The 63,075-nt window shown below is 34.4% G+C and overlaps 7 protein-coding genes, 1 long non-coding RNA gene and 1 other non-coding gene across 9 annotated transcripts; 6 read left to right on the top strand and 3 right to left on the bottom strand.

Annotated features, from left to right (window-relative positions):
• The first annotated feature begins 13,097 nt into the window (after window positions 1-13,097).
• LOC112755244 (probable inactive receptor kinase At2g26730) lies at window positions 13,098-15,890 on the top strand. Its single transcript, XM_025803208.3, has 2 exons — window positions 13,098-14,227; window positions 15,216-15,890. The coding sequence occupies exons 1-2, from the start codon at window positions 13,111-13,113 to the stop codon at window positions 15,785-15,787; spliced, it is 1,689 nt and encodes a 562-aa protein (XP_025658993.3). The 5' UTR covers window positions 13,098-13,110; the 3' UTR covers window positions 15,788-15,890.
• A 331-nt stretch (window positions 15,891-16,221) lies between these two features.
• On the top strand, window positions 16,222-18,327 carry LOC112755243 (RING-H2 finger protein ATL46). The gene has a single exon (XM_025803207.3). The coding sequence runs from the start codon at window positions 16,948-16,950 to the stop codon at window positions 18,106-18,108; it is 1,161 nt and encodes a 386-aa protein (XP_025658992.1). The 5' UTR covers window positions 16,222-16,947; the 3' UTR covers window positions 18,109-18,327.
• Window positions 18,328-26,558: 8,231 nt separating this feature from the next.
• Window positions 26,559-26,660, top strand: LOC112759851 (U6 spliceosomal RNA). The gene has a single exon (XR_003180317.1). It is a non-coding gene; the product is annotated as a U6 spliceosomal RNA (small nuclear RNA).
• LOC114925440 (uncharacterized) lies at window positions 26,563-28,688 on the top strand. The gene is made up of 4 exons (XR_003814599.2): window positions 26,563-26,722; window positions 26,838-26,891; window positions 27,049-27,105; window positions 27,434-28,688. It is a non-coding gene; the product is annotated as an uncharacterized lncRNA (long non-coding RNA).
• Window positions 28,689-29,167: 479 nt separating this feature from the next.
• Window positions 29,168-29,641, bottom strand: LOC112757676 (uncharacterized). Its single transcript, XM_029293892.1, has one exon. The coding sequence runs from the start codon at window positions 29,639-29,641 to the stop codon at window positions 29,168-29,170; it is 474 nt and encodes a 157-aa protein (XP_029149725.1).
• Window positions 29,642-37,847: 8,206 nt separating this feature from the next.
• Window positions 37,848-40,490, top strand: LOC112755241 (uncharacterized). Its single transcript, XM_025803205.3, has one exon. It carries the CDS (start codon window positions 39,247-39,249, stop codon window positions 40,240-40,242), a length of 996 nt encoding a protein of 331 aa, XP_025658990.1. The 5' UTR covers window positions 37,848-39,246; the 3' UTR covers window positions 40,243-40,490.
• Window positions 40,491-42,638: 2,148 nt separating this feature from the next.
• Window positions 42,639-46,051, top strand: LOC112755240 (cyclic nucleotide-gated ion channel 18-like). The gene is made up of 6 exons (XM_025803204.3): window positions 42,639-43,378; window positions 43,468-43,680; window positions 43,771-44,084; window positions 44,327-44,438; window positions 44,540-44,776; window positions 44,886-46,051. Exons 1-6 carry the CDS (start codon window positions 42,908-42,910, stop codon window positions 45,609-45,611), a joined length of 2,073 nt encoding a protein of 690 aa, XP_025658989.2. The 5' UTR covers window positions 42,639-42,907; the 3' UTR covers window positions 45,612-46,051.
• Window positions 46,052-47,431: 1,380 nt separating this feature from the next.
• LOC112755239 (UDP-glycosyltransferase 90A1) lies at window positions 47,432-49,259 on the bottom strand. The gene has a single exon (XM_025803203.3). It carries the CDS (start codon window positions 49,008-49,010, stop codon window positions 47,604-47,606), a length of 1,407 nt encoding a protein of 468 aa, XP_025658988.1. The 5' UTR covers window positions 49,011-49,259; the 3' UTR covers window positions 47,432-47,603.
• A 6,238-nt stretch (window positions 49,260-55,497) lies between these two features.
• Window positions 55,498-56,581, bottom strand: LOC112754073 (uncharacterized). Its single transcript, XM_025801668.3, has 3 exons — window positions 56,282-56,581; window positions 55,967-56,192; window positions 55,498-55,874 (listed from the first exon to the last, which is right to left on the bottom strand). The coding sequence occupies exons 1-3, from the start codon at window positions 56,579-56,581 to the stop codon at window positions 55,498-55,500; spliced, it is 903 nt and encodes a 300-aa protein (XP_025657453.3).
• Between the last annotated feature and the right edge of the window lie 6,494 nt (window positions 56,582-63,075).

Here is a 63,075-nt window from a genome sequence, read left to right as displayed (position 1 = left end):
ATTATTAAAAACAAATAAATCTTATATATCATAATGTAGAACGTGGATAGTTGTGCAAGAAAAAAGCTAATATTTTGATTACAGAAGGAAATACTATGTAGAGACTTTACCACTAATGGTTTTAAGAGGGATGCATATATAGAAATATAATAAGTCTGATACAACTCTAATGAAATTGACATGTAAGATAGAAATGCTAATGAGAAATATTGGTGTTCTGAAACTATTGTTTCAACAAGTTTTGTGTCATGTCAGGAAAAGTAGCAATATCTCACTAATATAAGAGCATACAGTTAACATAAAATGGGGGAGTATTACCAATATCATACTACAATTTTAAAAATCTACACGACGATCAAGATAGGAACAACCAAAATAAACATGCATGGTAACCAATGGCAAAATAGGCCTTTAACTTACAGCTAATTCAATAGTTAATTATGATAGACCATACAAATATTTTAAGTTATTCAATAGTCAAATACACATCATAGTTCTTTTATTGTATAGTAAATAAACAATTATATTATTTGGTAATGTGCAAGTTATCAACAAACTAATTCTATAAAGGTAGAGAACATTGTCAAAACATGTAAAGAAATTTATAAAAACATATTATGCAAGCATTAGACCCAAAACATAAACCTTCATTTCTCAAACACTTAAGGAAAGTTGTTGCGTGTTGCATTCAAAAATGAGTGACATATCTCTCAAAAGAATTCCTCTCCCACACCTCAATGATGACATTGTCTGAAAATTTTTTGTCAAGACAGACCCTAAAACAGTTGGCAAGTGCAGAACTTTGAGCAAGATATGGTGCCACCGACTCTCAACGCCATTGTTTATCAAGCAGAATTTTCAAGTGAATAAGAATAAGCACAAGGGTATCATTGTTGGAACTGGGTATCCCCCAAATGACGAGAGATGTCATTGGTTTCTAATGACCAATTTAGATGATGGTGGGCAGTCTCAACTCAATATACCCATTAATATCAACCATTTCGGATTCTATACACTGATAGGTTCTGAAAATGGCTTAGTTTGTTTAAGGTTCTCTAAATGGGGTCTTAACTCTATACTTCTCATATGAAACACACTCACCAAGAAGATGAATTTTGTCTCCGATGAGGCTAGAAAACATTGTTGTCATGTTGGGTCTCTCTATGCATTTGGATATGTGTAAGATACTATGGAGTATCAAATACATGTCTACAAGAAGCATTACGCCAATAGGTCCATGTTGTGGAGTCTCTACACTTCATAGGATAAGGATTAGAGTGACTCTGAAATGTTTGGAAGCACTGTTCAAAAGTTAGGACCCAAATCCATGGTTCACAATAGGGTTGTGTATTGGGTTGGCTGGGGAGGAGACAATTATCAGAATTTAACATCAATTGTTGCATTCAATATGTGGGAGAAGTTGTTTTATGTGGGAAAAATTCCAACGAAAGTTGAATCAACGTACCACTCACTAACACATTATCAGGATGGTGTTGGATTCATATTCTATTAGGACTTTGGATTAACACGTGAGGTTGTCGTTTGGGAGTTTAGCCGCGACGGATTTAACAAGGGACAAAATGATTAAACTATCGGGTCTCGGGATCCCGTACAACCTACAATGTTAGTTGGAAGGGATATCATTTCTGTCATAGAATCTAGGAGTAGTTGCAGGGATGCAAATGAACCTGATCAAATAGATGTCTTGGTCTCAAGGCTGAAATACAAGGTAATTAGGAGGAAAAACCTGTTGCACCATGCCTGGGATGACAATGTCTATGTCAAAATAGTAACTTTGCATTCTGAAGGGCTCTATATGGTGTGAAGATTTGAAGCATTCAGTGGGAGTTTAGGATTCTTTTGTTTTGCTAAGAAATTAGCTTCTAATGATTGTTGGTCTGTTTTCAGGATAATTGTTGTTTTTTAGTATGTTTGTTTTGCATTATTATAATGTTTAGGGCCAAGTTGTTTATACTAGCATGTATCAGTTTATGTTGAGTACTGATTAGTGTGGTGTCTAATGTTCAATGTAGGAAATGTCATAGTAGGATAGTATCTACTATCAACTAAATATTTTTTGAAAGTCTATGTAGGGAACTAAAGTCCAAGTTTAGTTGTATGTTATGGTTTGTTTATGGAATATATGTGAGTATGTTTGTTGTGATAGAAGTTATTCAAGGATAACAATTATAGCCAAACATATGAACTATAGAACGAAATGAACAAATATATTTAGGTAAAACATGAGATGTATAGATTTTATATAAAAAGCAGAAGATAGAATGAATATTTATACCAATAAGCGATAAAAAAGAATCAGAATTTCTAGATAGAACATCTTATGTTAATATGTGAATAAGCTCAGAAAAATGAATATTTATGCTTTTAGAATGTAGTTATTTCTGATATAAGATACAAATTCAAAACCATGGATTAGATAACAAATTATAAATAATGGGTGGGAAGCCAATATTCATAATAGACCGACTGATATCTTTAAAGTAATATTTAGTGTGATTATCCAATTATTAACAAGAGTTACAATATCATGAGTGAAGGAAATTTAAATGGCTAAACATGGAGAGCAAATCTGAAATGATAAGAGGGAGAGTACATGAGTCATTGTGCAATGTACACATAGATAGTTTTGTTGCATAATTAAATAAAAAACCACAATAAAAGCTATTAAGATAAGTAATATTAATGGTGATGTAAATTAAAACAAGGTTATATATGGCAGTAGGTCTTAATAAAAGAAGTAATCCATAAAAAAAGAGTTGATAATGATGCCTTTTACAAGTAAATTATTTGTAAGAAAAATAATCTATGAGATTAAAGTAATAAAAATATATATTACTTAAAACTAAGGAGCTTATATGACGTGGAAAGTAATACAATGATTAAAATATATTCATCTTCTAAAAGTAGAGTTAATGAAAGAATAATGTGTTGGTATGAAATATAAAAATAATAAGTTCTCTTATAAAAAAAAATACACAAATTGCTACAAGTTTTTTGCCAATGAAAAAAAGTTTATGAAAGATGTTTATATTGATCTACTGCCTTAGTCAAGCCAACATTACCAAAACTCTTCAAGAAATGGACCAAGATAGAGCATTTTTTGCAAGAAGTCAAAGAAAACTCATTTTAGACCAAAAGAGGAAAAAGGTTACAAACTCAAATGATGAAATGAGTAGTTCCGCGTCTGAACGAGCATCGCTGATTCAGATTGACCCCAACTCATACTCTATAACTACAGGTAAGTGTTTGACAACAAGCTATATATTCATTGAAAGAATTAGCATTAGAAGAAACATTGGTCTAAGTCAATGTTTAAAGCATAAAAGAACGCATTACACTAAAAAAAAGTCTATAAAATCGATGCTTCTTTCTTTGGTCACCACGGATGGAAATGTGCTAAAAATAAAAGGGATGTTGAGGATTATTGTTACAATGAAGAGCAAGGTCGTCCACCAAATCTATTTCAGAGAAATATGCAAAGCAGAGCAACTGATGACTAGCCTAACCAGGATAGTCAATATTCAGGTGAGTCTACATGTTTATGGATTATTATTTTACCACTGAGTATACATAAAGTCTCGATTAATACAAACTCTGGTGTAGGCATGAGTATAGGACATAACTAGACACCAAGATGTAGTACACAAGAGAATAAGGAAAATAACAATCCACCAATGAAGCTGACTTACACCAAAGACACACTTAGCAATGCATGCAGTACCCAAATAATATGTGGACTTTCTATTGAAATGGCATCAAATTCATTGCAACACACATCATAAACAACATGTAATGCTATACAAATTGCCTAATAAATAGTGTTCAACAATATCTCTCCAAAATTTTCTTGTGAAATTGTCATATAGATAAATAACGAGAGTGAAAATGAAGTATATAAGAATGCATTAGCAATGGAAGTCAGATTTTGTTTACTTTTCGTGATTCCTATTCATAGATCAAGAGAATAATATTCACAAAGGAATATATTTCACTAAGAAAATCATAAAGACACAATTTATATGCTTCATTTTACACAAAAGAATAGTGGAGTCTTGAGTGAGATTATGACAAATTAAATGAAAAAGACACCAATTTGGGCAAGTAATACTTGTTGATCTGTGTTATATTGAGTGAAAAATTTACATGGTTAGGGTGTTTTTTGTGTGAGTGATGAGTGTGATTAATGATTATATGGGATATTGCTTTGCTATTATTCATATTTGATCGAAAGATACAATTATTAATAAATTGCAGAAGCTACAAGAAAGGCTAGAAAGGAAAAGATGGCAAGGCTAAAGGCAAGAAGAGATGCTAATTCTGAACATTCTAGGAGAAGTAATGTTTAATTTTGTTTCTTGGTTTTACATTGGAACAAATCGGCTAAAGCATTATATACATAACATATAAATATAATATGATTAAATTCCATTTATGCAGGTTCTGGTTCAACATTGACAAATGTTAGAAAACTGAGTCAAACTCATATTGGTATATATCTAATACCTTACAAGGTTGAAAGGTTGGTCCAGATTTGCACACGACCGATGCCACATTTTTAATGCTAACATTGTCAATCCTATGAAAATATTTCAGGTGTACAAACATCAAACAAAGAAGTTTCACACCAGGACTCTATGCTAACCACACGGTATATGAGTAATTCACATATCACAATAGCAACTTCAAAAGATGTAGATCAGTTAGAAGTGAATTCAATAACCTGCATTCTTCATGCTAGAGGTATCGCAATTTGTTCCTTATTTTTTTATAAGAGTAGTGTATGAGTTAGTCATTTATAAGATGCAGTGCAACAACAGTTTAAAAAGGTACTTTGACCTATACTTAGTAACCATAACAGATCAAACCAAGAGGGTCAAGACTATAAAAAATGCAAGACCACATATGGGGAGACAATCAAATGGTAATAGTTTTGACATATCATCAATTAGTTATATATTAATATAAAGAGAAAAGGACAAATATGTCCCTGACCTTTTGTCCCGCGGATATTTTCGTCCCTGACCATTGAAAAATACTTTTAAGTCCCTGACCTTCACAAAACTCAGACGGATCAGCCCCTCGGTCAACGGAAACGCTTGTCACGCGTACACGTCGCCTGGAAAACTTCCCTCTCACGTGTACGCGTGTGTCACGCGTACGTGTCGCCTGGAAAACTTCCCTCTCACGTGTACGCGTGTGTCACGCGTACGTGTCGTGTGGAAAACTTCCCTCTCACGCGTACGCGTCGCCATGAATTTAACAATACCTCATTTCTTCATGAATTCTCCACTTTGTATGTTTTTTTTCCATTTCTTTCAAGCCATTCTTGCCTTCAAAACTTTAAATCACTCAAACAAACATATCAAGGCATCGAATGATAGAAAAGTAAATTAAATTTAGCAATTTAGGGTGTGTTTAGCTTAGCGTTTGAAGCATCAAACGTAGGTTTAGTTTTTTTTGTTTATATACATTTTTTACCTATTATTTTTTGTATAGAATAATAATAGTAAAATTATAGCGTACTAAAAAAGAATATTAAGAGTATTAAAAATATCTATATAAAAATATCATAAAAAACTTTTGGATTTATTTTCATCATTGTCAAGATAAATATTTTTAGTACTCTCTTTTATAATTGTAATTCTCGTGTACTATATTTTAGTGTAATTTTTTTATAATATAAATTATGATCACATTAAAAAAGACAAATTAAATAAAAATTTTATCATAGGTAATAACATAATCATAAACGTTGAATTCCAAAATAATATTAAGAATAAAATTATTGAGAGTACTGGAATAAGAGTACAATGTAAAAGAATACTAAATTAACATTTTGATGTATAATGCAAGGCTATGATGATGCAAAAAATAAAAAAAAATCGACGAAAAATGTTACTAACAGTTTCATCATTGTAACTTTCTTTAATCATGTAGAGGCTGTATCATTCTTACTTTTCTTCTATTCGATGTCTTGATATGTTTGTTTGAGTGATTTAAAGTTTTGAATGCAAGAATGGCTTGAAAGAAATGAAAAAAAAAACATGCAAAGTGGATAAATCATGAAAAAATGAGGTATTGTTAAATTCATGGCGACGCGTACGCGTAACACACGCGTACGCGTGAGAGGGAAGTTTTCCAGGTGACGCGTACGCGTGACAAGCATTTTCCGTTGACCAAGGGACTGATCCGTCCGAGTTTTGTGAAGGTCAGGGACTTAAAAGTATTTTTCAATGGTCAGGGACGAAAATGTCCGCGGGACAAAAGGTCAATGACCTATTTATCCTTTTCTCTAATATAAAACATAAAGTTCTGATTCATGAACTAATGATTGGCGTTAACCATTGAATGTTTACAAGGTAATTAATACATGAAAGGATTCTATTTTCAGAATACTACAGTATTGGTGATGCAGTGCATGAATGTTAGTTTTGTTATGCTCTTTTTTGGTATGATGAGAGAACAAAAAAACATTTCAACACCGATATTATTTTTATACATATTCTGAGCATATATATAATTGGTTAAATTTGTAGGGGGATAAGAACAATGCCATACATGAAGATATTGTTATTGACTTAAAGAACATGCTTGACGAGCACAATATATTGGTCAAATCATTTCGTATGGTTAGGGAGTCGATCGAGTCTGAATCTATACGTGATGTTAAGTTAAGACTCTTAGGAAAGAGGGGAAAGGATGGTAGAAGGTATAATTTACCTTCTGCCAATGAGGTTGCAACATTAATTATGAGTGACTTTGATATAGACAAGACCGATAAAGATATTATGGTTGAGACTCAAAGTGGAAGATTACAACGCATTAATTAGCTTAATCCATCCTATTTGGGTTTACAATACCCTTTATTCTTTCCATATGGAGATGATGGTTATAGAGAAGGTATACCTCTCAATAGAAAAAATGACAACGATGGAAAGGGAAGGGAAAAAGTCTCGCTGAAAGAATATGTGAGCCTTTCCATTCAAGAGTAATGAATTATAATGGGTACTTAATTTTTGTTGAGTTCCTAGACGTCATATGCTCCATATGTCACAGGTAGGATCTAATCGTATTGATCCATTTTATGTTTTTGTTAAAATAATATATAATTATTCATTCTAGTACTTGTAAAGTTATTAAAAATATTTACAACTCTCTTATTTAGCTTATATTCGAATTGGTTAGGCTTGCCTAGGGAATAATTTTCCTGGACACTAGTCATGACTCATTTTGAGCCATGACACATCTAATGAATTAACATTTTGTAAATAAAAATTAGAAACTATAAACTCAATGATTTTATTTTATGCATGGCCTAAACGTGTATGCCAATTGCCAAAGTTGAGAATTACACAAATTGATATAGTGAGACTTTATTGGTAGAGGATTGGGGGAGTTGCTGCCTTGAGGATGTAAAGTCCTTCATGTAGCTCACCCTTCTCAATCATCTTCGATGTCTTGATGTCTTGATGTCTTGAATTGTAAAATCAAGTGAGCTAAGAGTGACGTACAATGAGGTGTTTGATAGAAAGGAAGAGACTAATAAAAGGTTGACATTGAACTCGGGCACATAAAGATCATTATTATGCAAGGTGATATTTGCATGGAGAAGTATTGAACCTATGAAATTTGCTTTAAATTTCGAATTATTTGGGAGAGAAACAGAGTAATGTTGTAAAGAATGAATTGAATGAAATAGAAGTCACATGCAATATGGATTATGGCACCACTATCCAAAACCCAATCGTGTTTAGATAACTTTGACCTTGTGAGTGAAGTGTTTAGGATTATATCTGCTAGTGTGCTGACTTGTGTTGCTGCATTTGAGGGAATTTTCTGAATATTCCGATTATTGAGTAAGTGCATGAGCTTCTGGATCTGAGTTGCACTCAGTGTAAAAGCTGAATTTGAAGGTTGCTATTGATTTGTTGCTTCAACCGACACTCCAGCAATTGCATTGTGTGCTGATTGCTTTGCGTCGTAGCTTTGTGATCCTCTTCCTCTACCGTAGCTTGGCGGAAATCCATGAATCTTGAAGCATTTATCCACTGTGTGTCCAAGAATGCCACAATGACAACAAAGTGGGCAATCTTTCTTGGAAAAACCTCTACCTCTGCCATGTGGTAAAGGAGTGTTAGAATTTCTTGCCAAGAAAGCCATCTGAGATGAGGAAGGAGGAGCTCCAATTGCACGATGCTTCTCTTCTTGCACAACTAGGGACAAGACTTTGTTAATGGCCAGAAGAGGTTCCATTAACAAGATTTGACCACAGACTTAAGCGTACGAATCGTCTAATCCCATTAGAAAACAATGAACATATTCAGTTTGGTAGAATTCATGTAAAGGCCTCGCATCACCACAATTGCATTGAATTGGACGGTAAGAGTTCAATTCTTCTCAAAGGATCTTAATTTTTGTGAAATACTATGAAACTGACATAGTTCCTTGACGTAAATTCACCCATTCACGTTTAATCTCAAAAATTTTTGGACCATTACCATGTTGGAATCATTCTTTAAGGTCATTTCATAACTCCAAAGCAGAATCGGTGACCTAGTTTTTTTATAACAAGATATATTATATGTTTGTAATTGATTAATTTCTCTTAATTTTGTTGCAAGGTTGAATAATTTTATAAAATGTTTGAATAAAATGTTTAAATATTATGTAGCTATAAATGTTTTAAATGTAATATTTTTTTTGTAGTAAACTCATTGTATTGCTAGTATAAAGAGGTAGCAAAAGATGCCTTTACTTGATCACATCTCTTATCTTCGGACACAAGAATATAGGAGTGGCAACAGTGCATATCGACTTGTTTAACTCTCCAAAAAAGACGAGTAGTCAAATTAAAAAATTGAAAAGTTCGCATGCTTCACTTAACTCGGGAGCATTAGTTCATATAATGTCATTCACTTACAAAATGATGAAAATGATAATTGAATCTTATCTAGAATATTTATAAATTTTGATTTACTAGACTTTTTATAAATGATACTTTTGTTATTGTATCTAGAATATTTTTCCATTTTACTTGTAAGTTGTAATTTGATTTTTGCATGTAATGTTTGTTTGATTAGAGACTTAGATAATATTTGTGTTCCTGTCTAGTAATCTGAGCCGAGGTATAACTCCTTCTAGTACCGAGGTATAATTCCTTCTTCCGTGTGTATGGAGTTTTCTGCCCTAAGAGCACAGACACCGAGCTATACTTTAGCCGTCGAGGAACACCAGAGGAGGTTGGGACCTGCAAAGAGACTCCAACGCTCAAGTAAGAAAGAGTGTTTTAGCTTTCTTTGAAAGAGAAAATAAAAGGGCGAGTTCTCTGTGTACTTATCCTGCTATGTTTATTTGGTTCTGTTTATATAAGATTTGTATATGACTTGATTGTGGTATGTTCTCCTCATTCCAAGATATGAGGCATGGATACGGTCCGAGAATCTCGCAGAGAATCGTTTGGTGGCTACTTTGAAAAGGTCTTTTTAGGGTTATCAGCAGGTAACCGTTCTCTTTTTTGAATTTGCTGTACGTGGCCAAGTTATAGCACACGCGGCCAACTTATACAGATGGATCACGAACTGCTCTGTTTTGAATTTGCAAGTGGCCAAGCTATAGCTTATGTGGCCGACTTATACAGATGGATCAGACCTAATCTCCAAATTATAACTTGTATCCGCCGAGTTATAATGACCAGATCACAGCCCCAAGCTTGACCTGTTTATTTTTAAGAGAAGTAGGTTGAGCTTTTATGTCAATGAGTTATAACTCGGCAGGATATAGAAGAGACGCGGTTGTGTTATAATTCGGAGATATGATTATTAGCCCCCAAGATCAACCTGATAATCTTGAAAATAAAATTGGACAAGCTTGTCATTGGAAAATGGGTTACTTATTTCAATATATTTTTGAACGAGCTTATAGGTGATTGTTTGTTGGACTGATGCCGACTTCTAGGTGATTGTTTGTTGGACTGACGCTGACTTATAGGTGTCGGTTTGCTTTGATTGATTCAAACTTATAATTATCAGTTTGTTTGAAGTGATTCCAACTTATAGGTGTCGATTTGTTTGGATTGATTCCAACTTATAGGTGTTAGTTTGTTGCATTGATTCCGACTTATGGTTGTCGGTTTGTTAGATTGGTTCTGACTTATAACTGTCGGTTTGTTTTTGTATGCCGACTTTAATATTAGTTTGCTATAATATGTGTAGAGCATAAACAGTAGCCGAACTAAAGGCATGAATAAAAATAAAGAATGATGAAGTTAAAAATAATATACTCTTTATTGAGGATTACCCTTTTAATATAGAAGGTATAGGATGAAAGTGCCTTAAAAACTCCTCCAAGCAAAACCTGGTGTAGAAAAAATCTTGTGAGTGGAAGAAGGAGAACATCTTCGAGTCATAATTCTTTGCCTAGTAGTGCTTTAAGGGTATAAGTTCCTTGTCGATCATTTTGTTGATTAAAAAATGTCCTCCTGGTCGTCTTCTTTTGATTGAGTTGGTTTATTGATCCGCTGAACTTGTTTAAGTTCTTCTATTTCCATTTGTCCTAAGGCCTTTTCTCGAAATTTTGCCAATGTTTTCGGCTTTGCAACTGCTATTGCTTCCTGGAATTTCCCTGGTCGGAGGCCACTCTTTATCGCATGTAGTTGTACCTCTGGATTGAGGTCTGAGATTTCTATGGCCGTTGTTGTAAAGCGCGTCATGTAGTCCTTCAGACTCTCGTGCTGTCCTTGCTTGGTTGTATTGAGATCATCTGAATCTTGTACGTAGATTTTGGATGCAGTGAAATGGTTTATGAATAACTTGGCAAACTCGTCGAAGCTGGATATCGAACCTGTAGGTAAATTAGAAAATCATAATAAAGCAGCTCCATCTAAAAAAGTTGGGAAAGATCGGCACAATATGGGATCGGAGTCACTATTGAGAAACATCATAGATTCAAATTTTGTGACATGAACTTTAGGATCTCCGATCCCCTTGTACGGTGTCAAAGTCATTGGGAATGTAAAATTTTTAGGCATTTTGAATTTCATTATTTCTTCGAAAAAAGGACCAATCCATCATTTTTCTGTCTTGGGAGGTGCTTCTCTTGTCTTCACGTTCGACTCTAATTGTTGTTCCTCATGGAGGTTGTTATTGACCTTATTATCATTCTTTTCTTCGCCGTTGTTCTGCATTGCTGCTAACAATTCGGCCATTCGTTGGTTTTCCGCCTGTAGAGCAGCATTGGCAGCCAAGAGTTCTGCATTGGTTGGGTTGGCTTGAGGAGTTACTGAATGATCCATCATAGTTCGGCTTCTACAAAGAAAAGAAGATACAAGTCGAATCTAGTAGTGTTAGATCAAAACTAAAAAGTGAGGCAGGACTCACGGTGGGCGCCAAATGTTCCTGTCCAGTAATTTGAGCCGAAGTATAACGCCTTCTAGTGCCGAGGTATAACTCCTTCTTCCGTGTGTATGGAGTTTTCTATCCTAAGAGCACAGACGCCGAGCTATACTTCTAGTGTTTTAGCTTTTTTTGAAAGAGAAAATAAAAGGGAGAGTTCTCTGTATACTTATCCTTCTATGTTTATTTAGTTCTGTTTATATAAGATTTATATATGACTTGGTTGTGGTATGTTCTCCTTATTTCGAGATATAAGGCATGGATACTGTCCGAGAATCTCGCAGAAAAACGTTTGGTGGCTTCTTTGAAAAGGTCTTTTTAGGGTTATCAATAGGTAACCGTTCTCTTTTTTGAATTTGCTGCACGTGGCCGAGTTCTAACACACGTGGCCGACTTATATGGATGGATCATGAACTGCTCTGTTTTGAATTTGCAAGTGGTCGAGTTATAGCTTACGTGGCCGACTTATACGGATGGATCAGACCTAATCTCCGAATTATAACTTGTATCTGTCGAGTTATAATGACCAGGTCAATTTTTTAGATAAAAAATTAATTAATATTTATTTGATTAGTTTTTTAGATAATATTTATTTAATAGAAAATTTAGTTGATGATAATATTTATTAAAATTATAAAAAATTTACGTCAAGACATCTGAAATTATAATTTTTTAATATTTATTAAATTTAAAACTTATTTTTCTTTGAAAGAAAAAAAAAAAAGGAACACTATAATAGAACGAGCTGGTACCTTTACCATCCCTAGCTAGCTAGATATGAGTAGAGGAACGAGTAGAAGTTATGTAGAACGCTTCTCACTGAGATATAAGTTTGTTAATATATTATCTTATATATGATTAGCAATTTTAGCAATTAGCATAATAAACGTCAATATCGTTGTTAGTTGTTAGCATAAGCCATTGAGAAGGTGAAGACGTTGCTTCCAACTGTTTCAGTTGCCGGCCTCTATTTGTCCAATAGTTTCGCTGAGCATCATGCCATTAACAATTTTCTTCTTTTTCTTAAGAGGAGTGCTAGGGACCAGCAACTTTTATGTTTTGTAACCATCAATTAGCTATCAATAATATTTTTAATGGTATAAGATTACATCTAATGAGGAGAGATGACTCATTTTTCTTTTGATGGTTAAGTACTAACCACAAGATACAGAAGTTCCTGTACCCTAGACTTTTCCTTTTCTTAATATTATTATTTCACAATTATGAATACTAATCACCAACAAAGAAACAAATGCTCATCGTAGTCTCAGTCAAATTGGACCTGTTCTCCATTCCGGCAAAAATTCATCAACATAGTAACTCCTTTTGAGTTCAAAATCAATCTTTCACTTCAAACCCCATCTTATTCAACACTTAGCAAAAGAGCTTATTCAAAATCAAACTTCATATTTTTCTTTGCATCAAAATGGAGAGAAATTCTTTCTGGGTTGCCTTCATTGCATCCCTTTTCCTCCTAAGAATGGTTAATTGTGTTGATTATGAGGTCAAGAGCACAATGATACTCTTTCTTGCACAACTCTCTGGCAATGATAGTCATCAGAATTTCACTTTGAATTGGAAATTAGGCTCTGATCCCTGCATAGATCAATGGCAAGGTGTAGAGTGTGATACTAAAAACTCATCCATCAAGAATTTGCTTCTTGACAAGCTAAGCTTATCAGGAACTCTTGATGTTGCTATGCTTTGCAACTTGCATCCCCTGGCTGCATCTCTCATTTATCTTAGTCTCGACGGCAACGGCGTCCACGGAGGCATCCCGGAAGAGATTGGAAGCTGCAAACAACTCACTCAACTACACTTAAGCGGAAACCAACTTTCTGGAACCCTTCCTAGTTCACTTTCCAAGTTAAACAATTTAAAGAGTCTTGATATATCTAACAACAAATTTTCGGGACAGTTACATCCTGATTTGGCTAGAATCTCAACGCTGAATATGTTCCTAGCACAGAATAATCAGCTCAGTGGAGAAATTCCGCCGTTTAATTTCTCTAATTTCGACCGGCTCGATGTCTCCTTCAACAATTTCAGTGGAGTTATTCCAGATATACATGGACATTTCACCTCTGAAAGCTTCCTCGGTAACCCTCAACTCTGTGGTGATCCATTACCAAAGAGTTGCACCGGCTCGCCGGTGCCTGCTAGCAAAGATTCCAAAGAACGGAAGGAATCGCCGGTGCCTGCAGCCGCTGCCGGGGACAATTCTGATGAAGAACCAAAGAAATCATCAAAGGGCCCTTCAAAAGAGCAGATTCTTATGTATTCAGGCTATGCGGCGATCGGAGCTTTAGTGATCCTTTTAATTGTCTGGAAGCTGTGCAGAAGAAAAAAGAAAGAAAAGAGAATTGAAGCATTGAATGAGAAAGTTGTAACTCAAGGTAGTGCTCAAAAAGCTAGCCATGTTTCAAGTGAATACAGAGCAGGGGTAAGCCGATCAGACTTCTCATTAACTTCCGAGAGCGGCATGGTTTCGCAATCACTCGTGGTTCTTTCGAATTCGAGGAATACTATGCATGAATTGAAATTAGAGGACTTGCTCAAGGCTCCGGCTGAATTGATTGGAAGAGGAAAGAATGGTAGCCTTTATAAGGTGGTTTTTGAAAATGGGACAACGGTGGTTGTGAAAAGGATCATCGATAGGTCTGTTCCCGGCCGCGATTTCAAGCAAAGAATGCAGATTTTGAGTCAAGTGAAGCACCCTTATGTGCTCTCACCTCTTGCTTTCTATTGCTCCAAGCAAGAGAAGCTTTTGGTCTATGAATATCAGCAAAATGGAAGTTTATTTAAGCTTCTACACGGTAACACCATTTCCTCCTCTTTTTTCCGTTTACTTTTTTTTTCTTTTTTTGAAAAATTAACCAATTGTCTTTATGTAAAGTTATTAGTTGAAAATCATTACATAACAATTTAGTCAAACGTGTTAAATTATCTAATTATTTTCAACTATCAACTACACATAAATACAATAACTACATATGAGTTTACGCCTACTTTTTTTTTTATTGAACTAGAAACATCAAAATCTTTGTACATAATACATATTCATGAGATTCATTCTTTCATGGGCAAATTGATGAGGATTTTACGTGTATGATTTTTATAAGCTAAACTAGGTGATAATGTAATCATGTGAGTCGTCTATTTTCTCATCATTAATAACTGGTAGTTATATTAACATGTGATTTGTTAGCGTCTATAGACGTCTTACATAAGTGTGTACATATACTTTTTATGTTTATATTCTTGGTTTATTCTCTAATTTAGTTATTAAATGTGAGAAAAATTGATGACCTGTTAAAATTTTAAGCCATTGAAAATATCTAAATTTTGTTTTATTTAGTACTTAGTGTGATGTTTTTTTTTGTGACTACTTATTATTGTCATGTTTATAAATATGTTTAGAATAGAATATTAACTTGTACAATTAGAAAAATAATAAAAATCAATAAATAAAAAATTTGTACATTCAAAAATATGAATTAAGATATTTTAAAGTGAGAAAATTAATAAAATGGTAAAGTAAAAAATTAATCACTCTAAAATTAAAATAGTAAGACACATATTTTATAAAAATTACAAAATCAATGATGACTAACCTTTTATTTTATCAGTTTACTCACTTTAGAATATCAAAATTTTTAAAATATACTTCTAAAATTTAAAATCTACATATCCAATATTTAGGTATTTACTAGTTTTTATATATTATTGTGCTTGGATAGAGCAATCATAAGTTATTAGTACTACAAAAAATCATGTATTTAAAAGCAACAATTATGCATTCAGGTGCCCAAAAAGCCTTTGACTGGAGCAGCAGGCTTGGAGTTGCAGCTACGACCGCTGAGGCATTAGCTTTCATGCATCAAGAGCTTGGGCAACAAGGTATCTCACATGGCAACCTAAAATCATCCAACATTTTGCTAAACAAGAACATGGAGCCATGCATAAGTGAGTATGGTGTGATGGGTGGAGACGACGACCAACAACAACAACATAGTTCATCTTTTGTTAGTCCTTTCACTTCCATGTCATCATCGGATCACGCGGCCTTCAAGGCCGATGTCTATGGATTCGGCGTCATTCTGCTCGAACTACTCACCGGAAAGTTGGTAAAGAGCGAAGGGATGGAACTGACGGAGTGGGTTCAGTCTGTTGTGAGGGAAGAATGGACGGGTGAAGTGTTTGATAGGACTCTGATATCAGAGTATGCAAGTGAAGAAAGGATGGTGAATTTGCTTCAGGTGGCTATAAGGTGTGTTAATCGTTCCCCTGAGGCTAGGCCAAGTATCAACCAAGTCGCTCTAATCATTAACACTATAAAGGAGGAAGAAGAAAAGTCTTTGATTTATCAAGTGTGACCCTTGTCCCAGTTACAATTTTCTTGTATGTGGAATCTCTTTATCATCCAATTTCTGTACATGTGAACAGTGAGAATTACGAATTAATTGGCCTGTACTAAAATTATTGCTTCTATGTACTAACTACTATGTCAATTTCTATTGTCATCTATTGTCAATTTCAAAAAAAGTTGATGAAATAAAAAAGTAAAAATTTAATTATTATTGAATTTACAACTTCAATTATATTTAAATTTCATTATTTTAATTTCAAACTCCTATTTTCATTCTATGATTTTTTCACTTTAAAATAATTTCGTTTACCTTGAACTATTTAAAAAAAAAAAAGTATAAATAACCAACAATATTGGTGAACAATGTGAGTAATAAATATATCGAATGTTTATTTTACTAACAATGCGAATAAAATATTAAGATTTAAATAAATAATTTAAAAATATAATATATTTTTATTTTATTAATAATTATTCATATCGTTAAAAAAAGTTGGGATCGAAAGGATTAAATTCCTAAAACGATAACGGAAATGAAATTTGACATATCTCAACTCAACTGACAACTGGTGTAATGGTTTGACTTCTGAGTGCACATGATGAACTCTTCATTCAAAAATTCAGCAAAATTGTGCATTCACTCCCTCCACGCGCTGATGAGTCGAGTGGGTTGAAAACCCACGGTGTTTGTTTTGTCAGCCTTACCTCGCACTTTGGAAAATGTTACCACTTTCTCTATTTGGCGCTCTCTGCCTCTATCTACAAAACATGACAAAGACTGGAGAGAGAAATCTTTGGTGCAAGAGAGGGAATAAAAATAAAAACAAAAAAGTCGTTCACACTCCACTTTCCTCTCCTCTGATGAGTCTCGCCTCTATTTAAGGCTTAAGCTAAGTCATACTGCCTTCCCCTTAGGGTTTATTCTTGTACCTGAAATGAAAGGCCTCCACACAAACAAAAGATTGAATCCAGAAAACACCATGATCGGTGGTGTTCACATTTTATTGTGTTGAGTTCTTTTAAAAAAAAAAAAAGTCATGATGCTGATTTGGTTTTTCTCCTCTTACTGCTTGCTCCATTCATAGAGCGTCTATACTCTATATACTCATCTGGAATCTGAGTCAGCTAAGAGTGTTCAATTCTTTTGGGGCCAAATTAAATGTTGGGATGAGCGGGAGGATGAATAAGTGGTCCCATTTGAAGATGGCTTGGATTGAACACTCCCAGATCAACCGAAAAGACGGTTACATAACAAACCCACCTCCTCTTGTTTCAACATCCCCATATTCTGGAACTTTCCAGAAAGAACCTTCTGCTTCAACAACACCCTCACCTTCCACATCCGGTGCTAAATTCAGTCCTGCTGTGCTCTTCATCATAGTGATTCTAGCTGTTCTTTTCTTCATCTCCGGTCTCCTTCACCTTCTTGTTAGGTTTCTCGTTAAAAACCCTTCATCTTCCTCTGCATCTGCTCAACCTAATCGGCACCATGAAGGTTCTCTCTCTGACACTCTTCAGAGGCAGCTTCAGCAGCTTTTCCATCTCCATGACTCTGGTCTTGACCAGGCTTTCATCGATGCGCTTCCTGTTTTCCAGTACAAGGAGATCAAGGGGCCGAAGGAACCTTTCGACTGCGCCGTTTGCCTCTGCGAGTTCTCCGACAAGGATAAGCTCCGGTTGCTCCCTGTGTGCAGCCATGCCTTCCACATCAGCTGTATAGACACATGGCTTCTCTCGAATTCCACTTGCCCACTCTGTAGAGGAACACTCTTCGCGCCGGGGTTTTCCATGGAGAATCCGGTGTTTGATTTCAATGATTTGAGGGAAGATGAGGGCTGCCAGTTCCCCTGTAGTAACAATAACAATGGAGGGAAGATGGTTGCAGTTCAAGAGACTGAAGAAGCTGCGGACAAGGGGCTTGTCGCTGTGAGGCTTGGTAAATTTAGGAGGGTTGATTTGGAGGCGGCCGAGCCGGAAGGTGGAGAGGCTAGTAGTAGTAATTTGGATGCAAGAAGATGTTTCTCAATGGGGTCTTACCAGTATGTACTTGGAAAATCGGATCTCCGGATAACCTTGAATTGTGATCATCGCCGGCAGGGTCGCGGCGATGATAATTCCGAGGAGGGATCAGTTGAGGTTGAGAGGGAAGGAAAGAACATTACTAGTGTTAGCAGAGGAGAGAGCTATTCTGTTTCCAAAATATGGTTGTGGTCAAAGAAGGGAAAATTTTCAGTTTCTTCAGATGCACACAACATTGGATTACCATCTTCTCTTAATTCAGATTTGCCTTGGATGAGAGAAATGGAAGGTACATCAGAAAAGGTATAACATTATCTCCCCTTTCTTGCTAGAATTCATGTTAGTATCCATTGAATAATTTGTTCATTCAAAATTTTGGTATGATCTAGAGTCTTGAAATTGTGGTGATTGATTGCAGTATATTGTGATGTGGTTACATGTATATGTCAGGATTAAGGAAGATGTAACTTGTAAGATATACATTTCTTTATTTGCTTGGGTTTATTATGAAACTTGATGTGCTTAATCCATAGTTGTCTTAGAATTCAAATTCCTTTTTGACTTCTCCCATACCCAACAAATTTGTACAATTAAAGTTATTGAACATCATTACAGTTACTTAGTTAATTGAATTTGGTTGTGGAGCCTAGCCTGTTCCAATGCCGGCATTGTAATTATGGAGGTGGACCTTTTTATGATAATTGATAAGCATTTGTTAGTATTTACCATTGATTAAGAAGTGAAGCCAAACTAAAGGAATATGACCTATAAAATCATATAATTAACTGTGTGAATCAAAGCATGATAGAATTACCTATATGGCGGGAGTAAGACGCGTTTGCTTTATTGGCTTTTTTAAGGTGCTGAATTTTGTTCACTCTTTTTTTTTTTTTTTAAACATAGGAATAAACTCTCTTTCATAGAAAATTAGAAATAGTCAAAAATACTCAAATGACATTTATAAATAACAGAAAAAATATTAATTCTACAATTAAAAAAAAATAAATATTTTTTTATGTTAAACTATAAACTGGGAGAAGTCACAATTTGATTACAAAGAATTTTAAAGGATAGAAACAAATATAAACCTGAGTCTTTTTTTCTTTATCTACTTTGATGTTATTGGATGTTGTTAGCGAGAAAACAATAATGAGGGACTTTAGCAATAATTAAGGTTATTAACGTAATTTTTTTTGTTTAAAATGTTAAAAGTTTAAATTTTGAATGCATTCGTTATCTAAAAAAGTCAGAATTTTTTAATGTTTTTTTCTAACAAGTATCATTGTTAAGAATACAATAGTATTAAAAAAAGGACAAAAATAAGATTTTTGGTTTTTGAAAAATGAAATTTATACTTATTTTATGTATACACTAAAATTTAATCAACAATTCAGTTATCCAAAATGCACCTTGAGAGGAAAAAAAGTTGTTCAATGATAATCAACACGGACACTTCGCTGAGTTATCGTGTCCGCGTGTCAGACACATTTTGGACACGACATTCACCGACACTCGTTCGACACACGTGTCTTTTGTGTCCAACCGTGTCTTAATAAAAAATAAAAAATTCTTCTTTGGACACGCCTGGACACACCTAAATACCATCACGTGTCCCCGTGTCCAGTCTTATTCTTAACATATATTCTTAAAATAAATTTAGATATAGTATATATTATTATTTATTAAAACAAAAAATATTTTAAATACTTGATATAATTAAAATAAGATATTAAAAATAATTAAAAATTTTATTTTAAATTTTAATATCAATAAAATATCAAAATATCATTACAATTTATTTTAAAAATACTTTATATTTTACATATATGCGTGTCCCCGTGTCATGTAAGATTTTAAAATTCGTATGTCGGCGTGTCCCGTGTCGTGTCTCGTGTCAGTGTCCGTGCATCATTTGAAAATTGAAAGGGTAAAATTGAAAGTGAAAATTGGACAACAACAATTCTCTGTATTATGGTCTATAGATTTATACTTTTTTTTTGTTAATTATTTTAACAAGAAGTATAAATGTTTTTTGTTTGGTTGAATATAAATGGTTTTACAAATAGTTTTTTGCGTGGGTAGATATAGACGGCAGTTTCATACTTAAATCCATGAAAGCTGTGGGCCTATGTGGCAGTTGGATTTCAATTTCAATCCGTCTTGTGACTAGTTCTAATCCAAAATTTGGCTCTAGTTTTAGTGGTGTAGGGTCACTTTCATACAACTCCCATTTGGCCATTTTGAATTTAAGGATTGAGGTTTATTTTATCAAATGTCAATGATGGTTTTCAACTACCAGAATGCTAACAATAGGTAGTTCAAAGAAAAAAACAAAAGTATACAGGATTAGCACTTGTAAGATTGCTATTGTCGTTTTTTTCTTAATATGCATCTTTTATAACTAATTCAATTACAAACAAACGCAACATTGGGCTTGTCCTTGATTTGATAATCATTAATGCCAGGCAATGTTCAATGTTGTCAACCGTACATTTGATTGTTTGAAACAGCAAAATTATCATTAGTCTTTAGAAAACCCAAGTATCAGGTTGATTTTAATTTGCATTAAATTTTAATGTTGGTTCATGTTAAATTCTATTTATTAATACTAGAATAGTTAAATTTTCATAGGATTTGTTAAATGTAATAGTTTTGTATGTTTAAGTCCCACAAGATTTAATATTTATAAATTAGATTTTGTTTGTTCATTCTAAACATCAACTTTGTGATAATGCAACGGTTGTCTTGTGAGATAATTGTGAAACTAAAGATTAAATGGAACTTTTAAAGAAAAGTATCATAAAGTGAAAGGTATGATGGCGAAAAGGTAAGGGGCCAAAATGAAGAAAAAGCCTTTAAAAGGAGAAGGGAGAAATGTAAAGTAGGCTGATGTGGAGCAAAAGCATGCTAGATTGATAGATTATGGGATTATTGTTTTTTTTTATTGGTGAATATTTCTATACAGAAATTTGTTTGTACATCCTTAACAAAATTTGAATAATAATTTTCTTCAATTTTAACAAACTCATATAAGTGTTGTTGAACCGGAATTTCTTTTAAAATATTAAAGACACTTATTCAAATAAAGATGTCAAAAATATATTTTTATATAAAGATATTTTGTTTAAAAGTGTGATTTATTTATTTAATCATATTTTAAATAAAGACTATTTTTATAATATATTAAAATCTAATTCTACATCCATTATTTAAGGGTAAAAAAAATATTTTTATGTGAAGACAATTATAAAGTCATGTTAAAATATTCACCAATATTAAATCCTCTACTTTACATAAAATTGGGTCTAATATAACAAGCAGGAATAATAGAACGACTTTAAAAGTGGTTCACATAATTATATGGAAAGCGAATACATGCTACAACAATAACTAAAACCGTCAAAATATACTAAATTCATCAAGTCAGTCTATTTATCCGTTTAAATAGGTGAATTTTGTCTCTAAAATTAAATTCGTTTAAATTTTGAATTAAACAGGAGTTCGATTAACCTAAAAAAATGACGGGTTAAACAAACTAGACCAACGGACTAAACTGGACAACACGTTTAAATTTGTTTACATTAAAAAAATAGTACTTTTGACTAATATTTCTCCGGATTAGATCCGAAAATTCAACCCATCAACTAAAAAAATTATTATTTATTTAAGGTTTTTGACTTAAAAATGATATTTTTTGTCAAAATATTTTTCAAAAAATAAAATAGTAAACGAACCAATCTATTTAACCCAATATGCTGGCAATAAATGGTCCAGATTAGAAAATTATGACCCTTGAATAAAGCGAGTTTAAACGAATCAACCTGTTTAATCAACAAACTTAGGCGGGTTGACGATTTGACAGCCCTAATAATAATAAACTAAGATGTTAATTCCATGTTTATTTTCATGGGTGGACATGTAAAACTAGTTGTATTTGGATTTATATATGTTCGGCAACCAGTTTGCTGAATATTTTGTGGTATAGAAAGGGTTATTATTGAGCAAACCACCGCAAACCACTGGACCTTTTATTCCTGCAGCCTTATGAGGGGCGGCTACATACGTGGAGGTTACTCCAGATCCTATATGCCAGAAATACCTGTGAGAAAAAGACAGGATCAGTCACCAAAAAAAAAAGAAAAAAAAGTCAAAATTTTAGATATAAAGCAAGTCTTTTCTAGAAGCCAAGATCCATCCTTAATTCCAAGAGAAGAGGAATGGATGCAAGGAGAAGAGGAGGACTGGATGCAAGGAGCATAAGAGGAAAGAGGCAATACGAGCAAGGCTAAGGAGCAGAAGAGGACCTTTAGTGATATGGTCTGGAGAGGCAAAGCAACAGTAGAAGAAGAAAGAGGCGGGGGAAAGGAGACTGAACCAACAGAAAAAAGCCTCATGGAATAGGAAGATAATTAGGGTCAAGACATTATTGTGCAGAAGGTCGAAGATATCTACAACCTCACAATTAATGAGAAAGCCATTCAGGAATTAAGGAAACCTTGGTAGGATACCCTCATTATCGAATTACTAGGCAAAAAGATATCTTTGATGATGCTGACCAGAAGGCTTAAAGCTATGTGGGAAAAATGGAAAGTATTGATGTTATTGACATAGGTAATGAGTTCTTTATTGTGAAATTCTACTCACAAGAAGACTTGGACTTTGCTTTGACTGAAGGACCTTGGAAGATCTTAGATCACTACCTCTCTATACGTTTTTGGAAACTAAACTTCAACCCTATAGAGGCTTCCATTGATAAAATTACAGTTTGGGTGAAGTTGCCAAGACTGGCAATAGAATGCTATGATGAGAGAATCCTAAAGAAGATTGAGAATATTGTCTAGAACTTTGAAGGAGGACACTAACACAGCAGACAGAAGGAGAAAAAATTTGCCAGGCTTTGCGTTGAGATAGACCTCACAGAGCATCTAGTTACCCACTATGCAATCAACGAGGGAAGTATAGGGTGGAATATGAAGTATTACATAATATTTGCTTTGGTTGTGAGAAGGTTGGGCATGAAAAATCAAGTTGTCCATCTAATAACAAGGGAGCAAACGGAGGCGATACTGCCATGGAAACTGAAAAAGCTCAGGGAGAAGGAGAACCAAGTGAGCAGATACAAGAGGAAAGGAATTTTGTAGAGAAAAATGTTAGAATTTTTAAAAAAGATAAAGGTAAACAAGTCATGATAGAGAAAAATCAGACATATGGACCATGGATGGTGGTCCGAAGAGTAACAAGAAGCAAAAAAGGAGGAAAATGAGAGCATATTGGGAGTAGTGGGATTGATGGGAGCAAGAATGAAGAAGGTACTATCTCTAGTACAAGATATGTTGTACTATAAGGACACAATGATGAGATTGATAATGATGGGAATAACGGTTACCAGATTTGTCCTATTACCACGTCACCCAACCACGACACTGTAGCAAAAGCTGTGCATAACACCCCCAGACCCACGATTGACAACCATAAGATTAATGATGCGGGATTTTCAAATACCCACAAACTAACCGTCAAATATACCGGGTCGTATCAAGTAATAAATCAGATGAGTGAGTGTCGATCCCACGAGGATTGATAGACTGAGCAACAATGGTTGAATGACTCACTTAGTCAGGCAAGCAAAAATTGTGTTTTGAGAGTTGTAAAATGCATTAAAAAGTAAACTTAGAGAATTGGAAAGCAAACAAAAAAGTAGTATGAAATATATGAGAGAAAACAGTTAAGGTTTCAGAGTTGTTTATTCATCCGAATTAAATTTTCTTACTAACTATTTTAATCATGCAAGATTCGTTTCACAGCAAACTGTAATTGACTAAACCCTAATGTCTTAGTGATTTAGTCTCCTCTAACCCAAATCAACCGACAATGTCTTGGTCACTTAATTTAGATTAGAGGATTAAGTTCAAACCTAGTTTATGGCCATAGAAATCCTAATTATCCAAAACTAAATGGATTATATGTCACGTATCCAGATTAGTTCAAGTAATTAGCAATTTAGGAGGAATTTGCTTTCAAGCTGTTGTTCAAGCGAGATAGCTCTGTCGAAAATCATAAGAACACATGTAGAATAAGGGTTTTATACTATCGTTCTACCAATATTTATAAGATGAAGAACGAGAGCAATTCTTGAAACTGAATCAATACATTAGTTAAAATAGAAAAACAATAGTCTTAATCCATAGAAATAAATATAGCTCCTAACCTTAACCGAGGAGGTTTAGTGACTCATGACTTACAGAGAAAACAAAAGTTCTAAAAAGTGAAACGTGCGTGATTGAGAAGATGAGAAGAGATCCCCCTAAAGAGTGTATCTTTTTCCTTTTATATCTAACCTCATTTGATTTGAAATTAAAATAAAATAATAAATTCTAAATCTAAAAGATTTTTTTTTTTGTAAATAAAAATTACAAAAATAAAAGATAAGATAATAATTAAAAATCTAAATCCACTAGAGATGCTCTTTTGAAGAGGTTGGATCCGGATTGAGTGGCGCTAAATGTCAGGATTGGCGTTTAGCGCCCAAAGAGGCAAAAACGCTCCTTATCTTTCAACGTTGTTGGCGTTAAACGCCAGTTTGGCATTTAGCGCCCAAAGGGGTAACTTCAAAACTTCTCTTTTTTGCTCAAAACTCTGCCAAATTAATTTGAATTTCACCTAAAATAATAAAAACACCAGAAAAACTCAAAGTAGCATCCAAAAAGAATTTTAACACTAAAATATAACTAAACTTACTAAATTCCAACTAAATTTAACTAGAAAATAAGCAGAAAATGGGTATAAGATATTTACGTATCAATTAACAAGACCCAAATCTGCCCACATCAACCCGTGCCCTTAACCAGCCCACATAATAATAGCCTAAATGACCAAAACTCCTAATATGTTGCAAGAATCTGATCCAAATGGACAAAAATTCTCTACACCTTTTCCTAAAATACAGCCCAAACCAACCCTCCCTTATACCCTTTCTGGCTAGCCCATTACAACCAACACACATCAAACCCACCCCGAATATTCATACACACACCACAACGATAATTGGATGAAAAATAGTCAAGTGTCTCAAGAAACAAACATCTCTAAATCTATAGTGATGAACACAAAAAAAATGGATGAGAAGATGGAGGAGTCTCCTGATCCCAAACTCCTAGAAATAAGCTTATCAATTGATGCAGATGCTATGATAGAAGCAACAGAAGCAGTAGAAAGAATGCTCAATCAGAATGATTGAGGCATTATTATGATAGAGTGCGAGACAAACGCAGATGATTTGGCTGAGAACCAGGAAGGACCAAGAGATGTAGCCCTGATGGGGGAACATATAGAGGAAGAAAATCCTCAAGAAAGGGCCTAAGTTATCTTTAAGATGTACTGCTTTACTCATATCTATTTATGATTATCAATTCTTGGAATTGTAGAAGGGCGGGGAGTAAAGGCCTTTTCATCGTACCCTATTGGATATGATGAAACAGTTTAGACCTGATATAGTATTGTTAGAAACAAGGGTGAGTGGTAATAGAGTTAGAGAGGTTATAAGGAGTTTTGGTTTTGCTTCTTATCATGTGGAGGATGCGATCGGCTTTAGTGGTAGAATTTGGATAATGTGAAATGACCCACATATAAATATCATGGTTCTATCCTCTAAAACTCAGTGGGTCTATATGTAGATTAATTATAGTAATAGAAGAAATTGGCTTCTCACGGCTTTATATGCCAGCCCAAGATTGTGGAAGGAAGTGATGGAGTTATCATAACATATCAAAAAGGAGTAGATGACTGTGGAAGACTTCAATGAGATAGAAAGTCCCAAGGAAAAAAAAGGAAGGGGTGAGAGTAGATATGAATGCGTGTAGAAAATTTGCAGATTGGATAATAAGTTGTAATCTTATTGACCTCGGTTACATTGGGTCGAGATTCACATAAAAAGGGCCCAAATGGGAGGGACTGGATAGAGTGTTTAAAAGGCTAGACAGGGTCGGAAAATTTTGGGCTGCTGAAGAGCATTATGAAGTTGGTAATGAAATGCGTCACTACAGTGTCGTATGAAGATTTCTACCCATCTCGTGTCTTAAATGTCCTATTATAAAAATGTTCCTAATAAATTTTAGATCAAATGTACAAATTATTTCATAAATACAAAAATTTTGCCATTTATAGAAAAAATAGTTTGTTTAGTTATATCTTTATGCTTTTTAAACTTTTTAGAAACATTTTAATTATTTTAAGGGGTAAAATACTAAATTGGTCCCTTACGTTTGGGCGTAATCCTATTTTGGTCCTTTAAGTTTAAAGTGTCCTATTTAAATCCAAAAAAGTTTCATTTAATTTCAATATAGTCCCATCGTGAGGTTAAAGTTAAATAATTATTTTAATTTTTATTTATTTTTAGTAATTTATTCAATTTTTATATTCCATAAAAAACAATAAATCTCTCCCTTAATTAGTATATTTAAAAGTCACTAATTTTGTAGTCACCTAAAAAATAAGGTAAATTTTTACACATGGTGGAGCCCACACAAATGTAAGAAGTTACTACTGTAGAGTTTTGGTCACCTTCTTCTTCATGTCCCAGCTCCCTCCCTGCGACTGTGTGAAAGAACTCCTTATGACCTCATGCAAACTGTGATGGAGATGTTAATCGTCCTCCATTTTCATGTTCAATTTCTCTTTCTCACTTGACTCAGTAAAGTCCCACATCGCTTAGGGTCACACGACTCTGACAGAATATATAGCAAAGGAAACACAAAAGGCTCGTCCCTTCGGGGACATCCGATAAAATTGGAACGATACAGAGAAGATTAGCATGGCCCTGCGCAAGGATGACACGCACAAATCGAGAAATGGTCCAAATTTTTTTCCCTCCACTACCCCTTTTTCTTCCTTCCTTGCAATCCCATTCCTTTCTCAAGTTTTCCAGGTAACTGTAACACTTCACTGTATAGTTTTTCATGTGGATTTAAGCCCCTGGTTTCATTATCAGGTTTAAGCCCCGGTTTAGCTCAATGACTCAAACTTACTGGTTTCATTATCAGGTTCGGCCAGATTTTGTGTGTTGGTAGCATGGTATATTGAATTATTGATTATAGGTATTTTTCACTTTGCTGACGGAGTTGTTTGTTTATATGTATTCAATGAATTTACATGCCCTCAATTGTTAGAGTAATTACTAATTAGCCATTACCAACTAGTTTTTATTTGTTCTGCTCAATATCATACAAATCACAATAATCATATGTGCAACAGATGATAAAGAAAGTTGGGTAATTTGATTTGGTGCAATTACATGAAAGGGAAACTGAGGTACTTTTCAGATCTTATCCTAATTGCAGTAAGCTCTTTTCTTCTTCCAGTTCATGAAGAATGATGACAATAAAAGAAAGGCCTTGGTTATAAATTTATAATGCATGTTCATGAATACTGTATTTGTAATTCACCCTCAACATTCAACAAGTAATAACAGCATCCATGTACTCTATATAAGATATTCAAAATTTATTACTAGAAAATAATTTATTTTTTACTATACTAATACAAATTTCTGCAAAATGAATCAGAAAATGCATAACTACTTTGATGTCCAGCTCAGGTCTCTGCCATTTGAATGCAATTCTCTTGATCTTTTCTGCAGTTCTCTGCCATTTGCATTCAGCTTCAAACAAAAATCAATGAGAGAATTGCGGCAGGGCATTTTCGCTTCAGCATCAACTGAGGCTATGATACTTCCTTTATAAAAGAATCTCCATCACCTTCCTGTTCTTCTACCGAATATCTTACCACAGACCCAAGTTTTGCATTACCCTTCTCAACACAATCTGTCAGCATACCCATCTCTTCATTTGGTGTTTGAGCCATAACATTCAGAAGACAACAGCAGAAGCAGTCATCTGGAACCATGCACAAATCCGAGAGTTGTTTACATATCTTCACAAAATCATCAGCTTTTATATAGCACTGGATCATTGATGTCAGAACAAGGATAGTAGACTCAATTCCGGATTCAATAATCTCATTCAACATCACCTCCGCCTCAATACAATTATACACGGTGATCATGGATGAATATGTCCAACTGTCAGGCTGTCAAGTCCCAGAACATTTCATGTCCCTGAAAATCCCAACACCTTCATCGACATGGTGAACATCAGTACACATCGCCAAAAGCACATTATAAAGAATCAAACTCATCTCAATTTCCTTATAAACACTTAGAGCATCATTAGTTCATCACTAAACTGTGCTCTAACATACACTTATAACAGATGCATAGCAGCATAGGTCATCAAATCCGGTGAGAACGCATTACTTATCATCTCTGAATATATATATATATATATATATATATTGCCAAGTTAGGCCTCACACCAAGTTCCTTCATTTCTTGGTACACACTCAAGCATCCATCATAGTTTCCCTACATTCCAATCATCTTAATCAATGCTGAGAATGTCACTGCATCAAGGCGCCACGCCTCCAGCTTCGCTCGATCATAGAGCTTCAGGGCCATGTCAGCACTGCCAGTGAGTGCATAAGCATACACCATAGCCGAACAGGTAAATTCCGTCCGGCTCGCACCCATAACCCGGCATCTTCTCAAACCAATCGACAGCCTTATCGGGCAAAGCATGGCACAGTTGATCAAAGTGGAGAAAGTAATGTTATTAGGCTGCACCTCTCTCTGAAGCATTTCATCAAACAGCTTCTCCGCAGCTTGGAAATCCATGCATTTCCTACACAGCCTGAGGGGGTAACGTTATTGAGAATCAATTCTAATTTAAATGTATAGAGTTATATTAAAATCAAATATTATGTGCATTATGTTAAATTTTATTAGTCTTTATGATAAGAGCCTAGCAAATATAAAAACAGAATGTGCATTCTAGTAAGTAATTTCTAATTTGGCTTTGACAACAGACTCAAACAAGGTTCGTTTTGTCATTTCATGTGTCCCTGCAATTTCAAATTTTAAAAATAGTTTTACCTACAACCCCAAGGACCATGGTGATGATAAAGCTTTAGTGACTACACTACAATGTTCTATTCAATATTAATCATTAGATTTGTTAGAATAATTTACTACACTACACTGAAGTCCAATTTTTTTAATTGGAACATTTTAAATGTGTTCCATTATATTGTTGTCTTTGTCTATAGCATGTTTTCCTTTTATATATATCAACGGAACCAATAAATAAATAAAATGTTTATTACGTAAAAAATAATACAAAATATGTTACCACACAGGCACACATAGCCTAACAATTTCTATTCAAGAATCATATCCTTCTCCATTTTGAGTCTTGCTAAGGTCAAAAATGAAATCAAGGATACATTCAAAAAATCTTTCGACTATTTTCACATGATATCACATCAATGAGAGACTATTATCCTTGCCATTGCCAAGGTCCATGGATGATTTTGTTGATGCTGGAAGAGAAGCAAAGCGATATGAAAAATTGCGGCTGTAACGTTCATGATCATCACCTTCGTAATGTTTTCCATCATCAAAGTTGAGGGAATAACTCAAGGGATCATAATGGAATGAACCTTTCTTTAACAATGTAGTTCTGGGAACATTCTTCTTCTTCAAACGACGAATAAACTTTTTCCATTTAGACCCAAACACCTTCTTAGACAATTCCTTTACTTTCTTCAGTTTTTTGGGCCGCGAATGCTGCTTCTTCTCCGATTTCTGCTCTTCTCCACACCGACGACCATATGCTGACGATGACGCTTTTGATCGAAAGCATGGGATCCAAAATAAACAACCTCTTTTGGTGAATATAATATCCTGCATGTCATCGTCAGCATAATTGGTTATCGGTGAGGACGAGGACATTTTGTGTAAAGAAAAAGAAAGAGAAAGGCTAGATACGAAAAAATGTGTGTGCAAGACCAATGAATTTTGCTCTCTTTCACACACACTTCTTTCCTATCACACCACTTTCTTTTTCTTTAACGTATAAAAGTATAAACTACTTTGTTTCGAGCATCTGATAATATATACGTGATTTTTTTTGGCATTACGAAAACAACGCTATAACAAATGGATTATTAATCTGTCACCAACTTGTTTTACAAATATCTGTTGACTGCTAGTTGTCTTGGACCAAGAGTAACTAAAAATATGTTATAAATATAATCTTCTAATTTGATTTAGTTACAGCTCATTTTTTGACTCCTTTATTTAATTTTCTAGAAGTAATCTAATTTTTATCATGACTAAAAATACTCTATCAAGTGGTGAGCATTCAAAAACAACCATTCATGTGATAGTCAAATAAATTGAATCATGCGAAGAGAACTGAAAGTTACACACATTTTGCTAAATGGAATTTGTAACTTGGTTATATTATGAGATCTATTCTTATTCATTATTAATATGTAAGTTTTGTGATAATTATATCTAATTAGATACTTCGTGTAAAAATGCTTTTATAAACGCTGCAGGGAGAGTATGGAACCTTATATGCATAGTGGTTGGTAGTCAAGTTCTGCCTCTACATATTCCTTCAAGCTAGCATTTATTCATCATTGGTACAACCCGAATTAAAATATTATTTATACATTAAAATCATTCATTAAAATTAGTCATTATGTATTTTTATATAAATATATGTAATTTAATTTATTTTTAATATGTATTCTACATTAATAATTGATTTTAATGTATGGTTAATATAATTGATTGTTGAGATATAATTGTATTAATTTGATAAATTTTCAGTCAAGTTCTCTTATTTCTCATGCAATTGAAAGGAAAAAAAAATTTTTGCTCTATATAATTTTTGCTATTTACATTCTATAATCGATCTAAGAAAACAGAATATTTTGACTGCCCAAACTAATCTTTTTCATCTTACAATTAACATATAAAAGAGTAAAAATACGTTGAACTAATCAAGAAAAAAGCAAATGTCTAAATTTAAAAGAACATAATCAAATTGAACAATTACATCAATGAAATAGTGACATAAACTATAATGGAATATAAAATTTTAGTAAGTGAATTATTGAGGACTTGTGAAAAAGAAGTAAGAGAATTAGTCTAAGACTTTTTCACAAGTATTGTAGAACCTGACTTACCAACAAAAAAAAAGTGAAAAGAAATTCAGAGAGAAGTAAGGAACAGAATTTGTCAGAGGAAAAAAAGAATATGGTTCTCTCTTATGCCTTTTTTTTACGTCCCTGATTTTGTAGATTACGTTCCACGTGTCTTTTCTCTCTAACTAATTCTTCATCATATGCTAACGACTTACCACTTTAAGTCTGACTATCATCTTTAATTGCCTCAACCCTCTTATTATTTTTCTTCCTAACAACATACTTTAACTAGGGAAGACAAATCTATTACTCAATTTTTTTAGTGGATGCCCATGGATATGGCTTCTCCTGTGTTGTGCCATCCAAATTATTTTGAGTAAATGGTTAAATTCATTTTTAAAAGATTATTTATTTTTTAAATTAGTTTTAAATTTTTTTAATTAAATTTATTTTTTAAAAATTTTAAATTAATTACGTTAGTCTTTCTATTATTTTTTTTATTAACGGTGCTAAAATTTGTTAATGTGACATGTTAAGTAATACTACAATACAAGAGTCTTAATTGACTATTAATATGATAAATTTATGAAATTAGATCAAATCAAAATTTCATTAAGAGAAGAACTTGAGGCATTGAAATCCCTCAATTTGAGGTTTATTTGATCTAATTTCATAAACTTATTATGTTAGTTGCCAATTAAGACTACTAGGTTTGTATTGTGGTGCACGTCACTTAATGTGTCACATCAACAAACTTTGACGTTATTAGCAATGGAAGTGATGGAAAGACTAAAATGACTAACTTAAAATCTTTGAAAGACGAATTTGATCAAAAATATCTTTCCGAAACTAATTTAAAAATGAGTGATCTTTTGGAGACTAATTAGACCATTTACTCGACAAAATTCTTACAAAAATACTATAGTAAAAAAATATTCTAAATTGAGAAAGTTGAAAAAATATGAAAATAAAAATCTAATTACATTTGAATTAAGTAATGGAACTCACATAAAAGTCATGAATTTAATAGTAATTAATTATTTATTTTATTTTATAAATCTTTTTATTTTAAAAGTTTTTTTTCGGTGGAAACTCAGGTGCAGTCGACTTTACGTGAAGTCGGTACTTGAAAGTCGTTAGATGATTTGACTGATTTGACTAAATTTTCATCTAACAACTCTCAGATATCAACTTCACGTGAAGTTGACTTTACCTGAGTTTTCATTTTTTTCTAGAGTTTCGATACTCTTCTATAGATCATCTATATTAAATTTTAATGAAATTGGATATAGCAATAAATAAATAATAAAAGTACCTTTATTTTTTTCATGTTTTCAACAAATATATTATATTAATTTATATATATATATATATATATATATATATATATATATAAATTATATTAAACAATTTTGAATTGACATAAAATTATTTGATAGTGTAATATTTACTTAAATTAGTACATTTTCATTTTGATCCCCCTCTCTCGTATATATATATAATTGTTATTATTATTATCATCATCATGAATGGCTATTATTGTGAGACTATGGATATTATGTTATTTTGTAACACTTAAATAAAAAAGTATTACTAAAATTAAGACAATATTTTTTATATTTCAAAAATATTTTTTAATTTAAAAATAAAAAATTAATTTAATTTTAATAATATTTTTTAAAGTGTTGTTAAAATTATATACTATAATAATTAGTATAATAACAATGGTGTCGTCTATGGTGAATGTAAGGGTTTGCTGGTTAAAGTGGTTAAGATAGACCAACCAATTTGAATTAGACATGTGAGTTCGTTTGATTTGAATGAGAGTAATTTGACTCACAGTAAATGAGGTAACAAGCAACGGTGAAATTTTTTGAATCTTTCTCTCTTTGCTTTTGACAATGTCTAGGCAAACAAATGACCCGACCCGACCCATTAATGTCTCAGTCCAACAGGTTGTCATCATGACCCGGATCTTACTCTAGACGTCCTCAGTGTTCTTCTTCATGCCCAATGCTGCAATGAACTGAAGACAGTGCCTCCACCTCCACCTCTGTTGTTTTCAGGATCGATGTGCTCCGCTGGCCTGGACTTCTTTGCTTAAAGCTTTCTGCCGTCACCTAACGTATTAGAATCTTGAGTAACAATATTGAAGAACTTGCAGATGAATATTAGAGAATGAGAGAAGAATGTAAACTTGATAGATTGAATATGATAGAATGAATATTAGGAAACTTTGTTTCTCCAAAGAGTAAAGTTATTATATATAGCATATACACAAGTCATCCCTGATTAGGGTAGAAAGACTAATCTACCCTCTAACTAATCATAATAGAATAGAAAATTAATTCACTACTCTAAATTAATTCACTACTCTAACACCCCCCTCAAACTGAGGTACTTGATCTGTCATGTACTCTTAGTTTGGTTCTAAATTTCTGAAATGCTGGCAAGGAGAGAGGTTTAGTTAGAGTATCTGCTATCTGATCTGTTGAAGGTATATGCACGACAAAAAGTTCTCTGCGGTTGACTAGATCCCTGATAAAGTGTAAGTCTAGCTCCAAGTGCTTGCACCTGCTATGAAGGACATGATTAGCAGCTAGAAGGCAAGTGGACTGGTTATCGCAGTAGATGGTAGGTGAGATTTTTTGAGGAATGTGCAGCTCCCCGAGCAACTGTTGAAGAGACATAATTTCAGTTTGTGCAGCAGCTATAGATCTGTATTCTGCTTCAGTACTGCTTCTGTTGAGTTTGGTTTGTTTATTACTTTTTCAGGAGACTAGATTGTTGCCAAGACACACAAAAGCCTGTACTAGATTTTCTGTCATCTAAGTCACCACCCCAATCAGAATCTGCAAAGGAAAGTAAGCAAAAATCAGTAGCTTTTGTGAAGAATAAGCCATGATTCAAAGTTCCTTTCAAATATCTCAAAATTCGTTTCACACACTTCCAATGGTGTAGTGTAGGTTGGTGCATATATTGAGATACTTTATTAACCGAATATGATAAATCTGGCCTAGTAAGAGTTAAATATTGTAAGCCACCTACGATTGACCTATAAAGTTTTGGATTATCAAAGAATTCTGAGTCATTAGCAGACATCTTAAGACTAGATATCATAGGAGTAGGCATGGGACTTGAGTCTTCCATAGCTGATCTTTTTAATAATTCTGATGCATACTTAGATTGAGTAATTAACAAATTTTCTTCTGGCAAATAATTTACTTCCAGGCCCAAGAAAAAGCTGAATTGTCCCAAATCTTTCAAAGAAAAAATTTTATTGAGATCAGATATGAGAGTATTAATTTCATTCATATTATTACCAGTTACGATAATATCATCAACATACACAATTAAGTAATAACAGAAGAGGAAGTATATTTAATAAACAAAGAAATATCAGATTTAGCATTCTTAAATTCAAATTTGGCTAAGGTTTTGGCCAAGGTATTGAACCAAGCTCGTGGAGCTTACTTCAAACCATAGAGAGCCTTGTTTAGACAGCAAAATAAGGATGAATTTGAATGAGAGTAACCTAGTGGTTGGGCCATATAGACAGTTTCGTCTAGTTTACCATTGAGAAACGCATTATTAAAGTCAAATTGTCGTAATGGCCAACCTAAAGAGATAGCAATACTAAAAATAACCCGAACTGTACTAGGCCTCACAACCGGGCTATAAACCTGCTCATAATCTATTCCCTCTGTTTGATGAAAGTCTTTACCAACTAGCCTAGCTTTGTATCTTAGAATGTTTCCAAATTGATCCTTTTTAATGGCAAAAACCCATTTGCTTCCTATGATGGTAGCATTTGGGGTGGTTCTTTGAGAGTCCATATTTGACACTTCATAAGTGCTTGAAATTCAATATCCATGGCTTGTTTCCAGTGTGGAGAGGCTAGAGCTTGAGCTACAGTCTTAGGGATGTTGTGTATCAAATCAGTGGTTGTAGGTTTGGAAGTAGTTGTGGTAGCTAAAGCTCTAAGTTTAGTAATTTCAGATTTTGATCGAGTTACCATGGCATGAGTGTTATTGGGTGGGGATGGAGTCAGAGAGATAGGGGGTAAGACAATGTCAATGTCCCCAATTGGTATAGAAGAATCTGATGTACTAGAAGCTGAATATGGAGTTGTGTTACTGGATAAAGTGTTTGATGTAGATGTACGAGTGGATGGACAAGTGTTAGGTTGTTCTAAATGAGGGGGTTGACCAAGAGATTGATGGGACGATGTACTAGTTGAAGGGGAAAGAGGAAGGGAGGCTGTATTAGTTGGTGGAGTAATATAAAAAATAGGATTCTCAGCCAATGCTACAAATTCAGACTTATTAGAAGAGGAATCAGACTTAGAAAACATAATACTATAGAAAAACACAGATTCATTAAAATTAACATGTCTTGCTAAGTATATTTTTCCATTTTTTGCCATACACCTATAGCCTTTGTGATTAGCATCATACCCTAAAAACAAACATTGTTCTGATTTATATGCAAACTTTACCTTATTATATGGTCTTAAAAAAGGGTAACATGCACAACCAAAAATTTTAAAGAAATTATAGTCTGGTTTTTGATTTAACAGTATCTCAAAAGGACTTTTATCTTGCAATACCTTCATAGGGAGTCTATTGATGATATAAGCTGCACTAATAAAGGCATCTTTTCAGAAAGTCATGGGTAAGGAAGCTGTGGCAAGTAAAGAGAGGCCCATCTCTGTGATGTGCCTATGTTTTCTTTCCACACTGCCTTGTTGATAATGCGTGTAACTACAAGATTGTCTGTGCAAAATGCCTTCTGATGCCAAGAATAAATTAAAATCTTTTGAAAGAAATTCCATACCTTTATCCGATTGTAGTGCTTTGATTTTGTGACCACTTTGCTTCTCCATAAAAGCTTTATAAGTTTGAATGCAACGAATGCTTGTGATTTGTTAGTTAGAAAATAAAGACAAGTATATTTTGTATATGCATCAACAAAACATATATAGTATCGAAATCTATTTCTAGAGTTCATGGGGCTGGTCCCCAAATGTCTACAAAAACAAGTTGTAAGGGCTGTGTATAGGAAGTTTCAGAAGCAGGAAAATGTAAGCAATGCATCTTTGCCATAGAACATATTTCACATACATGTTAAAATTTAGTAGCAGAACCAGAAAAATTAAAAGTTTGATTAAGAACAGTAAGAACAGTTTGAATAGCACTATGACCTAACCTCTTGTGCCATAATTGCACATCTTTATTTTTATTTGCCGGAGAATTAAAGGCCGGATCCAAACATGAGTCTAATACATGTGAATTACTAAAATCAGAAATAGGCACAATATTGATTACAGTGGATTTAGTTTGAGGCTGCTGAAGAGTAGCATTATTACAAACAATTTCAGAACTAGTAGTCAAAGATCTTGGGATCCTAAGGTTATCTAAGGTATAAATCACATTTCTAGCATTGCCTTGTAGGAGTAGGTTCTTGGTATCCTGGTCACGAATTAAGCAAACATCAGGCCAGAATTCAAAATAAACATGGTTATCAAAGGCAAATTTTGAAACACTTAATAGATTCTGCGTAATTTGAGGAACATGAAGAAGATCATTCAGACAATAAGCAATGTTAGTGGAAGGGTCAAAAAGAATAGAGGAACCTGAAGAAGAGATCGGTATACCTGCCCCTTTACCTACATAAAGCTGGTCTGAATTAAGATTCGTGGAAGAGGCAGTGAGTAAATTATTGGAGTCTGGGGTAATGTGGTGACTTGCTCCTGAATCTGGGAACCAAGAAGCTTCACTAACGAATGATGGTGTAGAAATATAAGCTCTTGGTTGATGAAAGGTGGAAGACGGAGGTGGTGGCTGGGAATTTCCATGTGGTATCTGAAGTTGATTAGAGGAATTAGCCACATTTGGTTGAAAAGACGTATCAAATCGATGATAACAATTCCAAACCACATGGCCAGAACGACTGCATAGTTGACATTAGGGTCTTTGATTCGTGAATCCAAACCTCCCACCTCCTCGAAAGCCTCTTCCACTTCTACCTCTTCTCGCTCCTCCTCCTCTATTGAAGTTGAAGGGTTGAGTGAAGTTGGCCATCGGCATAGTTATTCCAGGATTCTTGTGTCTGTCAAGCATATTTTCAAATGCCAAAAGGAAAGATTCAGCCTCTACAACCTTGAAGGAGCCCAATCTTGACATTACCGAAGTGTTGTAGACAGTATACTCATCTGGGAGACCATCAAGAATAGCTTAAATATGGTCATCCTCATGAACTTGATAGCCAATTGCAAATAGAGAATCTACTAGTTTTCGAATTTGAGCAAGATAATCAGGTACGGTGCCCGTCTTCTTCACGGACTTGAGCTGCGATTTGAGGCTCTGAACGCGAGCTGAGGATGCGGCGGTGAAGTAATCATCAATCTTTTCCCAAACTAGATGAAATCTGGTGAGATGTATGACCTTGCTTTTGAAGTTAGTGGTCATGGATGCCACGATCCAAGTAGTGAGGTTTAGGTTTCGGAGATGCCATTTCTTGAAGTCCGCCGATTCGGTAGCGGTTTTCTTTGCCTCATCTGTAACAAATTGAGGAGGAATCTTCGCTGGGTTTAAGTGATCTTCCAAATCGAGACTTTGTCTTCATTCAATTTGTCAGCTATGACAGTGAGGGGTTTTTTGGTGGTGGAGTCGTTGAGCTCGATTTCCATGGTGAAACGAAAAAAAAAATTCAAGAACCTAAACTCTTGATACCATATTAGAATCTTGAGTAACAAGATTGAAGAACTTGCAAATGAATATTAGAGAATGAGAGAAGAAGGTAAACTTGATAGATTGAATATGATAGAGTGAATATTAGAAAACTATGTTTCTCCAAAGAGTAAAGTTATTGGATTTGGATCCTCTAAAGTTTGAATTTCACTTTAGAGAGAAAAGTGTGATCTTTCACCATTGATTTTATAGGTGGGACCAATAATAAATATGAAAGAGAAACTATTCAAGGGTAGAAAATCACACTTTACTCTCTAAAGTGAAATTCAAACTTTAGAGAATCCAAATCCAAAGTTATTATATATAGCATATACACAAGTCATCCCTGATTAGGGTAGAAAGACTAATCTACCCTCTAACTAATCATAATAGAATAGAAAATTAATTCACTACTCTAAATTAATTCACTACTCTAACAGCTTGGTTTGGGGTACTCCTTTCCTTTGTCACGCTGGCCTCATGCGATGGCCTTCGCCGATTTCCTTCCACCGTTCTTGGAAGTTGTTGGGTTGGTTTGCCTCTTGGTTTCTTCGAAGGTCAAGAAGAAGATTCAGATGCCATCGCCGCCCTCAGTTCCTTCGATCTAGATCCCGCTGAAGATAATGTCGTCGCTTCTGGGCCACTCCCTTCCTTGCTTACCGTTGCTGCACCGTCCAATCCTTCTCATCGCGTTTTCTAGGATCATATCCATGGATGTGGCGGCTACGTCGTGCTCTCTATAGCCATCGATCTCAGTGCCTCTATAGTTGCCCTGTGATACCTCCTGCGACGGTGCTGCTTCCTGCCACAGTGCTGCTTCCCACGACGGTGATGTTGCCAGCCGGCGATCATTTTGTTTTTCAGTATTCTTTTTTGGCCTTGCATTTATCCACAGTAAACTTTACACATTTACGACATTTCATATTCGCCTAATTACACATTAATGCATAACAGCCATCTATCCTCACTTAACCCATTTGCCACACGTCATTCCTTCAATGGCTGGTCAACTTCTTAGTCACCCTTAACCACCCATTATTGAGACTCCACCTAATATTCCAACCTTTCTTTTATTTTATTAACATTATCACATGAATGTTGACTAAAGGCACAGTAAGAGAAATAATCTGAACCATCAAAACTCCCCCAACGTTCCAGCGTCACATAATATAAAAAAAAAATGAGAAATGTCAGAAAATTATTAAAAAAAAAAATTTTAAGATGAATATTTTTATTAAAATTTAATTAAAATTTAATTATTAAAAAAAAGTATATAATTTTATATTATTAATTATAATCTTATATTATTAAAAATATTAATAATAATTAATTAATATACAAATCACAAAATATATTAATAATTTCTTAGCATTATTGTTATCAAAATTATTATTTTTACATCATAAAGTTATTAGTATTTAAAAATATAAAATAATAAAAAATTAAATTAATAAATAATAATAAAAAATAAAAAATTCGAATGTTTTTCTTATATTTTTATAGCGAAATTTCGTGTTGAGTGTTGACTAACTTTATAATCCGCGCAAGTCAACTTCTTCGTACTTACACAATTTCATAAAACCCAAATAAGGCTTCAAAAACCAGAGACCCTTTAACCTAAACTCCATTTAACTTGAGAGAAGAAAAGCCTCATAGCTATTGGAAGGAGATGGAGAGTATTATAAGTAACCAAATATTATTGAAAGAGAAACTTGGATTCTTTGGGATCCTCAAAGAAGCTGCGAAAATCCCTTTCAAAAATCTCAATTTCATCATCTTCACCTGCCTCACTTTGCTTCCTCTGCTTTACTCTCTATCCATCTACGAAAGCATGTTTACGCAAACAATAATCGAAGCTGCCAAAGTGTTGCGGGAAGAAGCTGAAGCTCAAGCTAAAATGGAAAGTGATTGCATACTCTGCTCTCACCTGAGTTGGGTTGAGTGGACACATGTAACCAATCTTGATTATTTAATTGGCAAAATTTCTCAGAAACTAGTGATTCTGGTTCTGTCCCACATAGGAATCCTCCATTTGTGCGACCTAATCAGCACAATCGCCACGGTGAATTCATCGTCGCTACTTTATGCAGGGCACAAGGCGGATTCATCTCTTAAAGAAATGTTCACCAAACATGTCATGGACGCAAGGCTTAAAGGACCTCTGATCACTTCAATCTACGCTATGCTTTTCGCCTCGGTGTCCTTGCTGGGGCTATTTTCATTGCTGTTATATGTTTATGTTATGGGCGCTACTTCTCCTTTGTTCATGATCATATTCTTGATTATGTTTGTTGCAATGCTGGGGAAATATCTGGAGTGGCTCGCTGTTTGGGACATGGGCGTTGTGATTTCGATCTTGGAAGAGAAAGAAGGCGACGTGGCAATTGTGATCTCATCATATCTTAGCGGAGATAATCGCCGAACTGGAATCTTCTTGATGGCTGGCTTTGTTCTTTGGAGAGTAATCTTGCGAGTAATGTATGTATTCTTAGCTTTGAATGGTGGAGGAAGTAAAATTTGGGTTTTGGTAGTTCATGTTGTGTTGTTTGGCTTCACAAATGTCTTCAAGTGGGTATGCTTTGTAGTTTACTATGTTGATTGTAAGAAAATAAGATCCAAGAAAGAGGTGTCTCTGGTACGAGGTGATGGAGTATTGTCTGTTTAATTAACATCACCCACTCTATACATTGTCAAAAATGCTAGAAGGTTATCAAAATCTAATGTTTTTGGTCATCAATTAACTATCATTTAAAAATATAGGCTAAAGTATGTTATTAGATTACTAAACTAAAAGAATTTGTGATAATCCTCTAACATTTCTCATGCATTATATGTCATGTACTCATGTTTGAATCAATTTTGTAATCTGTAAAACTGTTTAAACTTTACAATGCTATAATTTTTTTTCTGGTATTACAATGCTTTGATTTATAGTATGCAATTTGCTAATCCCTTGCTTTAATTTCCTCTGATTTTATCATTCTCTAAATACTTATGGTTAGCTTGTGGGCGTACAAGCAGGGAAAAAATGACAAAAGAAAAATAAGAAACAAAGAGTGTGCAGGTTAAAACATTTAATTTAGGAAAAAATCAATTACAAGGACAAATAAGATAGGTTAGTTAGAGTATATGATCAATATAGGGCTTGAACCAAGCCGAACACGAGCTTCGCATGGATCAGTATTAGGTTGGTAAATTATTAAATATCCAATATTATGTTAGTATTGCTACAACATACCAGTCTTTTTAGCATACAAGTCATACAAGTCACTTACATAACGCGCGCGTAAAATCACGTTTGTTCCTCTTTATATCCTGCGTTCCTCCTCCTCCTCTTCCTTCTTCTTCTTCTCTTTCTTCTTTGCGTTTTTTCTTCTTTTTCTTCGCGTGTTTCACCTTTATTGTCATTTTTTTTATTACTGTTGTTGTTGCTGCATTTTTTTCTCTCCTCCCCTTTCTATTGATTTAAAGTAGCGATGTATGTAAATTCAATAGTCAGTGTTGTTTAAAAAATTCAATAGTCAATAAGTTTAAAAAATTAGAAATGTATTATTATTGATGAGTATGATTATCTTTGTTGTTTCGTTTGTTTCTCCTTCTTTGCGTTTGAATAATCTGAGCTGTTTCCTTAGCCTTCATCTGCGGCAATAAGTAGGCATTTCAATGTTAGTTCCAAGCTCCTGGCCTGTCCGTAGCATCTTGAAAAGAATTTTAAAATGTGAAGATCTTAGATGGTTAAGGAAAATATCATTGTGGCAATTTTTCTTACAATTTAGGTATAGATACTAGTGTTATATGTGGGAAATGCTTAAGTTGGTTCTGAATTCATGCAAAAGGATTTTTGAGGAACAGCTTTACTTTTATGTTTGGACATTTTCAATTTTCTTCAAGATTTAACGTCTGTACAATTTTTAACTAAATAATGCAATGAAATTTTCTCTTTGAAATCTCCTAGAGAAAACCTCTTCTCCCCTGTTGTTCTTTATGCATCAAAGTGGGAAGTGAGAACTAATAACATTGATCGAAGCCCCGGATCTTCCTTTTTTAGATCTCAAGCATTTTGGATTGCAATGTCAACATGCTAAGTTGCATGACATTAATATTCCTTTTTAAGGTGAATTACATTGGTTATTCATTATCATTTAGCTTCTCAATCATGCTTCTTGATAAATGGTAATAAAAGCCAGAATAAAGTGGACATCCTTTGATGAAACTATCTTCGTGACCATGTATCATATTGGTCTGTGGTTTCTTAAATCCTAACAAGAATCTTAGAAGTAACGCTGGGTAGATTCCGTGTCATTGATGATCTTTCATGCTGTATTTATTTAAATTTTTATGTAAAATTTATCATTTTTCTTAGTTCTATAGAAAATATTTTATTTAAATTATAAGAAGAATGATAAATAAATGTATTAATGCATTTACGTTAATTTTGATTTTGTTCTTGTGTAGTTTGTATTTTTCAGATTATCGATCTTATTATTGTACTGCTGTCATATAAGACATTTCGTTAATTATTTAACTTTGACTTCACGCTGAGACGACTATATTAAAGTTAAATGAAACTTTTTTTGGATTCAAATAGAACATTTTAAACCTTAAGGACTAAAACATGATTACGCCCAAACATATAGGACCAATTAGTACTTTACCCTAATTTTAATTAAAAAGTGACATTAGAACACTTGTTAATAAGACAATTTAAAAGATTTTTCTTTTAGTCATTTTGCAGTTAATAAAATTATGGAATAACCTTCTAAAACACTAAAAAATATGTTGCAAGTATATAAATTTAATTTCATTTCCACTGTAACATAAAAATAAATAAATAAATAATATTATAGAAAGATGTCACAAATACTTACCCAATGATAGTGCATGGAAAGAACAACGATAATTTTTGAGAACCAAATAATTAAAAAAACAAAAATGCCAATTTTTAGTAAGCAGCAGCAAAAAAGTTGAAAGATAATGGACGTTGTGTTGTCTTGTCTAGTCTCTTCCATTCTATGAAGCAATATGCATGCAACATGTTCATGTATTCCCCTACGTTCGCGCAATTCCTCTAGTTCCCCGCATTTTATTTCTCAACGTTAAAAAATAGCCCCTACCACATCATCACCACCATTTTTCCCATTCTCTCTTCCCCCAATAATCCTCATTCCCTTCTTCTTCTTCCTCCTCCTCCTCCTCTTAGCTTGTTCTCTACCATATCAAATTAATCCCATTTCTCTCTCAATATCGCTCCATTGCTTCATCAGTAACTATACTCCCGGCGCTTAAGGTTGGCCAGCGGAATCCGTTAACCCCGGAATCCGCCATGGAAGATGTATAGAATAATTTCGACGCCGGCGTCAAAGTTCCGCCAGTTCGGGCGACTCCGATCAAGAACTAGAAACACCGCCAACTCTGACGAGGAGAACGCATTCCAGATCCTATGGCGCTACCAGATCCTAGACCCGGACAGCGACATAGTTGCGTATTGGAACAGGGTGTTCCTCGTGGCAAGTCTCCTCGCGCTCTTCGTGGACCCTCTTTACTTCTTCCTCCCCACGGTGGGTGGCACCGCTTGCCTCAAGGCGGACCCCAGACTCAGCATCATCGTCACCATTATGCGAACCTTTGCCGATCTCTTCTACATCCTCCACATGGTCTTGAAGTTCCGCACCGCCTTCGTCGCCCCCAATTCTAGAGTCTTCGGCCGTGGTGACCTTGTCATGGACCCTCACGAAATCGCCATGCGCTACTTGAAGTCCGATTTTGTTATCGACCTTGCCGCCACTATTCCTTTGCCCCAGGCATGTCAATTTTCTTTTTTCTTTATAATATAACCCATGCTAACCACTTTTCAGAGCTTCATTTATTTTCTTTTGGTCACACAATGCAGATTGTGATTTGGTTGGTGATTCCAGCAAGTAGTTCTTCAACCACGGATCATGCCAACAACACTCTTGCACTCTTTGTTCTAATTCAGTATATTCCCAGGCTCTTTCTTATCTTTCCTTTGAACCAGCGTATCACGAAAACCACTGGCGTTATTGCCAAAACCCCCTGGATTGCAGCCGCATACAATCTTCTTCTCTACATGCTAGCTAGTCATGTAAGATCACCAGTGAAATGATTAAAGCATGCACCTCTTTCTTTTTGATAATTTAATAATTTTGTTGTTGAAACATGAAATGTGAAACAGATTACAGGAGCAACGTGGTATCTGTCCTCAATTGGGAGACAATTCAACTGCTGGAAAGCAGAGTGCGAAAGAGAGAACAGATCAAAAACCATAACTTGCTTGCCTACTTTTCTTGATTGTAACAGTGTGAGTTCACCTGCAAGGCAACACTGGCTAAATGTCACTCAAGTTATTAACAGATGCGATCCCAAGGCCAAGCTCAACGTCAAGTATAAGTTTGGCATGTTTGCAGATGCTTTTCTCAATGATGTTGTTACTACTAACTTTGTGGAAAGATACTTCTATTGTCTTTGGTGGGGATTAAGAAATTTAAGGTATGCTGCTGCTATATTTTGCTACTATTGCAAACTCAAGTTTATATCAACCAAAATGCTAAAACATAACTAATTTTTGTTACTCCCACCTACCTAAGGATCCATAAAAGTGTATTTATGTGGATGAAAATGTCTAAATTCTAGTATTTGTCTTTATAGCAAAAATCTTTTGAAGTTTAACAATTTTTGCTAATGATTATCACTTTTAACTTTCAGTCTGTCCTATTTTTTTTTTTCCTTAGCTCGTATGGACAGAATTTGGACACAACCACATACCTCCCAGAGACATTTTTCTGCATCTTCTTATGTCTTGCTGGATTAATTCTCTTTTGTCTTTTGATTGGAAACATGCAGGTAAGAAAACCATCCAGTTTTTCATGCATTCTTTATTAGTCCATATATATTTTTTGCTACCTGAAAATAAGATGCAAGTTCTTTTGTGCTCCATTGTTTAGACATACTTGCAATCAATGTCAGTTAGACTTGAAGAATGGAGGATTAGGAAGAATGACACTGAGCAATGGATGAGACATCGCCAATTGCCTCCAGACTTGCAGGAACGCGTTCGTCGCTTTGTTCAGTATAAATGGCTTGCCACCAGAGGAGTGAATGAAGAGTCCATACTACTTGATCTACCTTTGGATCTCCGTCGTGAAATTCAACACCACTTGTGCCTTTCTCTTGTTCGACGTGTATGTATTTTCTCTTTTCTCAACCAATGTGTGTCATACATAGTATACAGAGTAAGATTGTTTTAATTGCATCATATTGATTCCATTTTTCTTTAATTTGTATCCATAGGTCCCTTTCTTCTCACAAATGGATGACCAGCTCCTTGATGCAATCTGTGAACGGCTGGTGTCATCATTAAGCACAGAAGGCACATATATATTCCGAGAGGGAGATCCCGTGGACGAAATGTTGTTCATAATAAGAGGACAATTGGAGAGCTCCACAACCAATGGAGGAAGGTCTGGTTTCTACAATTCCATCACACTTAGGCCCGGCGACTTTTGCGGCGAGGAGCTGTTGACATGGGCCTTAATGCCAAATTCCACCCTCAACCTGCCTTCCTCTACTCGAACTGTAAAAGCTTTATCAGAAGTCGAGGCTTTTGCATTGGAAGCAGAGGATCTAAAGTTCGTGGCCAGTCAATTCAAGCGGCTTCATAGCAAGAAACTCCAGCACGCGTTTAGGTACTACTCCCAGCAATGGAGGACATGGGCTTCTTGTTTCATACAGGCGGCATGGCGAAAGTATCAGAAGAGGAAAGCGGCGAGGGAGTTGTCTTTGAAGGAGGGACACTTTTACATGTCTCTCCCTGAGAAGGACAGAGAAATGGATCAAAGTGGAGGATCATCATCATCTCCAGGGAATGTGAGAAAGGTTCAGAACATTAGTACAACCATTTTGGCTTCAAGGTTTGCGACTAATACAAGGAAAGCTAAGCTTCGTGGCAGTGATCCTGTGCCACAGTTGTTCAAGCCTGATGAACCTGACTTCTCTGTAGATCGTGAGGAAGTTTAGGTTAGATTTGGATTTTATCTGAGTTAGAAGAAAGATATCTATTTCAATCTCCACAACCAAAAAGGTTTTTGTTTGGTCTCAAAGATGCCAAGTATCCAAACACAGCTAGCAATAGCATGTGCTGAAAAAAAAAGGAAAAAGAAAAAGAAAAGACAGTTTTAACTTGATTCTATATAGGAAGTTTTATGACTTGGATATATAGAAGGTATATACAAATAGATTAGTATCGGTGATCAAAATTCACAGTCCTAGTTCTTCTTTGTCTTGAATGATGAATCTACTTGCATCTTCTTCATAACATATTGGCGTTAGGTCACTAGACACCAGCCAGAAACATGAATGCACTTAGACTATGTATCGTATTGATTCTTTTGTTGCCATATCATCATACTTGGACATGATTTGGTTTATTTCTACATTTGTCAGAAGCTTTTTAGTGATGCTTGTAAGATTTTTTAGTAAAGTTCATTATATTAATTGTAGACAGTAATGTTGTAGAATATATAAAATTCACTTTGTAAATTATCAACCGAAGTATAAGAATGTAGAGATTTGCATAAGCCTTAAAAGGACTATGTTAAACTATACTAAACGTTACATGGTCTAGTTGGTTTAATTTGCATAATCATGACGTTTTCGAAGTTGAGAAATTATCCTTAAGGGTGTTCTCTGGAAGTAAGCGCTTGAATATGGTGTAAATGAAAAATAAACTTACATGTTATTGGATCATTTAGATGTAAGGTAGTTTAAAGGAGAATTTATCTTCATAGGACTTAATTGAATGAGGTAAAGTAAATGTGATGAAGGGTGCCAGGGGGCCAAGAAGCATATGAAGAGAAGCCACAAAAGTTGTCATGGCAAATTGCCCTTTCAATTTGTAGTAGTAACATAGACTCGTAACTTAGTTGAAGAGAAAGTATTTAGAATTTGAACATTAAATGTGTTAAACAAGTTTGAGACATAGACTGACATCACCTTCTTTCTGTTCATCACCGTCTTCCTAGTGCATTCGTTCAGTTAGGAACTTAGAATTATCTGTACCGCTGGAGTTCCTTTCCTACCCAATATATAGTAGCTATATATCACTGTTCTTTCGCCGCCCAATTGCTTATCTCAAATCAACCACATATCCACATTAGTGACCATGTACTAAATAAATAAATAGACATCGTATAGGAGAAAATAGAATCGTAATAACGTAGAAATATATGTTAAATACATACTATTTTAGTGTTTCTATTTAACCATTTAATTTTGTAAGATATAATGCATGATAAAAAAATTCAAACGTTTTTAAAATAAGACTGCACCTGCACATACTGTTTAGGCTATAAATAATAAAAATACATTTTTTAAGAGAGGACTAAGTGTTGCAATAAATCAATAATCAGAATTATGTTAGTGGAAATGTGGAATACATACATTCACCAGCAATTATAAATTGGCATCACCATCTTTTGTTCATCACCAGCTTCTACCTTATGCATTTCCTTCCTACCCAACAATGGCAGCATCATTGCTGCTGTCCTTTTAATTTGCATGCTTCCAGCAGCTAATTACTGCGCCTATCACAAATCAACCATGCATCCATATAGATAACCTCTCGAACTTAATACCACCTCTTCCTAATTCCTTCTTTTGGCCAGGTAGAACTACGTACTGTTTGATTGAATTTCACTCTTTGTTAGCAATACCTTAGCTATTTCGGATAAATTAGAACGTTTAGAGGTTGGTTTGTTCAAGTCACTAAAATTTTTTATTAAGGTCATAAAGATGTAAAAAATAATTCTTCTAGCAATTATAGGTAGACAATAAAAATATTAAATAATGTGAACAATAGTCGGATGTTCAATTCAGTAAGTGTACAGATGATTATTTTAATATTAAGATTTACTTGAGAATAATTTAAAATGTAATATATTTTACTTGAATTGAATAAATTTTAGAGTTGCTAGAGTAGGTTGTTGATTTTATCCAGTCATATATTTTGTTCTACTTCTTTGAGCACAACTCATGAATGAGATGGTCCAAAGCTGACCAAGAGGAACCACCTTCCTGAACAGCCATCCTAGCTATCCGAGCCAACACCTTAACATTCTGACGTAACTGAATCCCTCTCTCCCCTTCCATCAACTCCTTCACACACTTGCTCACCCCTTCTCTTTTCACAAACCCCCTCACCCTCCCATCACACGTCTCCATTCTAATCCCCACCTTCAACTCCTCCTCCACCATCCTCGCGTTCACGTGCTGCTCCGCCATCATCGGCCACGCCACCATCGGAACCCCGCCGCACACGCTCTCCACCACCGAGTTCCACCCGCAGTGGCTCACATACCCACCCACTCTCTCATCATTCAGTATCTCCCGTTGATCCACCCACTCCCTCACCACCATCCCGCTCCCTTCAACCCTCTCTTCGAACCCCTTTGGTAGAACCCAATCCTTCTTTCTTATCACCCACAAGAAACTCACCATGGATTCTTCCAACCCCATCGCTATCTCCTCCAACTCTTCATTCGAAACCTCCGCCTGTGACCCAAAAGCCACGTACAAAACCGAGCACTTCTTTTTCTGATGCAGCCACGTCATCCATTTCGGTTCCTTCGTACCCGAAAAACTACCCACGTCATCAGCGAGGCACAACGGACCAACGCACCAATACTTATGAGAAGTATTCGTGGTTTTCAAATAGTCAACGAACAGAGGCTCTAGTTCGTAGAAACTGTTGACCACAGTGCCGTAGCTGTTGACCGAGGCTCCAATCAATTTCACGTTGAACTCGTAAGGGATACTCCCTGGTTCGGCGTTTCTGGAACTTGGCTCCAAGTCTTCCTTGCAGATTTTGATCCATGGAAACCGAGTCAACTCGACTAACTCGTCGTCAGGTTGGGGCCCACGGAATATTCCTTGCATCCCTGCTTCCCTAAAGACGCTGACGCTATAACAGCTCATGCCGAAGAAGACGAGCCTCGGGATGTGGAATTTGTTGGCGGATTGTAGGGTCCACCAGAGAAACCCGTCGGTGACCATGAAGCTGACACGTGGCAGGGTCTCGAGGGCTTGCTCGAAGTGCGGTTGGATGGAGGCGGTGGCCATGGCGAACTCGAAGAAGAGGGACATGGATGGGAGCTTGTCCGTGCTCTCTATTCCGGGCGGGATGTCGTTGTTGGTGGTGGAGACTGTGAACGGGAGCGTGACGATAGAGGCGGCGGTGCCGGAAAGAGAGTCGGCGATGAAGGGGCGGTTAGCGGTGGTGGTGAAGAGGGTGACGGAGAAATTGCGGCGGAGGAGGAGGCGGGCAAAGTGGAGGAGGGGGATTGTGTGGCCTTTGGACATGAATGGGAATAGAAGTGCGTGGAAGGAACTGTTGAATTCTTCCGAGGGGATTGAACCCATTTCTTGTTTGCTGCGTTTTGTTTTCTTTACACTAGTTTTTTAGTGTGGGGATGGTAGTTAGGAACTTGCTTTATGGCATGTGCAGTTGAAGTTGCGGTATTTGAACATATTTATCCCTGAAATTAATATGGTGGATACTACTATGAAGATGTTATAATTGTCTTTATGTGAAGATATATCTTTTCTACTGTTAGATAATGAATCGAAGGGTTTGATTTTGATATATTATAAAAAGTATTATCTTTTTCTAAAGTGTGGCCAAATAAATAAAGCACACTTTTAACACAAGACTCTTTATAAGAAGATATTTTTAACATCTTCATTTGAGTAGGTGCCAATTAATATTACTCAAACTTTAACGGTTTATCTGATTTCAGTATTTTTCTTAGAAATGCTAAATTGTCAACTGTCAAGTTGAATTTTTTTTATAATTATTAGTTATTAATATTTAAAAAGTATAAATTAAAAGAATTAGATTGATAATTAAAATAATTATTAAAAATAAAAATATTTTATAATTAAGTGATTTATCTAACTAAATTGTATAATTTTTTTTTATATTTCGAAAATATTTGGTAACTAAAAAAATTAGTCAAAAATAGTTATAATTTATCTTATTTAACATTTATTAATTATCGGGCCTGCTACACATACAAGCAAAAAGGCCCTACAAGTTTTACAAGTTCCCAACCCACACTTCATTCACACGCGCACTCATCTCTCTTTGAATGGAACGTAAACTACACGCGACCCACTCAACGGTTGCTCTTCGCAAAATAGTGCTCCTTAATGGCGCACTCTTCCACTTCTCCAAGCCCTTCGAAAAAAACACAAACCGTCCGTTTTCGAGCAACATTCCAAACTGCAGAGATAGGACTCGTCGCGAAGATTAGAACTCTCCATCAACACAACATAGAACTCTCGATCAACAATCTCCAGAAAAAACGAAGTTATAATACTCAAGGTACGTTACGTTACTATTTTACTCATATTGTATATTTTCCACATTTCGAAAACGAAGAACTAGGTTTTACTGTTCTTCTACGTTCTTCTAGGTTTTACTGTTCTTCTTGTTCTAGGTCTCATTTTACAGTTTTTAATGTTCTACTTGTTCTAGGTTTTACTGTTATTCTTGCTTCTAGGTTATTCTGTTCTTCTTAGTTGTTCTAGGTGTTACTGTTCTTGTTGTTCTAGTTCTTCTGGTAACTGATTTTTGGGAGTATATTGCGTGATTTGGTGGGCGTATATTGAGTATTTTGTTGGGTGTATATAGCATAATTTGTTGGGTGTATATTTCTGAACTGATATACTGTAATATAGTCAACAGTTGCAACTGTTCTAATATTTGCTTGTCCATGGGTGTATATTGCTTGACCTTGTATATTAATGCATGTTTGAGTGATATCTGACTGATATCTATGGGTGTATCTGACTCATATCTATGGGTGTATCTTACTGATATCTATGGGTGTATTTTTCATTTCAGAAAAAATGGCAGGCAGAAACCAAGCTGAAAAAAATATAAGAACAAATATATGTCTTAGATGAAATCAGTTTTATATAATAGAAATATATCTGACTATAATTTTGCTTTGTTTACAGCAAATCAAAGACCTTAAGTGTGCAACACATTTGTTAAGTGAGAAATTCAGAAACATGAGCGAGGAGAAGAAAACAATTGTTAGGGATTTGGGATTTGGTGGCCTGATGCACATCCCACCACTAAGGGTGCATCACCAAATTGTCAGATAGATTCTAAGGATATTGACACTGATTAATGTAAATGTTATATAGTCCTGTAACAAATTGAACACATGCTGTAAAAATTTTCCAATTATAATCCAGTTTATTGTAAAATTTCTTTCAATAATTAAACTCTCTCTGCTGTATTCAAAATGTATGAATTACAGGTATTATAATATGAAGGAAAACATCAAACCAAATATACACCCATAACCTGCCATTTTTTACACCCAAAGAAAGTTGAATATACACCCAAAAATCTATCCCCCTGATGCTTTATCCCTAAAACCCTGAACTCTAAACACTTAAAACCTAAACCTTAACCCCTAACCCGTAAATCATAAAACCTAAACCGTAAACCCTAAAACCCTAAACCCTAATACCTAAAACCCTTAAACCGTTGTAAAAAAAAAACAAACAGTATTTTATAACATAAAAACAAGATTCTGAAGTATATATATGTATATATATGTAAAATGTGAAATACAAGAAAATTCAGAAATACACCCAAAAGAACACTGCTTTTACACCCAAAAGAATGCATGCTCTCGCTCCTTTGTGTGCTTCTCATCCCTCCCCAGAAGTGGTGATCCAGATAGATTGGAATCCATATATGACAGTCTTCATAGAGATCTGCAGAATACACCTAAACACAGACTATAAATACACCCGAAAAAAAATTAAATTTACACCTCTGCTGCAGATTTTAAACAAACATTACCTGAAAGTCACTTGTTGTCCACAAGACCAAAATTCAGCAGAAAATCATTCCAATTCCTATCAAATGAGTCTTTAAGTACACCCACGCTTCTCGCACTTCTCTCGTAATGTAATTCCTCACATCCTTTTCAATAAAATTTAACTCGCGATGACCCCCGGCAGCCGCAACAAATGATTGGTAAGTTTTGCTTGGTCTAATACCACCCTCCTCGTTATTCTCTATTGTACGACGAATGGACATGCTTAGTTCCCTGTGCTGTTTGAGATATTTTAGATTTCCATTTTCCCTCTCTGCTACATGTAATCAATTGATTCTTAATCTCGTTTCCCTTTCTATTTGTGCTCCGAACTCTTGTAGAAAACTCTGCAGCCTTGGCGTAGTTCCTGTAAACTTTTTCAGCATCTTCAATGGTGGTAAAGGTCATTCCAACCTTGGGAACAAACTGGTCATCAACAGAGAGAGGCTGCAGAATACACCATGTCAAAAATAAAAAATACACCCAATCATGTCTGATCTAATACACCCGAACGACAACAACTCAACTAAAATAACAAAAAAAGCCATAAACTGTAAATACACCCACACTTTCCCCAAAAATACAGCCAAAAAATTTTGATCTACACCCGAGCGTCTGCTATAAATTGCAGATAATTAATCAAAACTAATACATTAGATTCAATCCACAGATTTATGTTCACGCGTTAGTTTCACAGTCAATGTTCACGAATTATTCAGCTACACAATGCTATACAAATAAATGCAACAAAATTCAGAGTAATCATATGTAAATCAAACCTCAAGAACTACGTTAGATTCAAATTCATAATCCACTTCGCCCTGATTCAGCTGACAATCTGAGGTTGAATAATCCATTATCTTCAAAACGAGTTCAAACTTTGATTTCAGAAACCAGAAAATCGAAAAGAAAACGAAGCTGGAGTTACAGAGAGAGGAACTAACGTCAATGACGAAGAACAAACCAGTGAGGAAGGAGGAGAAAAGAACGATCGAAAGAGCAGGGGAAGACGCGCGAGAAGAAGAACGAGCAAATTTGGAAAGAAGGAGAACGAAGAAGGAAACAAATCTTTTAAATTTGGTAGTTATATATAGCGCGTGTAAGGGACGTAGCACTTGCAGCGTGTTTTGGAGGGTTAGGGGTTAATTGACTTGTAATGCTTACAAGCCCTAATCGCTTGTATGTAGAGCTTTTCCAATTAATTATTACGACAATTAATAAATGTTAAATAAGACAAGTTCTAACTGTATTTTTTGTCTTTTTAGCAATTAGCATTACTTTTTATATTTATAATTATATGTATTTCTTTTTTCAAACACCACTTTTTTTTTATTATTATCATTGTTATCACTCTCTATCCTTTGGTCTTACTTGGCAGGTTATAATTCTTGATGAACCTACCAGCAGAATGGATCCATACTCAATGTGTTTGACTTGGCAGTTAATAAAACAATTTAAGATAATCTTACTAACAACTCATTTAATGGATGAAGCAAATAAACTAACGTTTTGTTTGGGAGTGAAAAGAAATAGAAAGGAGAGAAATTGAGTGAAAAGAAATAAAAAAAAATAGAAGTGAAATTTAATTTTTATGGGTGTGTTTGGATGAAAGGAAAATAAAATAGAAAAATATTAAAAGATAAATAATTTATGTTGTTTGTTTGAAAAGAAAAATAAAAAAAGTAAATTAAGTTATATAATGACAATATTACCCTTCATATTATATAGTAATATTATTATGTATATAATTATTATGTAGATACTTATAAATGTCATTAAATAATAATAACAAAATGTAATTATATTTATAATATAACAAGTTAGGAATATAAATTTTATATAATAATAATAATAATAATAATAATAATAATAATAATAATAATAATAATAATAATCACAAAATTAGAGTGATCTATTTAGATATAAATTTTATTTTTGTTTAATACTCATCCCAATACATAAACTGGAGATAATTTTAAAAAGAAGAAATATTCAAATTAATAAGTATATGTACGTCGTTCTAAAGAGGCTAACCGATCACATTATATCATTTGATTAATATATTATGCCTTATATTACACTTACAAATACACATGAAAGAAGTCTTACATGATAACACGCTAAGGTCAATTAAAAATAAAATTTACATATGAAGCTAACAAACTTAATACTGGGACCTCTTTGATCAAGTCATTACTAATAGCATAGACTTCTTTGACTAACTCATTACTTATAGCATAGTTAACAATAGTTATAGCTATCAAAGTCACAAAATACAAAGACATGAGGTTTTTTCATTATAAGCCTTAATTAAGTCATAGATATGTTACCCACAAAATATAAAGATACCAATACCTTTCTTGATCTTAAAGTTATATTTGTGCCAGTCTCAAAATATTAGCCACAGTTACTAGGACTATTGTTTCTAGAGTGCACCTGCTTCTTTCATCAATTCATATAATGTGGCAAGACGTACGTCAGCTGGAACACCAAAAAATTCTCTCTTAGCTCTATCTTCTCTACATAAAAAGTGGTAACACCTCATGCACAACTCTGGCATCACACCTAAATTCTCTAACTCAGTCCATACGTCATTTTCAGAGTAAATTCGAGGCCTACTTTACTCAAGAATTACAAGACTCCTTTCAGCTATTCACACTTTTTGTTTAGCAATTTGAACTTGCTACTTAGCTACCTGCACTTGTTCTTCAGCTGTTAACACTTGCTTTTCAGCAATATTAATTGATCTCTCATAAAAATGATTCCCATCTTTCATCATTTTAGTCAATGCTTGAATGCCTTGACTCATTCTTTCCATTTCTGATTCTAATTTATCACTCATGGTTGTTTTGCGTTTAGTACCTCTTGATGATGTTCCTTGAGAGCTAGTTGATTGGTTAGATAAACCAATTTCAGGACTATGACCCATTGTAAAACTAGTAGCACGAGGAGTAATTGGCTCGTCATTCCACTCCTCTTCCATATTTAAGAAACTATTATCATCATTCAAGTTAATTGTTTCTTTATGCTTCTTCCACCTTTTCACTTTTTCTTTGGCACTTTCAGCATGTTTTTCGGTTGTCCTGTCTGTACCATATATCTCAAACAATTTATCATAGTGTTTGATTGGAGTACGCATCCACTTTTTCACTTTTGGTTTTGCCTAAATCAAATAGAAGAATATTTACTATGAGTATGTCTATATGTAAATATATATTATTGAAATAATTCTTCAATATTTACTAGTGAAATTTAAAACAAAAAAAATAGTAAATGCATAAAGTTTACCTTAATCAATTCTTTCCAAACTTCAGCTTCAGCCTCAAATATCTTTGTAATTGGATTCTAAGAAAATCCACTAAGCCCATGAAAATGATCATAACAAACTTCAAAATGATCTTTTAAAGTCTTGAGTCTATTCTTAAAATTCTCTTTGCAGAGGTGATTACCATAGATAGATCTCAAAAGTGAAAGTACATTGTCATATGCCATTGTAGTAAATGTGCCATCCACTCTATTTCCTTTGCGACATTCTTCAATCAAAGCATCAATGAAGGTTGTATCCATTTCGTCGGTCCATCTTAAGGTATCCCGACTAGTAGCCTCACCTTGGCATGATGCTCTCTTTGCCATTAACACTTGTCAATCTACAAAACAAGTGGATAGAAATAACATCCATAATCTTAAATCAAAGTTTTTGTAAACTATCTTATCAGTTATTCAATAAATAAAGATTCAATACACTCCATAAGTACAACATGTGACAACTTGATTCAATAATTGCACACCAAAGTCATTAAACAGAATATAATAACACATCAAGAGGTAACATGAATTCAATAATAACAAATCAAAGTTATAATATCAACTCAGCGCACACATAATACAACTAATAACTTTATTTGCAAAATTTTTTAAATGAGTGATCAGAGCCCTAGTTGATAGTCAGCCCACATTTGAGTAGCTATTTTATCCCTTAACATGGCTCCCTGCCTATAGTCTTCATCTTATTCATGTCGAACTATTTCATCCTCTTCTGGATTATTTTCTTGTAGTTCTCGATCAACTTGAGCTATGAGATGTGGATCAGGATCTACACCCATTAAAAAGTTATGTAATATGCAACAAGCTAGCACAATTTCAGTCATAGTTTCAAAGTCATAATGTGGTTCAGTGTCGCTTGTGATTATTGCAAATCTTTTCTTCAAAACTCCAAATGACCTTTCGATAACATTTCTCAATGAAGCATGATGAAGATTAAATAATTCCTTTTCATTTTCTGGGCCACGTCTTGCATACTCTTTTAAGTGATACCTTACACCTCGGTATGGGGTAATTAATCCATGCTTCAGCATAAATCCAGCATCCCCAAGACAAAATTTTCCTACAGAATCCATCATTTAAAATGATTAATTTAGTATAAACACACAAACTACTAATCTTTACCTACTAATGAGACAATATAGTCTTATGTACCTCGTGGAAGTTTAAGATTATCATCCCTCGATAATGCATTCTTAAGAACTTTTGAGTCAGATGCTGTTCCTTCCCAACCCGTTAATACATAAGTGAACTTCATATCGAAATCACATGCAGCTAATACAATTTGTGTCGGCCAATCTTTTCTCCATCGAAATTTGGGTTGATCTCCTATGGGTACTTTGACACGAAAATGTGTTTCATCTATAGCTCCAATACAATCCTAAATAATAGTCCATTATTTAATAAAGTAACTTGAAATTGTATATATCAATCAAAATTATTTATTCATGTAATTGTACATGTCCATACCTTAAAATAAGGATAAAATCTATGATTGTGAAGGATCGCCGGAGAAATAATGGATGCAGATGGTTGTCGAAGAAATTCATCTTCTAGTAAAATAATTGCCCGTAGCACAGCATGGAAGTGACGGCTAACAGTTTCTCCAGACCGGTGGTAGAAAAAAGAAACGGTTCTAGTTTTCACATTATGAGCTATTATATACAAGAACCTAGCAACTTGCTCCTCTACTGTAACATGTTTTGTATCTCTCACTTGACATGTTGCTCTTAATTTCTCGCACAATTGAAGAAATGCATTAGGGCCCATGCGTAGGATGTCACGATACCTATGAGTTTCTCTTAACTGTTGCATTAAGGTAGCTCGAATTTGTTCTCGCCCAACCAATTTATGGGAGATGGATTTGTCAACCCTCGTAGACATACATTTCAATAAATATAACATGTGCACAATGTAACATATCAGTGTTATTGTGCATAATTTTTGTCGTCTTTTCCAATCCTCCCTCAAAACTGTTAATATATGTTCTTGGTTTTCAAGGGTTAACATGTTTTCCTGATTATCGACCCCAAACTTAAAGGAAAGGTTTAGTGAGAAATCACAATTAAAGATGTCTTCCATATTGACGACCAAAAAACTTTCTTCATGATCAGCCTTATCCATTTAACAAGCACTTTGTAGTTTCAAATGTACATATCGTACATTTACAGCACCAACAAAAACAAAAAAATATAGCATCATATGTTAAGCATAAGCAATGCAATTAAATAACTAGTATTTATATATATGACCTCCTAATCAAAGAATATAAGTAATTGTAAAAGAATCTCAATCAATTGAAAGATAACAATTTCTTATACCTCTCGAAAAAATTTAAACATAAACTACATATGAAAGAAACCAAAAATAAAAAACACAGAAAACGAAAGCAACTAATAGGTGTTAATGTGATTTGGGGTTTAAATTTACATAAAAATAAAAAATATTATGGATATATAGAAAGGAGTATTTTAGAAGAAAATTATTAAACGCTGTATAAGAATTTTTTTTATATACAAAGACTATTCCCATAAAGATAGTAATTAATTTTTTATATGTTATATCATAAATTTACCTACTAATCAAATATTTAAAATTGTTTAACGTTTTTTTTAGCTGTCCTTTTTATATAAAAAAATTATTTTAATCAGCTTCATGACCTATCCATGTGAGAATTACTTATGAATTTTGTGTATAAATAAATAAAATAGTTGAATAGTTATAAAAGTGTAGATTATGGAGCAAGTTTGCGAACAAGCGCAGTGGACCAAGTTTACTTTGCCGTGAAAGGTAAGTTGTTAATTTCTATCGTTTAATAACTTAGCTCCCTAATAATAATAATTTGTGTGTCCTGTGAAATCATTTAGTTTAGCTAAACCAAGTTTGTTTTACCAGTTATATTTTTTATTGGAGCATTTTATCAAACAATTTATAGACATAAAAGTTAACAAACTATGAATCAACATTTTTTATTGGAGCATTTCAGCAAACAGTTTACATACATGAAAATTAACAAAGTAATAAATCAAACTAACATATAATCTCTATCCATATACTTCAAAATTAAATCACAAACACAGATCCATCAGTATATAGCGTCAAATATGAAATAAGAGCAACATCAAAAACTTATCTATAGTGTATACACACATCAATCTCTTCAACTCTGATTAACTTATGAATTAGTAGTTTGAATTTTTTCATTGGAGCATTTTATCAAACAGTTTACACACATGAAAATTCACAAACTAGTAAATCGAACCAAAACCTCTTATTTCTGTCCCTATACTGCAAAATTAAATCTCATACACACAAATCTATGAATATAAAGAATGAAAGGTAAAATAAGAGTAGCATAGAAAACTTACATAATTTTACCAGTAGATGCAAGACGCTGTGACCAGAATGGTTGAGTAGTGGTAGAAGAATGGACCGTTGGTAACAGTTGCAGTGGTTGATAGCGTTGGAAGTGGGTAGCATGCACGGCTGAGTCCCAGGTTGAAGAAGAGTCTTCGAGAAAAAGAGAAGGGTAGGGTTTGGAATGATGAAATGGAATGAGTTTTCCTTTCATTTTCTCGCCTTAGTTGGGGAGAAAAGTTTTTGCTGGGCCCACATCACTTTTTGCTACTGTTGTATTTTTCCTTCACATTTTCTTTCAAAACCAAACAAGTGAAAGTATATATTTCCTTTCTATTTCTTTCCGTCCATATCAAATTTCCCCTATTTTCCACCGTAACAAACATAGCGTAAGTGATCGGATAGCTATTATGGTCAATGGTTCTCTGAAATGTTGTGGAAGGTTAATTTCTTTCTCACTTTCTCCAATTATACTGTTCATTTGAAAGCTAATGATTGAAATGGAATATGAGGATCAGTAAGAAATTTATATATGAAGATTATGTTGTGTATATATGTATATATTTTGTTGTATGTCTTTATCCATTTTGGATGCAAACCGTGCTTTAAGATTGAACCTGATTTCTTCTCTTTTATTGTTTTTAATAGTTAATTTTATTAAGGAGTTAATTGTCTATATCATTTAAAATGCAAAAAAGCAAAAACAAAAAAAGGTAAGACAGTTGGTTTTATGTTGGATTTCATATAAACAATGTTTTGGTTATGAACAATTAAGTTTAAACTCAAATAAAAAACATTTTCTCTTCATACATTGTTTTTAAATTTGTTTTGCATGACGTTATGATGATTGATTCTATTTATTTAATTCTACCTTGCTGGATATACATTTGGAGGTGGAAACTGAGAATTTCTTTAGGTTTTCTCTGGCATCTTTATCGGCTATTGAAGGAGTGTTTAGAAAAATTATATTAAAGGTTGCATGAAAAAATCACTTTTAAACATGGAAATAAGTACTAATAGGGCTGCCATGGGGATAAAGTAGCTGCGGTGAAAGCTGTTCACAACAGAATGGATGGACAATTTTATATTAGAAAACAGGTTTATTTTGTATTAAAAAATCTAAAAAAAAAATTCTGCCCATTAGGGTCGTTAAAATGGGCTAAACCCATCAGGTCAGTCTGTTTACCCATTTAAATGGGTGGGTTTTGCCTTTAAAATTAAACCCGTTTAAATTTCGGGCTAAACGGGCTGACCCCAATTAACCCGAAAAAAATGACGAGTTAAACGGGTGGCCCTTTATTTTTTTTTTTTGCATTTCTTCAAAAAAAGTAGCACTTTTAGCCGATATTTCTCTCGATTCGACCCGAAAATTCGACCCATCAACTAAAAAAATATTATTTTTAAAGGTTTTTGACCTAAAAGTGATATTCTTTGTCAAAATATTATTCAAAAAATAAAATAAAAGGATAAACGGGTTGGCCCATTTAACCCATCGGGCTGACCATAAACGGTCCGAGTTAAAAAATTATGGCCCGCGAATAAAGCGGGCTTAAACGGTCCAGTTCATTTAACGGACGGGTTTAACGGGCCGGGCCTAAATGGACTGCGCTAGCCCATTTGACAGCCCTACTGCCCATACTAGGATATATTTTTTTTAATTTGATAAGGATATAGCCACATTTTAAAATCATGGACAATAGGTTTACATTTAGATACGTTTAAGAAAATGTCGTTGTATGTCCTCTATCAGAACACTTTCTTAACGTAACTAAAACCAAACTAATGGGCATGTTTCTAAAAGCGTGGCTATAGGTTCATACATACAGCCACACTTTTAAGCGTGTCAATAGATAAAAGCGTGGCAAAAAATAAAGTGTTACCAATAGATTTATAAAAGCGTGGCAATAGAACAATTGGTACGCTTGTGGATGTGACCCTTTTAAAAGCGTGCTGATAGCTCAAAAAGCGTGGTAAAAAGCTATCGTTGCGCTTTTTTGTACTTTTTGTCATTCTTTAAAAGCGTGTCAAAATGCTGATTTTCTTGTGGAGCTCTATCATAATCATTATCATCGTTATCGTTATCGTTAGAGAGTGAAACAAAAAGAATTATTAAAAAATAAAATAAGAAGAAAAAGATAAATAAGAAAAAATGTAAAAAAAAGAAGTAGCACTAGAAGATAAAGAAGAGGAAGAAGAAGAGTTTTGAATTTTGTAGAATTTATCAGAAAAATAATACTGAAATTTTTTAATAATAACATATAGATATCTTAGTTTTGACATAGAAATTTCGGTGTCACTTTAAACAAATTTCGGTGTTATTTTTGTTTCTACAAATAATTCAATCCAATAAGTGTGAATCTACATTCATTCAACTAAATAAGATTGTAATACATGTTTATTCAAGTCTAATATGAGAAGCAATATATACTCCTAAAAGAAGATGTAAAAGCAAAAGAAAAGAAAGAACGAAAGAAGAATAAGAAATAAAAAAAATGCAGCATTAAAAAAGAGATTTCTGTATTCTATAACAAAATTTCAATGTTAAAATTATGAAATTTCGATGCTATTTTTGTTTATGGCAAGAATTCAATCCAATAAGTGTAGTTCAAAAAATTTGTGTCACAGTAAAAAAAAATTCGGTGTTATTTTCTGATAAATTCTACATAACTCAAAACTCCTCCTCCCCTTCTTCTTCTTCGTTATTATCTTCATCTTTTTTTTTTGAAACTTCTCATAATTCTTTTTATTTACCCTCATAACAAGAATAAAAATAAAAAAAAAAGAGAAAAAAATCAAACAAAGAAAAAGAAGACATATAAAATGCTGCAAAAATTACCAAAAAAAAGAGGAAGAAAAGAAAAAAATGCAGCAATAACAGAGCAATAAAAGAATGACGATGATAAGAAAATATGTAAAAAAAAAGAACACGAAGAAGAGGAAGAAAAACGTAAAAAAGAAGAAGAATGTGAAGAAGCATAGCGTGTTCACACGCGCTAATAATGAAGCTGGTTTTTGTTGGGTTTGAACCAACTTGATTGAACTTGATTGCTAAAAAAACTTGAATATATAGCATCATGTTGGAACCAAAATTGGTACTGAAAATGATTTGTTGTTGTATCTCTATTAGCTTGGGATGGAAAATATGCACATATACATATCAGGCTAACAAACTAACAAACCCCTAAACTACGAAAAAGATTCCTCTCTAAATAAGGCTAACTAACCGCAGTAAATAAATAACAATCATAACAAGCAAAGCAAGATATCTGCCAATACTCCCCCTCAAGTTGGAGAAAAAATATTAATGATTTCTAACTTGCTGATCAAGTTCTTAAACAAGGTAGGTTGCACAACTTTTGTTAAAACATTGGCAAGCTGATGTCCTGACTTCACATGCACCAGCTTCATGGTACCGTCTTGTATACATTCTCGAGCAAAGTGACAATACATTTCAATATGCTTGGTATGCTCATGGAAGGTGGGATTCTCTGCAATGTGGATTGCAGCTTTGCTGTCACAGAAAATAAAAGGTGGATCAACTTGTATCTCAAAATCCTGAAGCAGCCTCATAATCCACACAACTTCAGCAGTGACATTGGCAAGTGCTCGATACTCTGCTTCAGCCATGGACCTCAAAACGGTGTCTTATTTCTTCAACTTCCATGAGATTAGAGAATCGCTAAGGAAGACACAATAGCCGGTAGTAGATCGTCTGGTTTCGGCACAGCTTCCCCAATTAGCATCCCCATATGCCTTGACCAATAAAGGGGAAGAAACCGAAAAAAGCAAGCCCTACCCAGGTGCAGCCTTCAAATATCTCAAAACATGATAGACAACATCCAAATGGGTCGTGCGATGAGAAGACATGTATTGGCTCAGCTTATTCACGGCAAATCAAATATCGGGTCTTGAAATAGTGAGGTAAAGTAACTTGCCAATCAACCTCCTATGTTGTCCCGCATCCTCGAGCAAATCCCCATCAGTGGCAGTAAGTTTTATGTTTGGATCCAAGGGTACAGAGGCAGGTTTACAATTCAAAAATCCAGTGTCTTCATGCAAAGAAAGGGTGTAATTTCGTTGAGACAAACAAATGCCTTCCTTAGATTTTGCTATCTCCAATCCAAGGAAATACTTTAAGGGGCAAGCACCTTGAGTTTGAAAAGACCTTGCAAAGTTTGCTGAGTTTGGGCAACCATATCACCAAGTTTACTAGCAACAATGATGTTGTCGACATATACAAGCACCATAACAAGTGAATCACCTGTTCCTCTATGAAATAGAGAATAATCTGATTTGGACTGAGTGAAACCAGCACCAAGCAAAGCAGTGGAGAACTTGGTAAACCATTGCCTCGAAGCCTGTCTCAAGCCATGGATTGACTTGTTTAGTTTGCATACAAGCTTCTCCCCCTATCCCCCCTTGCTGGCATATCCCTGAGGTAGTTGCATATACACCTCCTCATCAAGATCACCATTCAAGAAGGCATTATTAATTCCTAGCTACAACAATTTCCAATTCTTCACAGCAGCAACAGCAAGTAGTAAACGAATAGTGGTGAGTTTGGCAACGGGTGAAAAAGTATCCTTATAGTCTACACCAGCTTGTTGAGTGTTTCCTCTAACAACCAAACGAGCTTTACATCTATCAACTGACCCATCTTGCTTGCGCTTCACCTTATACACCCATCGACAACTAATACAATATTTTTCGATTGGAAGTGAAACCACCTCCCATGTACGGTTATTCTTCATAGCTTGTAATTGCTCAGCCATAGCCTGTTGCCATTGAGGATACTTGGCAGCTTGGTGATAAAATTGGGGTTCATAAAAATCAGAAACTTGCATACAATAATCCTTGTATGCTGGACTCAAGCTCTCATAAGAAAAAAAATGCACCATCGCCAAAGG

This window comes from Arachis hypogaea, chromosome 16, assembly GCF_003086295.3.
Source record: "Arachis hypogaea cultivar Tifrunner chromosome 16, arahy.Tifrunner.gnm2.J5K5, whole genome shotgun sequence".
NCBI classification, from domain to species: domain Eukaryota; kingdom Viridiplantae; phylum Streptophyta; class Magnoliopsida; order Fabales; family Fabaceae; genus Arachis; species Arachis hypogaea.
This window is presented reverse-complemented; position numbering and strand designations above follow the sequence as displayed.

Excerpts from the sequence above, each read along its gene's own strand:
- LOC112755243 (XM_025803207.3), top strand. The coding sequence starts at position 16,948 with ATGAGCGGGAGGATGAATAAGTGGTCCCATTTGAAGATGGCTTGGATT.
- LOC112755239 (XM_025803203.3), bottom strand. The coding sequence starts at position 49,010 with ATGGGTTCAATCCCCTCGGAAGAATTCAACAGTTCCTTCCACGCACTT.
- LOC112757676 (XM_029293892.1), bottom strand. The coding sequence starts at position 29,641 with ATGTCCTCGTCCTCACCGATAACCAATTATGCTGACGATGACATGCAG.
- LOC112755241 (XM_025803205.3), top strand. The coding sequence starts at position 39,247 with ATGGAGAGTATTATAAGTAACCAAATATTATTGAAAGAGAAACTTGGA.
- LOC112754073 (XM_025801668.3), bottom strand. The coding sequence starts at position 56,581 with ATGGGCCCTAATGCATTTCTTCAATTGTGCGAGAAATTAAGAGCAACA. Across the intron at positions 56,193-56,281 it reads GATTTTATCCTTATTTTAAG|GATTGTATTGGAGCTATAGA; the intron begins GTATGGACATGT and ends ACTATTATTTAG. Across the intron at positions 55,875-55,966 it reads TAATCTTAAACTTCCACGAG|GAAAATTTTGTCTTGGGGAT; the intron begins GTACATAAGACT and ends TGGATTCTGTAG.
- LOC112755240 (XM_025803204.3), top strand. The coding sequence starts at position 42,908 with ATGTATAGAATAATTTCGACGCCGGCGTCAAAGTTCCGCCAGTTCGGG. Across the intron at positions 43,681-43,770 it reads TCTACATGCTAGCTAGTCAT|ATTACAGGAGCAACGTGGTA; the intron begins GTAAGATCACCA and ends AATGTGAAACAG. Across the intron at positions 44,439-44,539 it reads TTTTGATTGGAAACATGCAG|ACATACTTGCAATCAATGTC; the intron begins GTAAGAAAACCA and ends TCCATTGTTTAG.
- LOC112755244 (XM_025803208.3), top strand. The coding sequence starts at position 13,111 with ATGCTTTGCAACTTGCATCCCCTGGCTGCATCTCTCATTTATCTTAGT. Across the intron at positions 14,228-15,215 it reads TTTATTTAAGCTTCTACACG|GTGCCCAAAAAGCCTTTGAC; the intron begins GTAACACCATTT and ends TTATGCATTCAG.